General features: G+C 35.2%; 1 protein-coding gene across 1 annotated transcript; it reads left to right on the forward strand.

The window, feature by feature from the left end:
- The first annotated feature begins 959 nt into the window (after window positions 1–959).
- LOC309862489 (transmembrane protease serine 11G-like) lies at window positions 960–47,051 on the forward strand. Its single transcript, XM_082726377.1, has 10 exons — window positions 960–1,037; window positions 20,795–20,916; window positions 22,224–22,342; window positions 25,565–25,632; window positions 26,222–26,382; window positions 36,633–36,671; window positions 37,562–37,733; window positions 38,874–39,133; window positions 41,948–42,090; window positions 44,481–47,051. Exons 1-10 carry the CDS (start codon window positions 1,030–1,032, stop codon window positions 44,640–44,642), a joined length of 1,254 nt encoding a protein of 417 aa, XP_082582503.1. The 5' UTR covers window positions 960–1,029; the 3' UTR covers window positions 44,643–47,051.
- The last annotated feature ends 4,753 nt before the right edge of the window (window positions 47,052–51,804 follow it).

Genomic DNA, 51,804 nt, shown 5'->3' on the forward strand with positions numbered 1-51,804 from the left:
CTCTAACACTGCACTAAGTGAAAATCTAAATTTTAAAATTTTTCAATAGCAATATTGCTATATATTGGTTTCTCTATAATTCTGTATATTCTATTTTATGTATCTAAAAAATATTATTATTATGAGAAGGGATCCACAGTCTTCACCCCCCAGTCAAAAAAAGAGATAGCATAAAAAGAAATTAAGTGCCTTCCACCTATGGCGTAAAAACAAAATCCATTTTTTTTTTTTTTTTGGTGTTGAAAAATGTCATGATTACCCTTTTCGGGCTTTCCATTTTAATCCCTCATCTTGGTTTCTTCCCTTTAGTTTTCAAAAGGTACTTCAAGGGCTTTAAATGCACTGTGATGTTATACATAACAAATATACAAATACAAATAAATCCTTTTGCATAGAAGCTTTTCCCTCCAAGTTTTCTTTCTGAAACTGTTGTAAACACTTACCGTAATCAGTTGGTGAAGCCCTTCAACATGGCAGTTGGCACAAATATATTTTCATTTTCTTATCTTAGAGCTAGAGTCCCCTTTAGAGCACCAAAAGTGAACTACTAGGCCAGATACAGTGGTTCATGTACTATTGCACCTTGACTAAGAAGTCAAGGGCTATCAAATGCTTTACGGAAACCTCTGATCCTGTTTCACACTTGCCTTTCAAGATGAACAGCGGGGCCTGAAGACGAGACTTGTAGTGACTCAACAAAAAGTGACACCCCTTGAAAGACAAATCCAAGTTTTCAAGGGTGTTGCTTAGGTTTTGAATGCAATATTGTTTCTCATTTATTTTCATTAGCCAGAACCAGGAAATTCTTACTTCCTGCAACAAAGACTTATCAAGTGATTCTTCACTTCAAACCCTGCTATTGGTTAAAATTTACCCATCCCAACTTGTTAAACTAGTTTATTCTAAATCCTTAAGCATTCTTTCTTTAGTCACCTTACAAATCTGAAGGAAGGCCCAGGATGCTACTCATTTGACAAGAAAGCACAAGCAACACGGAGTTGGAGGAGTGTGCATTCCCAGCAGTGTACGATGTATCAGTAAGTTTAACTTGATTTCATGTTTGAAACAGTTGTTTCAGGTTGTGGTTTCTTATTCTGAACATTATCACTACTCAGAATTTAATCGACCTTTTTTTTCCTTTACTGTTAAAGAAAATAATAACACCATAGTAGTAATGTTAATGCTTTTTATTTCAGGAAACCATGCTAACAATTTCATATTTAAGATTTGAAAAGTTTAACAAGTTGGATTTTCATTGGAAATTTTCACATGAAAATGGGATAATCACAGAGAGAGGAAGGGAAAACAGAGAGCCTGAGGTAACATTGTATAAATTTGTAGGAGAGGAAGGATGTGGCAAGGCAGAAAGTGTTTTCTCACTCTTATCAAGACTCGACAATAAAAAAAAAAAAAAAAAAAAGACTCGACAATATATAATATTGTTTGTGATATTTCTAAAGTATGCATTTAATTGACACATTGGAGAGGAAATACACAAGTTATAAAGGAAGTGTTGTATTTTACCAAATCTGAAATTGATAAACATCATTAAAGCTTCAAAAAATGAATAAGAATCTTAATGTCCTTTGAGAAATCCTTTACTTTTTAAAAATAAAAATTTAAAGAACAATATAAGAACAATTATACATAAGAATGTAAAAAGCAGGTAAGAGCAAATAATCTTAAAATTTTTGTATTTTAATAGATTTGGAATGAAGTCTATAGAAAACAAATCTTAGACATTTTTTTAGTTTGCACTCCCCATCTGATCCATTTTGCATTTTTCTCAAGTTTGAACATTCTTTATGTACAAATACGAATCAATTAGTACAAATTACTCAGATAATGAGGGAATTACAAATGTCTTTTCTAAAGCTGTTTAATGAGAGGTTTACTATATCCTTTGTTAATTGGATATTGTATATAAAACTCAATTCTTGATCACAATCCCCCAACAGATTTTATTCTCTACAGTCATTCAAAATGTTCCCCTTTCTGCCTGCTCACTGTAGAGCCACATATTAATAGATTTAGGCTGTTAAAAGACAACACAAAACAAAGGAACAAAAACAACTTTTCACACTTAATTGATTTTATTTCTAATACAGGAATACATTAGGATTTACTTTTAAATAGAATGTAATAGAAGTAGGATGATGAGCATAATAATATTATTTTTATTTTTACTGAAAAGTATCTCCAGGGGTGCCTGGGTGGCTCAATGGGTTAAAGCCTCTGCCTTTGGTTCAGGTCATGATCTCAGGGTCCTGGGATCCAGTCCCGCATTGGGCTCTCTGCTCAGCAGGGAGCCTGCTTCCTCCTTTCTCTCTGCCTTCCTCTTTGCCTACTTGTGATCTCTGTCTGTCAAATAAATAAATAAAATCTTAAAAAAAAAAAAGTATCTCCATTCTGTAGGGGAAAATAGTGGTGATTCCATATAATAAAGATAATTCAGTTAAGGCTACCTTTTTCCTCTTTTTTGCTCTTCAATTTCTTTAGTAATCCTATATTTACTCAAGAACTAATGTGTACTGGGGTGCCTGGGTGGCTCAGTCAGTTAAGTGTCCGACTCTTGATTTTGGCTCAGGCCATGATCTCAGGGTCTTGAGATCGATCCCTGTGTCAGTGTCCATGCTGGTCATGAAGCCTGCTTAACGTTCTCACTCTGCTTCTCCCTTTGCTCCTCCACCCCCCCTCTCACTCTCTGTCCCTCTGAAAAAAAAAGGAAAAAAAAAGAATTACTATGTACCAGTCACCATTTTGAGCATCGGAGGCGTAGGGATAGAGAAGAATAAACATACAGTTTTAATTCAGTTTCTTTTAAGGCTCATGCAAATGTCAATTGCGTATTACAGCTGGTTAAAGGCAAAAGACACCTATCAGAAAAGTAAAGAAAGAAATGAAAGTGACACAAAAGGACACAGATGGGGAAAACAGGCTGAAGTAAAAATCTGGGCAAAGCAAAAGACCTACCTCTGATTGGTAGACTAAGAAACCATCTAGACCTCTCCATTCCTATTTCTTGATAGTCTCAAGATTGTCAAAACTTTCTCATCCAGGTCCAAAATTTGTACAAATTCTACTGTCCCTCTCCCTATTCAGATAAACCACTATGTCTGCTTTATGGAGTTTTGCCATATCAGTCTGGTTTTTGTTAGTTTTGAGGCGCCCAGGGATGGTAAGTGGTAAGGGTACTTGGATTAGAAGGGTCAGTGTTGAAAAACCATCCCTACTCTTCCCATTGATAATCCATGTCTCAGTGTAGTTGAATCTCAGAGTTTTCTCCATTTGAAGTATACAATAAATCTTCACTAGTTTTTGTCTCCTGTGAGTAATGTGAAGAAAATATACTTATTCTTTGTTGTACACGTTAGTACCTAGTAGAATTCTTGGCACATAATATATTAATTCAACTGTTTAATTGTTCTTCAAATTTATGTGAGACTAATATCCAATTAACTCATCAGGTACTGGTTATTTGGAATTTCTCCATTTGACTTAACTGGATTTCATATCTCTTTCAAGAATTTTTTCCACAGAAATATTTTCCACAGAAATATAAACAAATATTTTATTTACTCTTCTAGTAAGTCACTCTGTATTAGTGATAAAAATTAGATATAATGATATAAAAAGGTGTAAATACATTTATAATTTTAGTCATTATTTTCTTTCCTAAAACTGAGTAACTATGAGATAGATTCTTTGGATTATCTTATTCCTACAATGAGGTTTTGAGTAATTTTACATTACATCTGTCCACACAGAAATATTAGTCTCTTTTTTTAATTGAGCTATAATTGACAGATAGTATTATCTTAGTTTCCAATATAAACATAATGATTTGATATTTGTCTACATTATGAAATGATCACCACAATAAATCTGGTTAACATCCACCACCATAGAGTTACAATTTTTTCTTGTGATGAGCACTTTTAAAATCCATTCTCTTAGTACCATCCAAATATACAATATAGCTGCTTTGCTGTACATTTCCATGACTTTATTTTATAAGTGGATGTTTGTACCTTTTGACCACCTTCACTCACTTCTCCCTGTCTCCCTTACTGCCTTTAGCAAACACTTAGAGTCTCTTTTCATGTAGTAACACCCACAGATGGATTTAAAGTTCTTCCCCACATTGATTATTAAATCAAGTTTGGGTCTTATCAGAATAGGGATAAAAAGACTGTTAGGTGATTTTTAATTTGGAAATGAAATTTGTCACTTAAATGACAGAGTTCCCTCATCGTCTGTAATAGTGCCTTGGGTTCTAGGAATTCAGCACTGTCCATGTAGGACTAGGACAAGATAAAAAAAATGAGACAACAGATGGCCTCTAACCTAAGTAGGAGTGATTTGTATCTCTGAAGTCACATAATTCCAAGTTTAAAAATCCAATTAAAGTTTTATCAGAATACACACACATTATACATGGATATACATTTGTATTTTCCTTTATATATATATATATATATATATATATATATTTTTTTTTTTTTTAAATAAGACTTAACAAGATAATAAACATTTGTTTTTCTATGGTTAAATATTTTTATAGGAAAATGTCATTCTAGGTATCTTTCATTTAAATCTCTTCTACTTTTTTATTTTTCAGTCTAGGTAAAATGGACACATATATCGTAAACAACACTGTCATAATGAACATCCTTCTAGCTAATTTTGCACACATTCGAAATTGTTTCTTTAGGATAAGTAATCTGCACTTTCCCATTTTCTGGAATGGCATTCTTTAACAAACTTCTCTACATCTGCATATCTTTAGGACACGTTGTTTTTACAACCATCTCAAGTAAGGTTTACTATTGAAGATTTAGTCTTTGTCCTCCTGATGCCACCTGGGACCTTTGCTCTCCACACCCATGTAAATGATCTTGCAAACTGGCTTGTTTCTCTGATCCTCACATAGTTTATTCTCTGTTCCCTTTCCTTCTGTATGGTGGTCCCTATGGACCCATGATTATGCCCCTCCCCCATTAATGAAGACTGGCACTTGCTTCCCCATCTCTTTCTCTACTTCAAGTCCTGCATCTACCCTAGGAAGTCTCAGGGCCTGTGCTTGATCTACAACATCTTAGTCATTTATTTCCTTGATATCCTCATCTCTATAATATTCTCTTCAAAACACTCTCATGTCTACACCTAGACTTTGTCGTGACTTGAAATTGCACTTCATGAATCATAACTTTGGACAACTATCCCTATCCTAACCTTCCTTCTTGAAGTCTTAGTTTCTGCTAATGCATAAGGTTTTTTTTTTTTTTTTAATTCATCGGCTTTTCTAATCTGTAAATTCTTTTTTTTTAAGATTTTATTTTTTAAATAATCTCTACAACCAACGAGGGGCTCAAATTCCAAGATCAAGAATCTCATGCTCTACTGACTGAGCCAGCCAGGTGTCCCCCAAATTTGTCAATTCTCCATACCCATCAGTTGCCACCCCCATCACACACATACATGTTCTTTTTTGTTTTTCTTATGATCCTTATGTTCATCATTTCAACAAATTTTTGTGAAGATTTTGTTTATTTGAGAAAGAGAAAGAGAGAGCACCCAAAAGAGCACAAGTGGAGGAAGGAGGAAAAGGAGAGGGATAAGCAGACTCCCCACTAAGCAGGGAACCAGATGCAGTGGGGGCTCAACTCCAGGACCCTGGGATCATGACTTGAGCCCAAGGCAGACACTTAACCAACTGAGCCACCCACGTGTCCCTCAACAAATTTTTTAATAATGCCAAACCCCATTAAATTCTATTGTCCTGTGTTTTTCATCACTCATACCTGGATAAATTTTAGAGAGGCTATGACTGTCTGAACAATGACTCACCCCTGCCCAGACCACTGAGAAATGCACAGAAAATTCACAAGTTTCCAAGAGGTGCCAGTTCATCTGAGGACTGAGCACTAACCAACATTCCTAATACATCCCCCTCGTCTGTACTTCCATTTTCCACAATGACTATCTCCACCTCCTCGAGCACCTTCAAATTTCAAATTCTTACCACCCACCCTCTCACGCTTCTACTAATGTGATTGATCAGTTAGATGAAAATTCCTTCAACTTCCTGATATCGAACCAACAAACCTATCTATATCCATTCAACTCTAAGAGGATGCCTATCGTGCATCCAAGTTCTCTAATCTACTAGGTTTAATCATATAAAATATCAATTCATGACCACTTTTGACCCCTACAAATGGCAATTTGATATGCAGGAACCCAAGTTTAGAATCCAGGATCCTTCAAATATCTTCCCAACTCAGGATCTCTACTAGCTAGTTAACAGCATTGTAAGCATCTACAAAACTGTTCCATTCATATGGCAAAAAAAAACTCCTCTATCAACCCCATACACTTTGCTGACTTATCTCTCTCTTCCCATCCATAGTCAAATTCATGGAAAAAAAAATTTATATCTGCTGTCCTGTCTTTTCACTCCCAATTTTTCCTCAGATCCACTAACATTTGCTTTATAATGTCACTACTCTGTTCCTTCTCCTGTCACGGTCACCAGGGATTCACTACTGCTTAACTCTATGGGTTTATTAAATTTTCATCATATTCGATTTCTCAAAAGCAAATGACACTATGGATCAATCCTTCCTAGAATATCCTCCATCTTTCATTATCACATTTTACTTTCCTCCTCATTTCCCTCTGTGGTTTTCAGACTTTTTATTCCTTGCCCATATCTTAAATGTTAGTTAATCTTCTTTAAGATTCTTCTCAGAGCCTTCCTTTTTTCCTATTATTTCAACAGAGAAAAGTCTTGAGCACTCCCATATGCTAGGTGCTAAAAATACAAAAATAAATTTGATACAGTATCTGGCTTGTTCACTGCTATAGTCTCAGTTACTGGAAGTACCGGACATTAGTATAAACTCAGTAATCATTTTTAAATGCTAAAGTAAAACTGCTAGATTAAAAAGAGTGCATATTGAATAGTTTTATTCATGTTTGTAAGTTAACTTACCTACTCCTTTTCATACTTGTAACATAAACTTTCCAGTTTGCCACCCAACTTTCATTTTAGTTATGAAAAATGGGTAAACAGAAGATTTGATCCAACATTAGCTTTTCCCCTCATTTTTTTAAAGTTGTCAGATTACTCTTTCTTTTGATGATGTCTAGTTCTGCATGTCATTTTGTGAATATCTCACTCAAAAATATGGAAGCAAAAAGTAAAAATCGACCAAGATCATGTGGAATGACTTATTTATCTTTCTTAGCTCCACGAAGTTTATAAGCAAAATTATCAATTTTTTATCAATGGTTATTGACAAACAACTTAAAACAGTGAAAAAGAAAATGTGTTCAAACAGGGAAGTTTCTAAAAGGAGAGGTCTTCTCTTGGTGTGGCATTTAAGTAAAACACAATGTTGTTTTGTTTTGTTTTGTTTTTAGTTCTTTTGAATAGTGTTGGCATAGTACAATATTTCAAATGTCCCTGTAGAAATAAGTAGCGTGGAATAATTATTTTATAGACTTGTGAAAGAACAGTCTGTAACCTGGATGTACTATTGCCTAATCCATCCACAATTATTCTTATTTCATGAATTCACAGCACAGTTTGTATGCTATTTCCCAGTTTATTAGCCATCTGAGAAAAAATACCTTCCAAATTTCCTAGATATTGACACATTACTGAATTAAAATGCAGTCTTGATCTCCAGTTTTAGTAAATGAACCATACATCGAATTTCAGATGAGATCGGGCACATTCAGTGTGGTATGGCCGTAGACCAGACATCGAATTACAAACTCATACACAGGGGTTGTAGTAAATGGATGCAGAATATTTCTTATACAAACCAAGAATATAAATACTAATAGGATGAACTTAATGTTATTTTATTTCAATAATAAGAACAATGAATGTATTCAACTCCTACCAAGGACAAGACTATTAACTGGGTTCCTGATAGGGGTTAAAGGAAAACTGATTTCTGGTAAAGGAAAGATTGAGAGAATAAATAGTAATAAAAACAATACAATTTTAAAATTAATAAATGTTAAGTACAGGTATAATCAATGTAATTTTAGCAGCATTACCTAAAAGACCAATACTTGTGCTGGTGATAGTATGAAATGACTTTAGGTAGGATTTATTTTAATGTATGATTGAGAAAATAAAGCTACTCTATCAAACTCAGTATTGGTGGGTATTATTGCTTAGGGATTGGCTATGTTAAAAATAAGTTCATTTTAAAAATTTAAGAAAATTGATAGAGATATTAGTGCTTACAGCAAAAGATTGTGATATTGCAACTGAAATCTGGAAAACAACTCAAATAAAACAACTAATTTTAAGCAGGACAGAATTTGAACACTTCAAATAGAGCACTTGAATAAGGTCTTAAAGATGAGTATATTATATAAATAGGGAAGTGAGAGAGGGCAATTTTAGACTAGAGTCATTAGACTAACAATGCAGACTGCCTCCTTGGTTAATGTAATAGTTGTTTTGTTTTGTTTTGTTTTGTTTTGTTTTGTTTGTTTTTGACCAGGTTGACATCTTCAAGAAAATGCAGATTAGAAGCCCTACTTTTTAAAACAAATCTTCATTTTGTGTGTTTATTATGGAGGGTACTTATATACTTCAGCACTCATAAAAATATATCACAAACAAGGAACACAATTTTTTTTTTATTTTCAGGTTTCATTGTTGCTTTTTATAATGACCACAATCAAATATGCTTTGATAGTAACAACCTGAATTTGCCAATGCTTTCAAGTTTATCAAATGGAATCTTCTGTCATTCTTGCAGTTACAAGCTCAAATGCCAACTCTCTGGGAAAATAATCTTGCCCTCTCTAAATATTCTCTATTTTATAAAGAACTATTTAAAATGCAGATTACTGAAATACTGCCATTCCAAAATAAATAGCAGTTTGGAGCAAATAGCATAGAAGAAACACTGGGTTGAGGGTCAGAACACCTGAATTAAAATTCTTCTAGTTAATACCTGTGTGCCATTAGACCATACGTAAGACCTGCTTTTACCACTGTACTGATATTTGAGATAAACACTATGAAAACTATAAAAGATTACAAAGGTAAAAGGTTATCATTATTAATGGGCTCAATGAAGGTGCCATTGAGAATGTATTAGTAGGATTTTATAATGACCCTAGTGTCAGATCCATCATATAACAAATGATCAAAATGATTTTCTAGACATTTATAATACTTTTTTATACATTTATAATACTTCTTTGACTTGAACTCCTACTCACAGATTTCAGAGAACAGACCCAATAGAACGGTTCATTGTGTCCCACTTATAAGTGAATTGTCTCTTCCCCAAAGAATTTTACGTCTCTCCAACAGGAATAATCATTTTCTGTCCTCTCCTTCTTTTGGGGGTGCTCTGAAGGTCATAGCCCAGACAGCTGTGTTCTCACTATCTTGAGACATGTGACTCAAGCATGCTTCTCCTACATGATCTGCTGACCAGCTCAGCTGTAAGGCCATGGTTGCTATGGTTACTCCACAAAGCACTAGAAGCTCTTAATTGTTATGTACTACTTTTCTGATTCTTGGGGTTCTTCCAGATCTTTGTGCTGAGGTTGAAAATAAAATTGCTTTTTAGTAGAATTCTGCTCAGCAAAATTTACTTTCCCAAAGTTCTATTTTTGTAACACACCCCGTTGGTCATTGCTGTAGTAATTTTGGATTAGGACCTGTGTTCCACGGAGGAAAATGCTCATAAGTAGAAGACAAGAAACTTAAGTGGGCTCAAATAATTAGTACTTTTATGTTCTTGGGTAAATTCTTATAGCCTCAAGTGAAAAATGAGCAAATCATATTTACTATGTGAACCTTAGTCGATGTGGGATGGATCAAGGGTTACAGGGTAAAGCTAAAGCTCTTTAAAAACTCTAAAGTGCTATATAAATGAAAGCTATTATCATCATTATTATTATTGTTAGGGAGACCTCTGCCTCACTCTTCTACCCTTCCATTTCACCCTTTGTTCTCCTAAACCTGTTTGAAATAAGGTGGGGCATCTTTGAGTAAAGGACCACTCCCTATATTCTCAGGGGCCCTAATCTCTAGAACCACCCTCACGAGGCTCTGATTACACTGTGTAAATTTTATCAAACACAGATAGAAAGAACTCCCAACAATTAAAGATAGCTTATCAGATATATAGAAATGCCATTTATATTTAACTGAAGTAATACAGTCATCCTTGGGCAGGTATTTTGCTACTGAAGTGTGAAGATGAGTAATAGGAAACGAGATGAGAGAACTATCTGTACACTTGGTTACCACATCGACAGGACTCTCCCAAATGAGTGTGGTTTCTGTGCAGTGACTGGACTGCCTTGGTCAGAGCAGAATGTTTACACTTTTCTTTCTTTCTTTCTTTCTTTCTTTCTTTCTTTCTTTCTTTCTTTCTTCCTTTTCCTTTTTTTTTATACTTTTCAAACCATCCCATTTTGGTCAGTAGGATCAAGTCTTCTTCATTCAAGCCTGACAGCAATAGCTAACATCAAGCAAGCACTTGCTCTTTATTCATTCTCGTATCTCTGTAGGAGTCATCTGCATTTTCCAGATTAATAAACTCGGGCTCTAATAAATGAGGTGAGGTTACGTGACTAGTGAGTGCAAAGGCATTTTGTCTGAAAACAAACAGGGCTCTTTTCCAACCCACACATGCAACCAACCTCTCTTCAAAGAGCTGGTGAGGCTACTGTGATTAAAGCAACCTCTTAAAAAAAAAGTAATGTGAGAAAAACATTGCCTATTTTCTGTTGAAGACTATAAGATACATGCACGATTGGCTAGAACAGGTTAAATATCATGTAAAAATTCAGAAAATAGTTAACACTGTGCTGTCCTCAAACATATTCTTAAGAGCCTGACCCATAACAGTGCATGATGCATGCATTAAGGTGAACCCAATAAATCAGCTACTATCAGCTGCTTCTTCCTCATGAGACATCAACCCAGAGACCCTCTCAATATCTGACAGATCATATACAGGACAGTTTAAACAGAGGAGTGGGATATTGAGAAAACCACCTGGGCAATCAGAGAAAGTAGGAGATTTTCCTCTTAATTATCCAGGTAATGTCTTAATTCTTCACCTCTTTTCAAAGTGATTCTGACAAACTGTAGGAAGACAAGACTAGAACCCAATCTTTTCACTCCTTATTGCATATATCCTTCACTTAAATTTCATTGTCCCTGAAGAAAGCAGAGCAACGTCACTTCAAAGAATTTATTGCCCACATTGGGCCAACCACTGTGTTAAACATTACTGTTGTAAGAAGAAGAAAGAGAACACAGGCACAGAAATAAGAGATTTAAAAAAAAAACACAATGGTGATAGCTGATGGGTTAATGGATGCTAGCTTCTAATTATTTCTATTTTCTCAGTGAAATGGTTTTAAGGCCATCAGCTGAGGGTGAAGATGAAAGAGGAGGTATTAAAGATTTGAGAAGATAAAGTATGAAATAATCTTCTATTTCTCACAGTAGGAGAAAGAGAGAATAACTAAGGAAGTATGATGCCTAGGAAGCACTACGACCAACTTGAAGTTAGTGCTCCGGCAATTTAAAATGAGACTCATCAGCAAAATTGAGTATTTTTTCCCAGCCATGTTTATATAAACACAAAGTAGGTGTAATTTGTTTTTAGCCATGGTTGGAGTTTTGCTATATGATGATGAAATGATATAAAGAGAGAAGACTCCAAGACTGAGGAGGTATGCCAGGAATGAGTAGAATTAGGGACCATGGGCTTTTTGCCAAGTAAGAGAGCAATGCCAACATGAGAGTGACTGGAGACAGTGAAAACATAGTAGGATGTGTGGTGTATAAGTCCCAGTGGGGTACTAAGGCAGTTGTGGTAGTTGCAGAGTTAGGTGATTAAATTTAGATTATGGAGGGGACACCTGGGTAGCTCAGTGGGTTAAAGCCTCTGCCTTCGGCTCAGATCATGATCCCAGAGTCCTGGGATCGAGCCCTACATCGGACTCTCTGTTCAGCAGGGAGCCTGCTTCCTCCTCTCTCTCTGCCTGCCTCTCTGCATACTTGTGATCTCTCTCTCTCTCTCTCTCTAATAAATAAATAAAATCTTAAAAAAATAAAAATTAAAAATAAATAAATGTAGATTATGGAGGAATTGACACTGTTGGCAATGACAAGACATAAAGCATAGTATGAGACTGGGCAGCTGAGGTGGGGAGAAGGACACAGTGGCACCAGAACATGAAACAGAACATGACCAATTTTGTTGTAGAGCGAAATATGTAGAGGAAGCTTCAAGGTTGCTTCTAACTGGAATAGGATTGCAGTGAAAGGAACTGGACCTTAAAAGGAGAAGGCATTCAAGTAGCACACTGAAAGGCTTCCAGTAATGGTAATGCCAGCAGCTGCAAAAAGAGGAGGTTAGAAACACAGAGAAAGAGAATATTTGAGGCAGAAGGGGTGAATGTAAGGAACAGACTAGCATATGTGCAGGAAAGTAAGAACCCAAAAGTAAGTTAGACACAATAAATGAAAGACACTACCTATATTTAAAGTTGTCCAGTGGGTTCCTATAACTCTTCAAATTATCAGTACTTTGCCATCACCTTCAGGGTCCGTGATCTGATCCTTGCTTGTCTCTCTGGCTGAACTTTTTCTCCTCTTTCTTGGATCTACCATGATCCAGCACTCTGGCCTGATTTCTTTCAGGAACTCAGGAAGATCACCTTTGTTCCGTCTCTAGAAACTTGCTGCCACCTTGTTGCTCTTTACCTAGCTCTTCTAGAAGCTTCCCAATTCACTTCTCAATTCATCCTCGCAATTCATCTCTCAGCTGAAACGGCATCTCCAGGGATAACTCCCCACTACTCAGTTAAGCACCCTCTCCCCCTAGCTTCCATTCGCTCTCTATTCATTAATACACTTTGTTTTCAAGAGTTGAGATTTATTCTTTGGCTTGTTTTATTTTTGGCCTCCTTCCACTAGCTTGTGAGCGTCACAAAAGGAGGAAACTTGCCAGTCTTGTTTGCCACAGTTTTTCCGGGAGCAGAATTAGCTCTTAGCACATAATGAGGTCTCTCTAAATATTTCCTCAATGAATGATTGGATGAATGAATGAATACAATCCAGAGAGTTTAGGTCTGCATAATGAGAAATATTTGAGAGATTTTGAATGACAGAGTCACACTATTAGAACTGTATATTTGGAAAATAATTCTGGTAGCAACATTGTAGAATGTATTTAAAAGGAAATTATCTAGATAATTAATTAATAGATAAAGAGATCTATTAATGGCTACTGTGATTGTCCAGATGAAATACATCTAATGCCTGAAGTAGGATGGTGTAAAGGACATGAAAAGAACGGGCCAAATGGGAAAGACAATTCAGAAGTAGACTGGCTTCGTGAAGCAGTTGTGCAAGGGAAATGTTCTATGATTCTGAGTTCCAGAAAGTGGGTAATCTAGAAAATTGTAGATAATTTTATTAACACATATACTTGCTTTTTAAAAATGTGATTTAAAAAAGTAAAGGAAGTAAAGGAAGAGTTTAATACGAAATGAACAGATTATGGTAGAAAGAAGGTGATACCATAAGAACAAAGCAGAAGAAATGAGTAGAAGGAAGAAAAGAAAACCAAAAGCTACCATGGAAAGGGAAAGAGAAAAACAGAAAAGATTAATGAAGATGTGGAGAAATTTTTACATTGTTGATAGGAATGTAAAATTGTGTAGACACTTTGGAAAAGTTTAGCAGTTCCTCTTAATGTTAAGCCTAGAGTGATCGTATGACCCAGAAGTTCCGCTCTTATCTCTATATGAAAAAGAATGAACACACATGCCCACACAAAAATTTGAACATGAATGTTTACAGCAGCATTATTCATAACAGCCAAAAAGTAGGAACAATTCAAGTCTCCATTAGCTGAACTAGGGACAAATAAAATATAACATATCATAAAATGGATTATTATTTGGCAATAAACACAAATGAAGTCCTACCTTCCACTATGGAAAACAGCATGGGGTAATACATGCTATCACACTGATAAATTTTGAAAATATTATGCTAAGTGATGGAGGACAAATACAAAAGGTCACATATTATGTAATTCTGTTTATGTGAAATGTCAAGAATAAACAAATCTGTAGAGACAGAGAATAGATTTATGGCTGTCTAGAGTCGGGGAGTTAGGAAAAAAATAGAGAGAGACTCTTAATGGGTACAGAGTTTCTGTATACGGTGATAAAGGTTTGAAAATTGATTGTTGTGATGTTAAACAATTTTTGGAATACACTAAAACCTAAAAACCATCGAGTTGTACGCTTTAAATGAGTGAACTGTAGGGCATAAGAATTATATCTCAATAAAGCTGCTAAAGTAACAAAGGAAGGAAGGAAGACACTAAAAAGCTCTGGCAGCTCAAAATATGTTTTGACTAGATGTAAAAACTCCTGACAGTTATTGTTCACTGAACCTGTCAGTTTCCTACCTATCATTACCCTTCCTTTTTGACACTCATGTGACTTCTCCAGCAGTATCACACCCTTCTTTCAACAGTTTTTTCTGACTCAAGAAAGGCTTTCCTTCATTTTCTTTTCACATTTTAAATTTTATGTTATTTTATTTATTTTTATTTAAATTCAAGTTAATATATTGTATAGTATTGGTTTCAAGAGTACAATTAGTGATTCATCACTTACATATAACAGCCAGTGTTCATCCCAGCAAGCGCCCTCCATAACACCCATCGTCCATTTATTGTCCATCTCCCCACCTATCTCTCTTCCAGCAACCCTCAGTTTATTCTCTACATTTAAGAGTCTTTCGTGTTTTGCCTCCCTCTCTGTTTGCCTCTTATTTCATTTTTCCTTTCCTTCCCCTATGTTCATCTGTTTTGTTTCTCAAATTTTACATATGAGTGTAATCATGTATTTCCCACTGGTCATTATAGTGACAGTAGAACTTGTTCATTAAAAAGTATTTGTAGCCAGTACATCAGAGCATGCTACAATGTTCAAAACAAAACTTGCTTTTTTGTGGAGGTCAAAATTTGTTGTTAAACCACAGTAGGAAAAGAATGATTAAGGATAAATGATGCTTAACTAATAATCTTAGTAAAGACACACAAATGGCTAACAGACACATGAAAAAATGTTCATCATCATTAGCCACCAGGGAGATTCAAATCAAAACCGCATTGAGATACCACCTTACCCCAGTTAAAATGGCCAAAATCAACAAGACAGTAAACAACAAGTGCTGGAGAGGATGTGGAGAAAGGGGAACCCTCCTACATTGTTGGTGGGAATGCAAGTTGGTATAGCCACTTTGGAAAATAGTGTGGAGATTCCTTAAGAAATTAAAAATAGAGCTATCCTATGACCCTACAATTGCACTACTGGGTATTTACCCCTCAAAAAAACTGATGTAGTGAAAAGAAGAGCCATCTGTACTCCAGTGTCCATAGCAGCAATGGCCATAGTTGCCAAACTGTGGAAAGAACCAAGATGCCCTTCAACGGATGAATGGATAAAGAAGATATGGTCCATATATACAATGGGTATTATGCCTCCATCAGAAAGGATGACTATCCAGTTTTTGTATCAGCATGGATTGGACTGGAAGAGATTATGCTGAGTGAAATAAGCCAAGCAGAGAGAGTCAATTATCATATGGTTTCACTTACTTGTGGAGCATAAGGAGTAACACAGAGGACATTGGGAGATGGGGAGGAGAAATGAGTTGGGGGAAATCTGAGGGGTTGGGTGAGCCTGGTGGTGGGTATTAAGGAGGGCATGTATTGCATGGAGTGCTGGGTGTGGTGCATAAATGATGAATTTTGGAACACACACACACAAAAAGTAATTCAATTTAATTTGTATATATATATATATATATACATATATATATATATATGTATATATATATATATTAGTAAGAGAGGGAAAACGTACTGATAAAATAAGCTGTGTTGGCCAAAGTGGGTGCAGTACCATTCTGGCCACTTTATCTTCAGTAGCCCAGGTCAATGGCTTACACATCCTTTTTGGTCCTCATCAGGTTTTAATTGCCTCAGTACTCTAAAATTTCCTTCAAGGAAAAGCTTCTCATGGAACTTCACCATGTAAATTTGCATTAATGAGCAGAATTTGGAGAGTAGCTCTCTCTGCCCTTGATTACCCCCTTTTGAACTCTTATCAACTAAAACACCAGCTATTTTAATTATGACATCAGTCAACTTTTCATTTATGAAACATTATGTCTTTCTTATTTGCATAATGTAGAGTTACAGAAACAAGACACACAGCTTGTCAGAACATGAAACATAAAAGGAAACACAAATCTTCATTTAATCTTTTGCACAACTTTTAGTTAGTATTTCTACTCACATCACAGATTTTATGCAAGTCTCATCACATCTGGTGCTACAATTAAAATCATCATCATCATCACCGCTAAGCCAATGTTATTATGAATAATAATACCATCACCTCCTGATATTTGCATAACAACAGCTTTCTTCCAGAGTTATTCTGCCTTCCCTGGCCAATGGATTAAAACCCCATCCAGATGATTCACCCATCTTGTCTTGTCTTAAGCTTTCTCATACCCATTATTGTAATTTTTTCCCTATGGATGCTCCGAATGTGAAAGTCTGATTATGCCTACCTCTGAAACCTGGGATTTCTCTTGAAGGCTCTAGTAGTCTCCCTTCTCTCAAGCTTAGACCCTGTTATCTGCCAGAATTCTGCATGGAAATCATCAGGGCTTTGATAGTCTCCCTAGGGGCTTCCCAGTCTGTGCATAGTTTCTTTCCTGTGTTGTCACTTATATATCAAGGTCCTGGGCAACAGTTCTTATCTCTTTCCTTCATAAATAGCACATCTACTATCAGCACATGCTTTTCACCAGCTCACTCCATTTCATCAAGTACAAACTCCTTGGTATCTTTTTCTGCTGCTTTTGATAATTTAAATAAATAAATAAATAAATAACCAAAACTCCTAAGTCTTCACCATGTTTTAGTAACTATTCCAAGTGCTCTTATGTAAATTAACTCATTTAGTCTTTGCAATAATCCCACAAAATGGGTATTATTACCCCCATTTGGTAAAAGGATCTGAGACACAATGAGATTGAATGCCCAAGGTCCCATAGTAGTGGAGCTGGGATAAAAAATTGGGTAGACTGGCTGCAGAACCCACACTCCCAACTACTATGAACAACCTCTTTCAGAGACCATGAACCCTTCAAATGTGGCCATGGCTGTGGCAAAAAGAAATCCTTTTCTCTCTCATCTTTGAATCACTGGGGGACAATATTTTGGTTATATAAAGCATTTTAAAAGCTCCAAGAAAAATAATAGATGCTAGGAGAGTTATCTAAAGGGAAGAACCTGAATATATACCTTGGTAAAAAAAAAAAAATTGTGACATTGACTGGCTGACACTGATAAGAGCAAGAAGAGTCCATTCCATTCTGCTGAGCTTTGGTTCAGGAACTACCTCCCATGAAAGTCTGGATAATGAACCACTCAGAATGTTACCAAAGGCAGGGGAGAGATCAATGCTTTGACTCTTTGTGAAAGGTTTTCTAGATTGACCTGCTTGGATGAATAGCTTTTGTCACTGCTCCTCTTTGCTTTGGCATAAATACCTCAAAGGTGAGGTCACTTATATTGTTTTGCTTGTTTGTTTGAATGTCAAAGTCTTCTCTAAGGCTGGTTTTTCCTACACTGTAGTGAATCTGTTTAGTCATCTGTCTGGGATAAATCCGACCAAAATTAATTCTTTGAATTGGAAGGATTAGGGGGAGGAAGAAACTAGAAAGGAAAGAGAAGGAGAGAATTGTCCTTTAGAGATTTTTAAGTGCAAAATTTGTAACTGTATCTTGATTTCAGGTAAGCTTATGCTTGTTTTTTGTCCTAATTCATCTCTAACAAAACTCTCTGCTAAAAATAGTTTTTGTGTTACAAATAGTTTAGGGTCAACTCCTCTTTTATGACACATTATTTTATTTAGTAGACAAATATTTACCAAGTACCTATGAGGTTCAGGCTCCACCAATCTGGAATAATCACTGATATCAGCCATTGAAATTAATTAATGTGTAAGTTAAAATTAGATCAGTACTGAAAAAAATCAGTGAGAAAAAAATATTTAATTTTTTAAAAAATATCTAGGAAAAAATATTTTGTGCATGTCTACATAATTAAGAAAATGTACTCAAACAATTTTTCAACTGTGACCCATACATAAGTCACAATGTCTGGTGTTAGAAGTTCAACAGGAAACCACACCCTTTTGATAATGAGAGTTCTGTTGTGAAATAAACTTCCTCCCTATCAACGGTTTTCTGTATTGGACTCTGAAGAGAAGACAGTGAGAAGATGGGCCCAGCATTTTTTAACTTGAAAAAATTATCGTTTTCAACCATTATTTCTTCCAAAGAGAAATCATTAGTCCTCTGAAATTTTCTTAGAAATACTCTATCACTCTAGTAGCAATTTGTGTATACTGTGTTCCTTCCCTATAGACTCTAAGTTCCTTGAGAGGAAGATGTATTGAAGATTCTTCATTATATTCCTGTTTTGTGCATAGCAATGTTCAATAAATGTTTACTCAGTTAGCTAATGAACACATGCATTGATTAGGTTTACCTCTATTCTCGTTCATAAATTCTACTTTCTTATGTCTGTCCTTGAGAAATCTTTGTCCTTGTCTCCTGTCTCCTTGTCTTTGTTTATGCTTTCCCTCTTCTTGACGTACCCATCATTCTTGCTGATTCCTCCTCCTCAGCTTCCAAATCACAGTTCAAAGGATAAGGTCTCTAAGCAAAACCATTTGTACCAACTCATGTCTCATAACTTATTGGGCATAATTCCATCACGACATTTATCACTTGTATTTTACTGGTTACTTAGTGTGTCACTAGATCACATGTTCTTAAAGATAGGACAGTATGTCTTATTCATTTTTCAATCCCAAACAGAAAGTATTTGGCACACAGAAGAAACTTGGTAAATGTTAACTGAATGAGCTCATAATTACCTATGATCTTCTATTAGTAAAGATGGTAAATATTTTCATCAGTTCTTTCCTTGCCGCAGCAGGACCCCCGCTCTTCTAAAGATACTTCAGATGTCTGTAGATTTTAATAATCTTGTCTTGATACCAACCAAAGAGTAGAAAGCCAGGGTAACTCTAGATCTTTCCAGAAACACAGCAGAACTAAGAACTAGTTCTACCTGACTGAGATACTTAACAGAGCTCAGGTTGATGGTTTTGGGGTAAGGAAATTGCCTGTAGCTTCTTTGCCCAGATACCAGAATACAGAAGTATCCCCACTTTTTTCAGATTGTTGATGCCAAAACGGCTCTCTCAGTTGATATCTTTGATTAGTAAGTGGGGATCTACTTTCTACTTTACCACAGCCATCTACCAACCCAGAGAAGGTAATTCTTTTTTCTGCTTTTTCATGTATAATTTTATCAGAATAGTATATTTAACTTTCAGAGCCATATTCTTGCCCAGTGCTCCTGTGAATTAGATCTTCTAGGACAACCCATGCCAGTCTCATTCTGGCCTGCCTCAACTCCTTAATTGTGCAGATTTGGTCTTTAGGCTGTGGGCTCTGATTCTGGGATAGGGACAGAACTTTGTCACATTTCTCTGACTCCACATAGGTTTCCCAAATGTCAGTCATTTATATACATTTATATACAACTTTCATGCTTTTTACCATATTTACATACTACTAGTATCATTATTGCCTTAATATTTTTCTTTAAATTGATTAATTATTTACTAAAGTAAATACAGCCTTATCTTACCTAATACCATTGGTTAAAAATCATAGGTCTGAAATCTTATAACACTATGAAATAGATATTCATCAAATACACCAGTGGTTCTCACACCATGAAGTCCCTGGGTCCAAAGATCTGAGCTATCACTATTTATTTGTTTGTTCATTATATTGGTGCTCTCTTTTTGGTTTACCTATTATTTCTTCCTTAGAGTTCTATTTTCTTTTCTCCAACCCATCCTATTTTAGATGTTTTTCATATGCATTACAGATTATTCGTTTTATAAACGGAGATTATAGGATTAAGTATAGAGTTTTGAAAAAATTTCCAAAAGCCCAAAACCCAGTTCCAACTCCCTCAACATCCAATTTTGAGGTTTTATCTTTATTATTATTTTTTTATTTAGGTATAGTTACATACAATGTTATATTATTTCACATGTACAACTACTAATTGCTAAGTTTATGCATTCTGCTATGTTTACCACAAGTATAGTGACATTTGTCCCATTACATTGCTAATATCATATCATTGACTGTGTCCAACTCCAAGGGTTTAGTAATCACTCTGAGCCTCTGTTGGTTCATGCCAAAATGAGAAGAGTGACCCAGAAGCCCTCATTCTTTGAGGCTTTTTGGATTTGAAGCCCATGAACCAAATATATGTTATTTGACCATTTACAAAGAAAAACATATTTCAGAACATTAGCATGATGAACCAGGAAGTATATGAAACAGTAGTTAACTGCTATATAATTCTGACTTTTTAAAATCAAAATATAAGTCAAATGTCAATCAGTGATTTTTTCATTGTCAGTATTTTTCTAACTTTATAGAACAATATATTCAGGTATTACCAAATGCAATATGGGCTAAACACAAATTCTAGAAAAAAACGTTCTATATCAAAACTAGGCAAAACTAAGGTTTTAGCATTTAAGTTCTGTTTGACTTTAATACCCAACTCTCTCTCAAAAGGCCAGCAATATTGGGTCGAAGGACAAGTTCACTGAGACCATGGATGACAGCCCTTATTGTCACAGCTGTTGTGTTGGTTCTAGCGATAATCATCGGTCTCCTTGTTTATTTTTTGGCGTTTGGTAAGTCTATCCCATTGTATTCTTTTAAAAACTTGAAGATCTACTCAATCTATTTCAACCCTAGTATTTTCTAATATTTTGAAGTGTAATTTTCATTGCAACAATAATTTTCTTAAATATATGTAAGCTTTGCAGAATGCAGTATTGGTATAAACATATCTACATTTGGGAAATGATCATCCTTTATAAAAATTAATTCTAGCATTTAAAATTTTAACTGGCTCACATAATATTACCTCGTGAACAATGCAATACATCTTATGCTATTATATAGTTTAATAATATTTAATGCACTGAAAGTAAAAACATTATTTTAGTAGCAATTCTGACTTCAAGGTTAACTTATGAGAATATATTACATTCTATCATGATCTAATTAATAGCTTAAATTTATGAATTTAAGCTATTACACTAACAGGTAATAATTTTGTCATAAAACAACTGACAACCACATGACTATGAAAACATGTGATATTAAAAATGAGTTAGAAATGCTTGCAAATCATATATAGGGTAAAGGATTAATATCCAAAATATATAAAGAACTCAAATAACTCAATAGCAAAAAGCCAGACAATCAAGTTTGGGAATAGGCAGAAAACCTGAATAGACATTTTTCCAAAAAAGATATACAAATGGCCAATAGGCACATGAAAAGATACTCAACATCTACTCATCATCAGGGAAATATAAATCAGAACCACAATGAGATATCACCTCATACCTGTTAGCATGGCTAGTATCAAAAAGAAAAGTAACACGTATTGACAAGGATGTGGGAAAAAAGGGAAACCTTCTACACTGTTAGAGTATAAATTGGTACAGCCACTGTGGGAAACAGTATGGGAATTCCTCAAAAAATTAAGAATAGACCTACCAGATGAGTTAGCTAATCTACTTCTGGGCATTTATCTGAAGAAAATAAAAACACTAATTTGAAAAGACATATACACTCCCAAGTCCTCTGCAACATTATTTACAATAGCCAAGATACAAAAACAACTTAAGTGTCCGACTATGAACACATAAAGAAGATATGATATACATGTATGTATATCACATATATATATGCATATATGGAGTATATACAAATATCAAATTATTATATTATATACCTGAAATTAGTATAATATTATATACCAATTTTAGTTTAAAAAAAAGGGGGGGTATTGGCCATAGTTATCACATGTTTAATTCCCAAGAGTTCGTCATTATAGGACTTTTTTGCATGTTATTGCTTCTACTTTGATATTTATGCAGTTCAAATGAACTAAAGAGAAACCATCCATTTTTGTTCTCCCTTCCAGATCAGAAATTTTACTATTACCAGACCTCATTCCAGATCCCCAGTATTGAATATAATCCTGACTTTTCAGCTGAACACTCAAAAATGAGAAGAGACTTGAAACAAAAAGTCAATAATGAAGTAAGTCTGTCATCACTCCTACTCTGACAATACTTTGGTGAAGAAGTTTAAAATAAAGTAAGAGATAAGCCGATAATATCAAATTATACCTATGTTGGGGATGCCAGATAAAATATAAAATTCTTAGTGAACTTCAATTTTTTTAAAGATTTTTATTTATTTATTTGACAGACATAGATCACAAGTAGGCAGAGAGGCAGGCAGAGAGAGAGGGTGAAGCAGGCTCCCCGCTGAGCAGAGAGCCCGATGCAGGGTTCAATTCCAGGACCCTGGGATCATGACCTGAGCCAAAGGCAGAGGCTTTAACCCACTGAGCCACCCAGATGCCCCTCTCAGTGAACTTTTAATTTTAATCCTACTGAAAATATATTTCATTCAACATTTTAAACATGCCTATACTAAAAATGACCCATTTTTTATCTGAAATTAAAACTTAACTATATTTTTGTTTGCTAATCCTGGCAACTTTAAAATTGGAAAATAAAACAGGGCAAAGAATAATTGCACCAAAGACTGAATAATAGGATCCCAACAGAAAGCTCAAATACAAAGAAAAACAAATTAATAGAGTAATCTGGAAACACAGTTCAATCATTTAGACACAATGATACAGTGATACACTACTACGTATCACTGTATTATTAAGCACCTAATGTGTGTATGACCCTAATACATTTCTCATTAGGCACCTTACACAAAACCTTTATTCCTGAAAATATACCACATAAACATACAGACAAGCTCTTCTACTGAAGACTTCAGTTGTGTACACAGCTTCTACTGAGCCTAGCACTGACCAAAGATGACAGATCATTCTTGCCAGGTTCTTTACCCATTTCCCAACAAAAATGAGCTGATGAAATGAATTAAAGGAAGGAACTGAGTGGGTTGGCATGTCTTTTCAAAAATACATCTGAAGGAAATTTTGATTAAAGAAAATTGATCAAGGTAGGTGTAGTTTTTGTAGGAAGCAATATATTGAGTTTCATACATCTAAGCTTTGAAGTCAAGAACATCTAGATTCATATCCAAATTATACTTCTTGACAGTTTATGAGTTTTGGAAAAGCTACTTTAGCCCTCAAAGTTTCAACTACAAAACAAAGATAATTTCTCCTATCTCTCTGAGTTATCCTGAAGACTGGTTTATGTTGCAAATAAAAAGTATGACAAATTATGTCTGAATAAACATTAGCATCTGTTTCCTGTGCTCTCACATAACTTTCATACACCTTTGTTAAAGTGCTTACCACCTTGTAACATCATTATGACTTTGTAGGTCTATGCCCCTCTGAATTTGTGAGGGGCTAAGTCTACTTACTCATATTTTCTGTTGCCTGGAATTATGTCTGCCACATGGGAAGACCATAAAAATACACTTCAGTGAGATGACTAGTAAATAAATGGCCTACTCACTAGAACTGGCCGTCTCCTCTAGAGTATAAATGGAGCCAACGTAAAGAAGGAAAGTATAGTAATTTAGACCAGAAGTTGGCAAATTTTTTTTTTTCTCTAAGATGCCAGATAGTCAAGTATTTTCAGCTTCGCAGGCTATGTGGTTTCTGAAACTCTTTAAATCTATCATTGTAATGCAAAAGCAGCCATGAGAAATACATCAACAAATGAGTATGGCTATGGTCCAATAAAACTATTTATGGACACTGAAAGTAGAATTTTGTTAAATGCTTAGATGTCACAAAATATTATTCGTCTTCTGGGTTTTTTGACTGTTAAAAAAAATGTGAAGATCATTCTTAGATTATGGGTCAGACAAAAACTGTGGCTGTCTGGATTTGCCCTACAGGCTAGAATTTGCTGACCACTAATTTAGATGATAAATTATAGTCCTAGGAAATACTGTCCTAGGAGAAATGATTAAAACTAGTGCCTAAAATGAATTTTAGAAACTTCTTGTAGCACTCAATAATCTAAACTCTTTATATGTTCAATTATAATGTACGGTTCACAAAGCTGTGATTTCAAAAGAAACAGCAAAAAATGATGAATTTGGAAAGAAAAGGGAAGGAGGCAGGCAGAAAACTTTCAATTATATGTAAGATATGTAAAGGTCATATATAAAAATATATAAATGAATATAGAAAATCTGGAAGTACATAACAAAAATGTAAATAGCAGGTTCTCTGTACCGTGATTTGGAAATTATTTTAATGCTTTTCACTTTACTTTGCTGTATTGCTTGCTTTTTATAACTTTTTACAATGAACATGTATTTGTTTTGCCAAATAAATGTATGTGTGTACATAAAACTATTTCCTTAAAAAACAAATTTCCCTTCATAATTGGAAGGAAAACATGTGGTCATTCAATTTTTTTAAAGATTTTATTTATTCATTTGACAGACAGAAATCACAAGTAGGCAGAGAGGCAGGCAGAGAGAGAGAGGGAAGCAAGATCCCCACCGAGCAGAGAGCCCGATGCAGGGCTCGATCCCAGGACCCTGGGATTATGACCTGAGCCAAAGGCAGAGGCTTAACCCACTGAGCCACCCAGGTGCCCTGGTCATTCATTTTTAATAACTATTTATTTTTCAATAAATATGTTTACCAAACTATGTAGTATGACATGACATGGCACTTTACCAGAAAAAAATTGATAAATTCGTTGAGTGAAAAGTATTTATTCAACTAAAATGACATACAAGTGGCATGTATAGTTTTGTCTTATTCTAATTAATCATTTCATGTATGTTTCTTGGTAAGTATATTCTTTTTAGGGAAGTACCTGATAAATATACATTCTCATCCCCTCCTCCATTTACCTACCACAGGATCAAAATATGGTCCAAAAACTTCACTAAAGCCTACAAAACCGATCCTTCAATCACAACCATGATGATGATAACTGAGCTTGACTGATAGTGGCTGTTAATTCCATACACCATCAAATTTTTCAAAGAAATTCAGTCTCAGCACTTCCATCCTAATGTATCTTTTATACTGGCTACTGAAATACCTAGCTTAATTCAACTCTTGATATATATCAGACATCTTTGATCATGTGACAAGTTGTTCAAGTATCAACATCCAATTTTAGAGGTGACCTTATGACAAGAGGATTATGCCCAAATGAGCTTTCTGAGGATAGTTGCAAACAATCTTAGAAATAAATGCTATTACTGTGAATTTTATACAGGCATTTTTGTGATATGTTGAAATATGTGAATTGATGTTTTAAAAAGTTCTACACTGTTTTCTTTTCTCAGATAGAGAATATATTTCGAAGATCCAGTTTAAATCATCATTACATCAAGTCTCATGTTGTTGACTTTAGGTAATCACAACGAATTAATTTTTATGATAAAAGGAAACTGTATCACTTATTTTTCATTGTTTGATTTGTGGACAGGATCTAAAATATCTTAAATTTATCAAGAGCAAAAATATTTTAATATTATTACATTTAATTGTCATTTCTTCTTTACAGAGTACTTATAAGGAAATAACTTCTTAGCTTGGGTAGTGATACAACATATTCTACCGGTTGTCCTCTTAAAGACTATTGCATTCAGCAAAGGAATCTTGTAATCCTTGAAAATACTCTTCTCTTTTTTACTTACTTTATACACACATACAAAGTTGATGGATTTAAAAAGCATTTTTTATGTATTTTTCCAGAAAAAAATATAGAATGCTAAGATACTCTGCTTTCTCTGAATATGATCGAATTATACAAGAAGGGGATAATTTCAGTATTAACAACCATATGATACAGGAAGGAAGGAAATCCACAAGAGCATAATATATAAAGTACTCGTGTTGTATTTTCTTGAAGATATAACTAATGCTTAAATACTAAAGTATAAAATAATTATAAATAAGGCTATTACTCATTCATTGATTCTGATGTTTTTCTTTTTCAGTTCAAGTAATGACGGTTTGAAAACAGACGTATTGCTTAAGTTTCAGTTTGCTTCTAACCATGCAGACACAGTAAAAAGGCAAGCTGACAACATTTTGCATCAGAAGTTGAAATCAAATGAAAGCTTCCTGAAGATAGATACTTCATTACCTTTTCTGAAAGGCAAGAAATCCCATTTTCCTTCCCTTGTTAGAGTTTATCATTTTCACATTCTTCTCATCTACAGGGAAAGCTTTATTTCACCATAAAATGAAACCACTTTTCATTTTTTACTTTCTCATTTACTTGATAATAAACCAATCTCCACACAATCAACACCAAAGATTTTCTTACTTTGATTAGTGTGGAGAGAAGTATGAGACAAAAATTATATGGTAACCCAAATATAATATTTCTTTTTTTTTTAAGATTTTGGTGGAGTTCTTTGAATTAATTAAGCATGTATGAAATAAAAACCTAAACTCTGCTACTGATCTAGTAATCTGTGGTGCCTGGTTCTTTCAGCCGCACCACTCTCTCCAATCAGAATCCAGAATGGAAGAGTGGTGTGAACACAGAAATCACTTGAGGGATACAAACATGATTTGGCTCCTGTGAAAGGAGACTTGTCATTTTTTTCCAGACACTACCATGAGCCTTCCTACAGCATGCAGGATAGGACTGGCCCAGGGCATGGAGGAGACAAGAAGAAAAATGCCAGACCCTGATGCTAGCTGTGTCTGGCGTAAAGGCACCATGTCATTTGCCTCACAGGCATAAGGAACTGCGTAATAGATATTTGGGGTATAAGATTAAACAAAGCTCATGATAATTCCATGTTAACCTAACATATACTAACCTTGAAGTTGCCATATTTTACAAGAATTTGTATAAGCTATGAAATGAGACACTAAGGCTGACTTGTAATTACAGTTATTAATAAGTTTTCCCTTGGTACTTTTTCCCCTCAAACTGTCCCAGAGGGCTAGAGCAGATATATCATAATATGCTGACAGAAGAGAAGATTGCATTGTAGGTTTGGTAAAAGTCAAAAAGGGAAAAAAAAAAATAAAAAAGGCTTGAAGATAAGAACTTGAAGTTTCTTGAGTCATGCCCAACATTGAATTCTGTGAACCATGCAGATAGAACAGAATAAGACTCTGAATCCAGTGCTCTGTGCTTTAGATAGCAAAGACAAGACTTTCTGAAGAAAGCATTTTGTTGAAGGATGTAGTAGGTATGGGTGAAGTTTTGATTTTCAAAATAATTTAATTTAATCTTGATCTCCCATTAAGCCAAATGTTAAAAACTCTAAACTCTATCATGTCTGGATATGTCCACCCTGACTTTGTGGTATTAGGGCACTTAGGTCCTTCATAGTGTTGCTGGATCAAGAAGAGGGATTGGTCTATTCAGGTATCTGTGGCAAACTCTCCATCACCAGATCTCTTGCCGATCAGAGCAAGTTACAGTTAAGACATTCTTCATTCCCATGGAATGGTCTCCTTGGATTTATCATTCATCCTTTCTGTGCTTACCAAGGGTATTCTGAAATTAACTTGTTTATTTTTTATTTCATCTTTTTATGCAAAAGACTGACAAGTCCTTGAACACAGGAAATATGTTTTCTGTAGTTACAGTCACATCCCGAAGATTAGCACAGAACTCAGCAGAGAGCAGGAAATTGGTATTTGTAAAATAACCTATCTTTAGCTCTATAAACTAGCTCATTCTCTTGAAAGTAGGCAGGAAACAAAAGCAATCTTTAATTTAACAAGCACCACAGAACACAGAGGAAACTAGACCATTCTTCTTTCCATATAGAGCTTTAGAACTACAAAAAATACATAAACATTTTAAAAACAAAACTCATAGAAATAATTTCAGTATATACAGTAGAAAAAAAAATGTCTGGAATGCATTCCAGGAGGAAGTCTGAAGGTAGTGGTAGGAAGTACCCTAGACTAGAGCTCAGGAGACCCATGTCAACGATAACCACAGTAGGGCAGCCTGGGGTAAGTTACTGAAACTGTCTTAGTTCCTGTTTTGCAAAATGAAATTAGTAGCAACTATGAAACTTTGGAAAGTTAAAAAACTTGAAACTTTGGAACTATGAAACTTTGGAAAGTTAGACTCCTTTGGAAAAAGTTAAAAATGCTTTGAAAAGGACAAGTATAAACATTTTAATGTAATGTATTATTTTATGGACTTTCACAGATATCTTTAGCACCCCTGATCCTAGGAAGTTGGAGAATTGATAACATATCTTGAAAAAGGTAACTGAAAAACCAAAACACACACATGGCCCCAAAACACAAATACTGGAAGAGTTAGTTGGCAAATATCTTAAGTCTAAAACAGAAGAAACAATGCAGAAAATATTAGATATAATCTCTCAAAAGTAACTTATACAGGATCATACTAAAGCTCCAAGGGAAGCTTTGAGTTTGGCTTTCAGAGTTAATAAGTGCAAGTTTGCTAAATAGCTGTCCATGTAGATCTTTTAAAAAATTGTAGAATTCAAAAAATTGTAGAAATGCTCATGGATAATTAGGTGAATTTTTTTCCTAAAATTTATAGCTTTGTGATTTAAAATATATTATATTTTATATTACATAATATAAAATAATATTACATAATATAAAATATTTATGGCCTTTCTTCTCATTATATAGAAGTCAGAATTCTCTCCAGTGATTCTGAGTGACAAGGAAAAGGAAAGGAAAGAAAAGGAAAGAAGGGAATACCTTGGTATACCAAGGTATATATTGTTTCCCCTTACATTTTTGGACTGCACACTATATGATTAGTTCTTCAAATGACAATGTTTAAAATTGTATATAAAAAGAAAAGAAAGATAATTCAGACTTTCTTCCAGGATGCTTGATTTATTTCTTTTCATTTAAATTCAGTTAATTAATTGAATTCATTGAATTAATTAATATATAGTGTATTATTAGTTTCAGAGGTAGAGTTCGGTGATTCATCACTCTTTATAACACCCAGTGCTCATTATATCACATGCCCTCCTTAATGTCCATCACCCAGTTATCCCTTGCCCCCACCTACCAACCCTCTAGCAGCCTTCCGTTTGTTTCCTATGATTGAGTCTCTTAAGATTTGTCTTCTCTGATTTCATCCTGTCTTACTTTTTCCTTCCTTTCCCTATGATCTTCAATTTTGTTTCTTAAATTCCGCATATGAGTGAGATCATATGATAATTGTCTTTCTCTGACTGACTTATTTCGCTTAGCATAATACCCTCTAGTTCTATCCAAATCATTGCAAATAGGCAAAAACTTCATTTTTGATGGCTGAGTAGTATTCCTGTGTGTGTGTGTGTGTGTGTGTGTGTGTGTGTGTGTGTGTGTGTGTATGAAAGAGAGAGAGAGAGAGAGATCTTCTTTATCCATTCATCAGTCAGTGGACATTTGGGCTCTTTCCTTAGTTTGGCTATTGTGGATATTGCTGTTATAAACATTGGAGAACAGATACCCCTTTGGGTCACTACATTTGTATCTTTGGAGTAAATACCCAGTAGTGCAATTGCTGGGTCATAGAGTAGCTCTATTTTCAACTTTTTCAGGAACCTCCATACTGTTTTCCAGAGTGGTTGGGCCAGCCTGTATTCCCACCAACAGTGTAGGAGGGTTCCCCTTTCTCCGTATCCTTGCCAACACCTGTCGTTTCCTGACTTATTAGTTTTAGCCATTCCAGCTGGTGTGAGGTGATATCTCATTGTGGTTTTGATTTGTATTTTCCTGATGATGAGTGATGTGGAGCACTTTTTCATGTGTCTGTTGGACATTTACATGTCTCCTTTGGAGAAATGTCTATTCATGTTTTCTATCCATTTCTTGGCTGAATTATTTGTTTTTTGGAGGTGTTAAGTTTGATAACTTTTTTATAAATTTTGGATACTGCTCCTTTATCTGATAAGACATTTGCAAATATCTCCTCCCATTCTTTCATTCTTGTCAACTGTTCATTCATGTCTTTTGTTCTTGTCAACTGTTTCCTTTGCTGTGCAAAAGTTTTTTATCTTTACAAAGTCCCAATAATCATTTTTCCCATTGTTCCTCTTGCCTTTGGAGATGTGTCTAGCAAGAAGTTTCTGCAGCTGAGATCACAGATGTCACTGCCTGTGTTTTCCTCTAGGATTTTAATGGATTCCTATCTCACATTTAGGTCTTTCGTCCATTTTGAGTTTATCTTTATGTACAGTGTAAGAAAATGGTCCAGTTTCATTCTTCTGCATGTGGCTCTCCAGTTTTCCCAACACCATTTGTTGAAGAGATTGTCTCTTTTCCATTAGATATTCTTTCCTGCTTTGTCAAAGATCAGTTAACCATAGAGTTCAGGATCCATTACTGTTCCAGTGATCTATGTGTCTGTTTTTGTGCCAGTACCATATACTGTTTTGATGATTACAGCTTTGAAATATAGCTTGAAGTCCAGGATCGTGATGCCACCAGCTTTGGTTTTCTTTTTCTACATTTCTTTGGCTATTCAGGGTCTTTTCTGTTGCATACAAATTTTAGGATTATTTGTTCCAGGTCTGTGAAAAAAGTTGATAGCATTTTCATAGGGATTGCACTGAATGTATAGATTGCTCGAAGTAGCATAGATATTTTAACAATATTTGTTCTTCCAGTCCATGAGCATGGAAACTTTTCTCCATTTCTTTTTGTCATTTTAATTTATTTCATGAGTGTTCTATAGTTTTCTGAGTACAGATCCTTTGCCTCTTTGATTTGGTTTATTCCTAGGTCTCTTATGGGTTTTGGAGCAATTGTAAATGGGATCAACTCCCTAATTTCTCTTTCTTCTCTCTCGTTGTTCCTGTATAGAAATACAGTTGATTTTAGTGCACTGATTTTATATAGGGTGCTTGATTTTTAAAAATATTTTGAAATGATTATAGATTCACAAGAAGTTGCAAAAATATTTACTTGGATATCTTACGCACCTGCATGCTCCCCCCAGCCTTTGGTAATGTTAACATCTTATACAACTATAGCACAACATCAAAATGAAGAAATTGGCATAAATACAATCCATTGAGCTTATTCAGATTTCACAGTTATATGATCTCATTTGTGTAGGTATAGCTCTATGCCATTTTATCACGTATGTAGCCTTGCATAACTACTACGACACTCAATATATTCAACTGTACCATAACAGGATTCCCCTGAGTTACCTCTTTATAACTACACCCATCTCCTCTACCCATTCCTGGCCTCTGGCAACCACTAATCCTTTCTCCATCTCTATAATTATATTATTTCATGAATGTCATGTAAATCATACACTTTGTATCTTTTGAAATTGACCTTTCCCACTCAGCATAATTTCCTTGAGGTTCATCCATGTTGATGTGTGTATCAGTGGTTTGTTCTTCACTATTTCCTTCCTCTTCCTTAATTTAGGCTTACTTTGCTCTTCTTTTTCTGTTTGTCTGTTTGTTTTTTGTTAGGAACTCAAGAATACTGATTTGAGATCATTTCTCTTTTCTTTTCTTTTTTTTTCTTTTTTTAAGATTTTATTTATTTGAGGGAGATTACAAGTAGGCAGAGAGGCAGGCAGAGAGAGAGGAGGAAGCAGGCTCCCTGCCGAGCAGAGAGCCTGATGCGGGGGTCTCGATCCCAGGACCACAGGATCATGACCTGAGCTGAAGGCAGAGGCTTTAACCCACTGAACCACCCAGGTGCCCCATTTATCTTTTCTAAATAAGCATTTAGTGCTATAATTTTCCTCTCTGTAATGCTTTATCTGCATCCCACAATACTTGCTATGTTGTACTTTCATACTCACTCAATTCTATGTAATTTTTAATTTTCTTTGTGACGTCTTCCTGAATACATGTATTGTTTAGTACTCTGTTGCTTAATTCCCAAGTATGTGGAGATTTTTCTCCTTCCCTTTCTGTTCTTGATTTCTAATTGACCCCACTCTGAACAGAGAACGTACTCTGATTTCAATTCTTCTAAATATGACACAGGATATGGTCTATTTTAATGAATGCTCCATGCGTGTTTATAATGTGCTTTCTGTTATTGCTGCATGTTTTATAAATGTCAGTTAGACGTTGTTGTTGATGATGTTGTTTAATGCTATATATCCTTGCTGACTTTCTGTCTGGTAATTATATCAGTTGATATCGGAGGCTGCTGAAGTTCACGGCTACAACTGTGAATTTTTCTATTTTTTTCTTCAGCTATTTTAGTTATTGCTTGATGTATTTTGAAGCTCTGCTATTTGTAAACATGCATTTAAAATTGTTACTTCGTCTTAGTAGATTGATCCTTCTATCATTATGTAATGTCCCTCTAGGTACCCAGTAATTTTCTTTTCTCTGAAGTCCATTTTATCTGATATTAATAGAGCCATTATTGCATTTTTTTAGATTCTTTGGCAAGATCTTTTTCCATCCTTTTACTTTCAATTTAGAAATTTCAGTGTAAAGAGATAATAGTTGAGTCATGTTTTCCTAATCACACTCTGTCTTTTAATTGATGTATTTAAACCATCCACATATTAAGTATTGTTATGTTAGAGCTTAAATCTTTCGTTTTATTATTTGCTTTCTTTTGTCCTGTGTCTTGGTCCTCCGTCCCTTTTTCCCTCCATCCCTGTAACATGAAAATTTGTTTTAGATTTCCATTTTCATTTATTTGTAATGTTTTTGAGTTTATCACTATGTATAACTGTTCTAGTGGCTACACTAGGTATTAACATACACATGTATAACGTCATAGCCTACCGGTGGCAAAATTATACCATTTCAAATGAAGTGTAGAAACTTTACTTCCATTTTGGTTTCTTTGCCCTCCCCATTTTTTAGATACCTTTTTCTCTCTATATATTTTGCACATCATATTAGTATTTCCTCTCTATATATTCTGCACATCAGATGGTGTTGCATCTCTGGTTTCACCATAAAATATGTTTAAAGAAACCTAGGAGGGGAAAAATAGTTTATTATGTATATTTATGTTTCTACATATTCTGTCTCTTTCCTTTCTGAAGGTACTAGCCTTCTTCTATTATCATTTGTATTTTGTTTGGAGAGCTTCCTCTAGCCATTAGCCAAGAGTAGGTCTTTTAGAAACTGAAATTCTTTTCATGTACCTTCATCCGAGAATACCTTTATTTCTAAATATAGTTTCAATGGATATAGGATTCATGGTTGATAGTTTTTTCTTTCAGAACTTGAAAAATGCTATGCCACTTCCTTTTGTCCTCCACGGTTTCAGATGAGAAAACTGCTGTTATTTGAATTGGTGTTACTTTATAGGTAATGTATCATTTTTCTGTTTTTAAGAATTTTTTTCATTGTCTTTAGCTTTTAGTAACTTAATTATAATGGGTTTGGAGGGGATTTGAGTTTTTGCTATTTGAGAATTTCCCAGCTTCTTGAATCTATACATCTTTGTCTTTAGCTAAATCTAGGGAGTTTCCAACCATTATTTCCTAGAATACTTTCTCAGTCTCATACTCTTTTTCTCTCCTTCTAGAACTCTGATATGAATGTTAAATCTTTTGTTATTATCTCACAAATCTCAGAGGCTTTCTTAATTTTTTTTCAATCTCTTTTCTCTCTGTTCTTCTGAGTAAATATTATTTAATTTCATTGGAATTTACTGTGATTCTGTCCTCCATCTCCACTCTATTATTAAGACCATCCAACAGGGTTTTTTATTATTATTATCAGTCCTATAATTTTCTTTCCTTCTTTTTTTTTTTTAAATAGGCTCCATGCCCAGTGTGGAGCCCAACATGGGACTTGAACTCACAGCCCTGAGATCAAGACCTGAGCTGAGATCAAGGGTTGGACGCTTAACCAACTGAGCCACCCAGACACCCCTCCATTTGGTTTTTATAACTTCTGTTTCTTAGCTTAGATTTTTATTTTTTATATGTTTTGGGAGAATTTGTAATTGACTACTAAATTATTTTTCTGGCACCTGCTTTAAAATCCACATCAGATACTTCCAACATCTTCTTTACCTCAGTATTGGCATCAGATCATCTTTTCTCATGCAGATTGTAGTTCTCCTGGGTTTTGGTATGGCAAGTAATTTTGCTTGTATTCAGACCTTTCGATTATTATGTTAGGAGACTCTTGATCCTATTTAATTCTTTTATTTTAGCAGGTAGTCCACTTATTTATGTTTAGAGTGTAGAGTCTCACCTACTTTCGTTGTTTCAATAACAATTTAGTTTTCAGAGTCCTTGCAGTACTATTCTAGTCTTCTGGAGCTTCCTCGCAACCCCTGCTGCCAGCAACATATATGGGAGTAGAACAGGCTTCTCTAAGCTGCTTTGCATCCCTAGGTCGTCATTTGTGGAGGGGTGCAGTGGGCCTGAATCTATTTATGTCACTGGGTGTATAAAGGTTGATGTTGTCCCTGTGGGTGTCTGTCTGCAAGCTGATCCCCTGGTTAGAAAGTAGGGTTTAGGATGGTCAAAGTCTTCTTGCTGTCACAACTTCTGACAAAATGGATAGTCAGCCCTGTATTGTGAAGCAGGAGGTTTGGGCTCCTCACTAGGTCTTTGTTGTGCTTCTTCTTTCCCTGTATTTGGATGGAGAGAACAGATTAGTCTTGAGAATTTTTTTTTTTTTTTTTTTGTCTATGTCTATTGATGGTTCCAGATTGCAGACCTTTCTTGGTCTCAAGACCAGAGTATATGTGAGATGAACAAAACACTAGGAAACTCACCACATGGTCCTTAAAACACTGTAGTCTCTAGTCATTTTGCCTACCTCCTTCCAGCTTTCAGGGTTCTTTTATTATCTGCTAGATAATTTTCAGGGTATTTAGTAGTATTTATAGAAGAAGAGCAGAAAAAAGTGAGTTTACACAATCTTGTTCTAGAAATGGAGATATTTAACTTCTTTTATCCTGCATGTGGAACACATCTACTAGATAATGTGTACATATGAGATACAGCATCACCATGGAAGTTCATCAATAGTTTCTGCTGATAGAAATGAGCCAAGGCTAAAGTTATCTGTGAAGTAACCATAATTCCACCCCCTCACTGATCCATAACCTATAGCAGGTAACACTAGATTATAATCGACCTTACAGTGAAATGGTTGTAGGACAAGTTTCTTACCTTGAGAAATATTTAAACCATGTCCTTAATAGTTTTGCCTCATAATATTATTGTGTGGATGTAGCAGTGTTTGGTACAGTCGCGAGTACAAAGGACTCAGTAAACTATTAATTACTACTGCTCATTATTATCTCAGCAGAATCTATTTGTGCCAGGAACTAAATTACCTGTCCTCATAGAACATTTTAATTGGAATAAAAAAGATAATGGTCCATTAAACAAGTATATGAACAAAGTAATATCAAATAATATGACTTTCCATACAGAGAATAGGGAGTGGGAGCCTACTTTGATTTGGCACGGAAAGTCTCTCTGAGGAGAGGATTTTTAAGCTAAGATCTGAATGACAACAAGGAGTCAACCATGAAAATGGTCATGGGAAGAGCATTTCTGCAAGGAGAGACAACTAGAACAAAGACTGCAGGAATACCTTGGCACAGTCAAGAAACAGAAAGGCTAGGGTGGCCGCTGAGTAGTGGCTTCAAGCAAGAACAGTTCAATATGACCACAAAGACATAAATAGGGACCATGTCATATAGCTCCAGGTAGGAATTCTGGGGTTAGAAATTTGCTATTATTGGCAAAACCTAATTCTGTGGGGTTTTTTCTAAGAAACACGTAAACATAAGCTGAGTTCCTAGCAGATGAACACAATGTTCCTCTTTAGAGTCTGACTGAAAGATTCATTAATTTGCAAGCTTACCAAAACTCTACACTGATTTTCATCTTAACAGAAACATGGATTTGGATTACTTATTATACTGTCTGGTATAAGGAATAATTCATATAATTTTAGGGAATATTCACTGATCATTTGTTTCAGTTTATGATAAAATGACTAATATGTATTGAGGATTTGTTATTACACTAGTAGATCTTTATTCCAGTTGGAGCCTCTGTGGAGATGTCAGCATCTAAGATGCTTTGAGGACAAAAGGAAATGGTATCCACCAGATAATAGTACATATATGAAAGTAGTCCTAGATCCTCTTCAGCATAACCTGCATTTTAATAAATTGGTATGGCTAAATTAATTAGATGTAGTCCACCTTCCAGACAAACAATATCCTTCTCAATGCCAATGATCTTAAAATTATAAACCAGGATTTTCCTAGAGTCCACAAATAGAAGAAAGAATTTACATCCAGGCCTCTCCTTTTTGTAGGAATTTATTTTACTGTCTTTAAGAAATTCCTGAATAATTCAGTTCATACTAACCAGAAACACTCATGACATGTAAGCATAGTATTGTCAAATTATAATTGTTCCATTACTGAGCAATCATCTTGGTTGTTTTTTTTTTCCAGATATGAATGAAGCAGAAGCAGAACACATTCTGAACAGCTGTAAGTTTGAGAATATCACTGCAATGTTTGCAAATCAAATTCCAGAAGTCAAAATACTGCTAGAGTTTCTCTATCCCCAGATTTACTATTTCTCCAAACTATATAATATCTCTGAATGGATGCGTGACTTAACTCTCCATGATGGGAAAAATTACGACTAATAACTGGGAATGTTTATGTGAGAATAACTTGTTATTCCTCACAGGAAGTTTGACAACTTCTTTTAACAATTCCCTATCATTTTATCATATTTCTTTATATTTGGCTCACTTTGTTAAAGTAGAAAACCTTGCTTAGAATTAAATGACACCCATTAATGTTAATATGTGAATTTTGACACTTAAGTTATAGTAGGGTAATTGTTATAATATTAGAAAAGCATTTTAAGTGTACAAATGGTATTTTCCTGCAAAAATAGTGTACTTTTGACACACAAAATTTGTCAAACATCACTGGGATACATCATCATACATAAGAAAATGACCTAGAAAGATATATAAAATAATAAATAAATTTTTAAAAAAACCCTTAAGCTGAAGTTGTTGTAAATGTACCAGGGAGGACATTAAATAGTTTACTTTTTTAAGTCAATACTTTTTCAATGTGAATAATCACTATTTTATTATATAATTTCAATTAACTTTTTAAAGGTAAGGTAAACCTATTAGTGTTTCCATCTTTAACTATGTGCCAAACACGCCCACGCATGTTTATAACTCTGGTTCTAAATAACCATCTTATAGCTATACTTGTGAGCATAGCATAATGCTTAGAAAAGTTGAATCTCTATGTAATATACCTAAAACAAATGTAACACTCTGTGTCAGCTAAAATAGACAAGTAAAATAAAATAAAATATTAGTAATAACTACCTTGTTTCCTTCTGACAGGTTGTGGACGAGGGAGGGAATATCCATCTATGGAAAGAATTGCTGATGGTTATCCTGCAAAGAAAGCTGATTGGCCATGGCAAGCCAGCCTGCAAATGGACGGCATCCACTTCTGTGGAGCTTCTTTGATCAGTGAGGAGTGGCTCCTGACCGCTGCTCACTGCTTTGACATGTAAGTCCTCAGTCTGTACCAACAGGATCACCAATGTCACTTTCTTTTCTCACCTTCATTTCCTATAATTCTCCTTCCTTTTTCATTCTTTTTTTTTTTTTCAAAGATTATTTATTTACTTATTTGACAGAAAGAGCATGAGCCGGGGGAGGGGTGACTCCTCACTAAGCAGGAACCTGATATGGGCTCTACCCCAGACCCCAAGACCCCCATAACCTCAAGATTATAACCTGAGCCAAAGGCACATGCTTTCATTCTTTTACGAGCATCTTAGTCTCCCAAAGAAACTCATGATTGTGAAGCAGGCTTAGGAACAGATGATAGTTACTGAAGAAGAGTAGAAAAGTTAGAGAAATCTTCATTTCCAACTGAAAATATATTCCCCGGAATATATTTTCCTAACTCTAAGAACAAGTCAATACTGTCAAAAGTTAAACACACTCAGCAGTTTTCCTAGGATATATTGAGATTTTTTTTAAAACTCTGCTAATACAGTATCTGAACCCATGAATTTACATCAGATTATCCCACAAGACTATCTTTAGGATTGCAATTTTTAATCTTTTTTGAAGATTTAACATATGGACTATATGGAGATAATAAAGAGATAATAATGACTAGGGAAATTCATAAAATATGGGAAAATATTCTGGGTAAAATGTTAACTAAAAAGAAAAGATAAGAAAACAATATACAAGGTGTGACTCCAGTATGACACCTTTCACTCCCCTCTTCCCTTTTTTCCCTCTCTTTTTCCCCCCAAATAACTGAATGCATATGAAGGTATACATGTGTGTGAATATGTACATATGTCTAATTTTTATTTACTTATAGTCTCTTCAACAAATCTGTATTACTTTTATATCTAAAATAGCAATAATATTTTGTTCCCTTTAGAAAATACAAACTCCCCCTCAAAGGAAGTAACTTAAGCTACCGTAGAATGGGGCGATTTGGATCAGCTAAATGAAAGAAAGTAGTCCTTGGGGGTGTGAAGCTTCAAATAAGGTGGGAAGACCCACCAATTACCACCTTAAACAATTTGCCCTTCTACCACCCCTATGTCTCATGCTGATTCAGAGTCCTGGGCAACTTTAGATCAGAAATGAATCAACCATAATCCTTTTCATCTGTGATCAGTTACAAAAACCCCAAACTCTGGATGGCTAGTTTTGGAACAACTCTCAGCCCTCCACTGATGAGAAGAAAGATACAATCAATCATCATTCATGAAAACTATGCTCCCCATAAGCATGATGACGACATCGCTGTGGTGAAGCTCTCCACCCCTGTCCTATTTTCCAATGATGTGGGCAGAGTCTGTCTCCCAGATGCTACTTTTGAAGTCTTGCCTCAGAGTTCAGTGTTTGTCACTGGATGGGGAGCATTAAAAGCTAATGGTGAGTATCTCAGTTAAAAAAAAAAAAAAAAAAAAGCTAAGCAAAAAATGCAAACCTATCTTCCATTTGAATGGAGATGTAAAATAAAAGTGAAAATCACATATTGAAAATTGAAAATCACATAATATTGAAAATAAGAGATGAAATCAAGATGTCCCTTGGAAAATATCACGAAACAGCACATAGAAAAATCTAGATATGGTGACTTTCGGAAACTTTGGCTAGAACTATTACACGGTATCTATGTTTAATGCCTTCTTTATGGGTTACTTTGGAAATTAGTTATAACTTTCTTTTCAAAAATTATTCAAGCATATTTTTTCACATTCCTTCTTTCTGTGCCTGTCTTCATATGCAGAGATTCTGCTATGGCTGCATGAATCTTAAAGTATGTAATTTGTGAGCAGTAATGATGATAAACTTCTGTAATGTGTCAAGCAGCTAAACAAAAACAGCCTTTCACAATTATTTTAAATGGCATGTATGATGCTAAATATTAAATTGTGGCCCCTTCAATCCACGTAACTTTGGAGGAGTTTTTTTGCCTCAGGATTTATAAAGTTCACAAGTACGACATTTTACTACATTTACTAACACACAATAAAGTGCAAAGATAGATCTTTAGATCGTGATGTGAGTCTCCAGTTTCTACCTCTCTTAGGTGATCAACCTGCACATAGTCTAATCTGCATCTGAATTTCTGACTCTTGCTCCAGACTCTTGCTAAAAAGTTATAGTCTGATTTATGTACCTCCTCCAACTCTAGCTTTTATCTACTGAGTCTTTGTCACTTGATTTTTATAGAAATATGCTTGCCTTCCATATGTACTTCAAAATTCTGAGACTGGGTCCAGCTTTTTGTACTATCATTATAATCTGAAAATTCTTTTCCTCATCTCTGGGGGGTCTGCCTTGTTTTGTAAGTACACAACCTAACCCTACACCTAAAGGAGCTTGAGAAAGAACAAGAAAGAAACCCTAAACCCAGCAGGAGAAGAGAAATCATAAAGATCAGAGCAGAAATCAATGAAATAGAAACCAAAAAAGCAATAGAACAAATCAACGAAACTAGAAGCTGGTTCTTTGAAAGAATTAATAAGATTGATAAACCCCTGGCCCGACTTATCAAAAAGAAAAGAGAAAGGACCCAAATAAATAAAATCATGAATGAAAGAGAAGAGATCACAACTAACACCATAGAAACACAGACAATTATAAGAACACAGACAATTAAAAGAAACACAGACAATTATAAGAACATACTATGAGCAACTCTACACCAACAAATTTGACAATCTGGAAGAAATGGATGCATTCCTAGAGACATATAAACTACCACAACTAAACCAGGAGGGTTTTAAATATGTAATTCTGAACTCTACAGTTCACTCCAAGAGCTTCCATTGACTAAAATTTGAATATGGGACAAAGCACTATCATAACTGATCACATCAATTACTTTGTAGCTCACAATAAAAATGTGAGATAGGTATCATTTTCTCATTTTACATGCTAGTAAAATGAAGCTTACTATGATTAAGTAAATTGCACAGAGCTAAATAGCACATAAATTGTGCGGTGTTCGAACTCCTCTATGTGCTGCCTCCAAGACCAGAGTCTTTAGCACAGAATTGCCCTGACTAGTTGATCAAACTGACAGCCCTGCCCTCCTTTCTCTTCTCAATTGTCTTTGAAACTGTTATAAACAGAGCACCCATCTTTATATGAAGGACTAACAGTGTTTAAAAGTTGCTACACTTGGTATATGCATGAATCATTGAATACTACACTAAATACTAATGATGAATTATATACTGGCTAATTGAATTTAAATTTTTTAAAAGATTAATTAATTAATTAATTAATTTTATAAAGCTGTTAAGGGGTAATGAGAACACAATGACTAAAACCATACAATACACAATGAAATGGTACTTTTCATACAACAAATCAATAAATGCATGGGTCATTAATAAAACACAATCTATTTCTTCTCCTGGTATTTGTTACTTGCCCTGGAATTAGTCTGGATAGCCATTTAAGATCGAAGTAGACATGGTCTTTCTCATGAAACAATAGCATTCCATCTACTCAGTATTAAAAATTACTTTCTGATAGTACAACATTGCTCTATACTCCTCTTCCTAAAGGATTCTCAATTCCTGGTATCGCTGTATCCTTTTTAGAGTGAAGTGGCAGATTTCCAGGTAAGGTAAGGTGAACTACCACAGATCATCACAGGTGGTGAGAAATGCTTTCATTTAAATTTAATTTAAATCTAATGTTTAAATCTAATTATGTGATGGTAGCAAGAATCATAACTGGGTAAGCTTTGGTTTTCTCATCTGAAAACGAAAATATTCTTTTTTTATTAAGATTTTTATATATATGACAGAAAGAGATCACAAGTAGGCAGAGAGGCAGGCAGAGAGAGAGGAGGAAGCAGGCTCCTTGCTGAGCAGAGAGCCCAATGTGGGGCTCCATCCCAGCATCCTGAGATCATGACCAGAGCTGAAGGCAGAGGCTTTAACCCACTGAGCCACCCAGGCACCCCTAAAAAGAAAATACTGTTATCTATCTTTGTTGGTTATTGCAAGGATTAAGTAAGACAGTGGACGTAAATGTGCCAAGAATGGTACCTAGCACATAGAAGACACATAAGAAATAGAATTTGAACCTGAGCACTGTCACTAAGCACAGAGTCAACTTCAAGACATATTTTATCACTGATCCATCCTTTTTAAGATACAACAATTAACTATCATAAGCAACAATGTGAAGATTCTTCATCTATTAATTTTTTTTCTTCTCTAGGTCCCTTTCCCAATACTCTGAGACAAGTTGAAGTAGAGATCATAAGTAATGATATATGTAATCAAGTTCATGTATATGGTGGTGCCGTATCATCAGGAATGATATGTGCTGGATTCTTAACAGGAAAACTAGATGCCTGTGAGGTAAGAATAGACTCAAATCCACAGAAGTGAATTTATTGACTAGAGGTGGCCATACTGACCATAACCAATGTCACTTCATATGACCCCCAAAAATTAAGTTGTGCAAGAGAGAGGAGAGTATAAAAAGAAGAAATAGGAGAACTATAAGAAATACTCCTCTTTTGGAAGTGGTGATGCAACATGGGGGCTTAAGTGGGTAGGAGAAGAATCAATGAAACAAGATGGGATTGGGAGGGAGACAAACCATAAGTGACTCTTAATCTCACAAAACAAACTGAGGGTTGCTGGGGGGAGGGGGGTTGGGAGAAGGGGGTGGGATTATGGACATTGGGGAGGGTATGTGCTTTGGTGAGTGCTGTGAAGTGTGTAACCTGGTGATTCACAGACCTGTACCCCTGGGGATAAAAATATATGTTTATAAAAAATAAAAAATTAAAAAAAAAAAAAGAAATACTCCTCTTTTAACACCCTCCTATTTTCCAAAATCATTTGTAAAAAATGACCATCAGTTGCAAATTAGAACTTTAATTGAAGAAAATTAAAAAAAAAAAAAAAAAACTGGGAGCAGATAATGGAAACCAAGCCAGAAAATCACACAATCATTGCTTCAAGTCACAGCGGTAACCACTTAGTTATATAATCCCTACTACTTATAAGGCACTGTGGATTGAGGTCTGAAGGTAACTCCATGGCCAACAGAAAATCATTTTACCAGTACTTAACCCTTTGACCTTTAGCAGTGTACATTCAGCTAGAATCGCACTATTAGGAAAAAAATATATTTAACTACATTAATTCATATTAAAGTGCTACCTCACCAATTATATCTAAAAACTAATTAAATAAATAGCTTTTCCCCAAACCATACAGAACTTTAAGTGTTAAGCATTTAAGGAGAATATCAGTTTTAAATTCAGGCTACTTAAAAGACTAAAAGTAAGTAACTAAAATAATAAAGATTTGACATGGATCCAACAGTTTAACAATTCTTGAAAGATTAGGAAATGTCTGAGAATTTGACACATACACCAGCTTTTTCCTAAATGTGAAGGTGGCACCATTGATCTGCCATTAGCTGTCTGTAATGTGATATAATAAGCGTTCATTCACTTATTTATTTAGGGGTGGGGGGCTTTTTGTAATTTGCAAGATAATGTGGCAATTACTGAAGGAAACATAAATATTTAAAAACCTACACTGAATCTATATGAATTTACGATCTAATAATATAGCACACAAGTAACAAAAAGAATAAAATCCTAGGACTTGGTTACATGTTCTAGAATACAAGATCTCATTCCACTCGCTTTACTTCCTGAGTAGAAGCAGAAACAATAGGGTGGCCCACAATACAACTGGGTCACATGACTCTTCAGCAGGAACATAAATCTGTATAAGAGCAGATGTTCTCTGCTGTTGGCCCATGCTCCCTTGCTTCCTTCACCAATTGCAGAGTAAAATGCTGAGGACCTAAATTAGGATGTGGTCCTACAGGAAAGGAGCTGAGGAGCATGACTTTTAGTAGACCAGAGTTCTCATACTCTGTCCATTGATCCCTAAATGGTACTAAGAAGCATGGAAAGAAAAGGGAAGGGAGCTAAAAGCACAAGACCCCTGGACTGCTTCATACAGGATCATTGTTCTTATAAAATAAATCTGTAAGGGACTTCCATAGAATGTTTCATTTGAATGAAAAGTTCATTGCTAAAAGCTTTTAAAAATCATTTGTCTACACCTTAGGCTAAAGATATTAGGTAAGTCTCCAAGATTCACACACTTCAAACCAGTTCATGAGGGCTAGGGATTAAATTTTTATTTGGAAACAAAAGCCCGTCTGTAATAAATAATGCACATTTGCCTGGAGTGTCCTTTGCATTATATTTCTCCTTTTAAACCTATTACTACACAACAATATAACATCCAGGACAGTTTCCTGTCAACTGGTGTGAGTGGTACAAGGTGAAATTCAAATTCAAGCAAGTGATTTTATCTAGTTAACAGTACAGGCTTCATGGAGGTAACATCTAGTTGAGCCTTAAGGTCATCATTCTTGTAAGAATTGTATACCTGAACTTAGGTTCAATTTGTGCTTTCTCTTTAGATAGAACAAAACTAAAAACTACACAAGATAAAACTGAAACCTTAGCTTTATTCATACTGCCCCCCAAATGAAGACATTTACACAGATAAGCAGAAGTTGTAAGATAAAAACAGAGATAATAAGTAATACACTTACTGTTATATTAATACTAACAGTAAGGAAAAATAGAATTCATTTTACATACCTTGATTTAAAAAATTAATTTAGTAGGTATTCCCATGCTCATTAACGTGCACTTTTTACTCCCTTTCATTTGTTTTATTGACAATGTACATTTCTTCTTCTCCAGGGTGATTCTGGAGGACCTCTGGTTATAGCACGTGATAGAAACATCTGGTATCTTATTGGAATAGTAAGCTGGGGGATAGACTGTGGAAAAAAAAATAAGCCTGGAATTTATACCAAAGTGACTCGTTATCGGGACTGGATTAAATCTAAAACCAACATCTAACGCAACAATCACCTCTACGTGCAAAATGTAAATGTGGTCTCTAGCAAATTGTGTTGAGTATGTGCTGCGATGGATACGGTCATTGAATTCAAGATGCAAATAAGCATGATCTGACAATATTCCTCTTAAACATGAGGAAGGCATCTTGTTTTACATCATCTGAAGTGTTTTGCTAACCATGAGCGTACAAAATACTGTCAGCTCCACAAAGAGCTGCCGTTGCTGCCAAAAGTCTCTCATTATCTCCTTGTCCCTCTTTCTGTTCCTAGTATGTACTACTCATTTTAGAATAATCCCGTTTAATCAGACAAGTGCCAACGGCTAAGCATTCTCTATTTTTTTCCCTGACAAGGCAGGCTACCCTTCCCTGACTCCACAGTTTGTATCTCCTTCACTAAATAATCCTCATTAAGAATGTATAGGCTCACAGTACCAAATAAATCAAGGTAATTCGTTTGGACCAAAGCGAACCCAGACGATGGAGAGGCACTAGAGGTGAAACAGATTTACGAGATGGCATTACTATGAGTCCTTTTCCCTTTGCCCTCAGATGCACAGGTACCTGTTTCTGAAACTTGAAAAAAATTGACATATACATTTACACCTAGTTGTACAGATTTTATCTTTTTTTATTATGCCCAGTTAGCCACTGTATAGTACATCACCAGTTTTTGATGTAGTGTTCAATGATTCATTAGTTACGTGTAACACCCAGTGCATATCACAATACGTGCCCTCCTTAGTACCCAACACCCTGTTACCTCCTCCCCTCACCCACCCCCAAACCGTCTGTTTGTTCCCCAGCGTCCATAGTCTCTCTGGTTCATCTCCCTCTCTGAGTTCTTCCCATTCAGTTTTCCCTCCCTTCCCCTGTGGCCCTCCACGCTATTCCTTATGTTCCACATATGAGTGAAACCATATAATAATTGTCTTTCTCTGCTTGACTTACTTCACTTAGCATAATCCCCCCTAGTTCCATCCATGTCAATGCAAATGATGGGTATTGCTCCTTTCTCATGGCTGAATAATATTTCACTGTAAATATGGACCACATCTTCTTTATCCATTCATCTGTTGAAGGACATCTCAGTTCCCTCCACACATTGGCTATTGTGGTGTGGACATTGCTCCTATGAACACTGAGATGCATGTGCCCCTTCTTTTCACTACATCTGTATCTTTGGAGTGAATACCCAGTAGTGCAATTGCTGGGTCATAGATTAGCTCTTTTTTTGACACCTCGGGGACACTCCATACTGTTTTCCAGAGTGGCTGTCCCAGCTGGCATTTTCACCAATAGTGTGAGAGGGTTTCCCTTTCTCCACATCCTTGCGAACATTTGTTGTTTCCTGCTGTGTTCATGTTTGCCATTCTAGTTGGTGTGAGGTGGTAAACAACTACCTAATATTTACTTTGGGACAATGAATAAATCTTGGGACCGAACAGCAAAATTGGAAACGTTGCCTAACCCAGTATCCTGTTCTACACTACCTAAAAATGCTTTTTTGATATTTAGGAGAAAAAAAGACAAAATTTCTGGGCCTTTTTGTTAGGTGGAAATGAGAAAGGGACTCCATGATAAGGAGCTATTTTCCATCTCTAAAAATGAGAGAAGCTCCAAACGTGATGGAGATTTACTTTCCACTTCTGCTTTATTACATCTTAATGCATTTTATTTTCTAAATGGTTTTACCTTCAATCAAATCCAGAATAAGTAAGGTACCCACAGAATAAGAAATCAATATGTTAGATATTCACAAATAAGTGAAAGGTCAATATAAAATTAGACATTCATAAACAATTTGATACAAGATTTTGGGGGACTCTGGGTGGCTCAGTAGGCTAAGCCTCTGTCTTAAGGCTAAGGTCATGATCCCAGGGTCCTGGGATTAAGCCCTGCAGCAGGCTCTCTGCTCAGCAGGGTTCCAACCTTCCCCCCTCTCTCTCTGCCTGCCTCTCTGCCTACTTGTGATCTCTGTCTGTCAAATAAATAAATAAAATCTTTTAAAAAACCAAAAAACAAAAAAAGATTTTGAAAAAGTCTTTATTGTCTAATATTAAAATGTCCTATTTTAAAAAAAAAGTCTGGCATTCTTTAATATATGGTATTTTTAGAGAATATTCAAATAATTTAGAAAGCATCTTTGGAGAGATTTACCTTTTATGATAAAATAGTTATTTTCATATGTATTTAAATGTATATTTTGTGACACCCTATATGATTGGACTAGTTTTGAACAAAACTCAATCTTTTTCTGTGCTTCTAAACCTTTGCTCCCGCCATTACGATTAATTTGGCTAATGAAATAACTGTTGTGCAAGATTTTCTTCTGAGTTCTATATCAGCTGAGAGTCTCTCTTGTCCCACATACATAATATTATATTGTATGCATTAAAATATATTTATAAAATAAACTCAAACTCATTTTTTTGAATCATCACTATACTCCATTATACTTTCTCAGTTTTTGCCTACTGACATTAGTCAGAGATAATTCTATGTTGTGGGGGAAGGTGGCAGTTATCCTGTGACTTGTAGAATGTTCAACTGTATTCCTTACCTCTACACACTATATGCCAGTAGTAATCTCCACCAGTTGTAAGAACCCCAAATGTATCCAGATATTGCCAAATGTCTCCTGAGGGGAAAAATCACCCAGCTGAGAGCCACTGCCATGGGTTCAATAGTCAGAGGGAAAAAAATCACTGTAAAAAATCTTACAACCACAATTTCCTTACATGGGTCTGAGAATCTCTTTCTTCTCCTTTTTGTTATAATGCTGAAAGAACGCTAAAAGACTCATCTATGATGATCACACATATCTAAACAATCTTAGCCAAATTAATATCATTTGGAAACTGAATCTGTTTGGGTGAAGGAGGCTGTTTATATAGATATATTGAGATAGATACAATCTATAGATACAAAGAAATCTATGTAGATACAAAGAAATCTATATAGATTTCTCTTAGATTTGTCACATATCTAAATCCTGCATAATCATACCATGTATATTCTATTTAATATTCCCAGAATGTATAAATAGGCACTGCTGGAAAAGAGATTTACATATTCAGCTGAGGCAGAATGGCTCAGCCCATCATCCACTAACACAGCAGAGTGGAAAATAAGAAGTCACATAACATCACCATCTACTAAAAGCCACACCATCTGATATGGTAGCCACTAGCCAATGGGACTATTTTTATTTTAATTAATTAAAATAAAATACAATTAAAATTCATTTCCTCAGCAATGCTAATATCATTTCTAATAAAAAATAACCACATGAACCTAATGGCTACTATACTAAGTAGCACTGATATATATCATTTCTATCATCATCAAAGTTCTATGGATATCACTGGCCTAGAGCGTTGTATGCAACTACTTACATAAATCACTTACTCATTCATCTAACAAACATTTCTGGAATTTCTATGCACCAGACATCAGGTATTCTAGACATTGGATATGCAACTATACATAAAACCAAGTCCTGGTTGCCTGGGTGGCTCAGTGGGTTAAGCTTCTGCCTTGAGGTCAGGTCATGGTCTTAGGGTCCTGGGATCGAGCCCCACAGTGGGATCTCTGCTTGGCAGAGAGCCTGCTTCTCCCTCTCTCTCTGCCTGTCTCTCTGTCTACTTGTGATCTCTCTCTCTGTCAAATAAGTAAATAAAATATTTAAAAAAATAAAAAGTCCTATTCTCAAGACCACATACAGAGGGAGAAGTAATTTGATAATAGGTGTTGAAAATAGCAAAGCCTTTGGGGAGTATGGTTGGCCATGCATAGCGTGAGGACTTCTGGACTCTTCTTCCTCCAGTGTAATTGGCCCATTAGTAGAGAGGGTTCTTTCTATAAGCTATATCAGGGCCACCATGGACCCACAGGTAGATTGAAGTGGTCACAAATGGGTTTTTCAACCTTCCTTAGACAAAGATCCCAGAACTTCCTCAAATAATAGTATATTAAAGAATCCAAAAAAAAGTATTCTGTTGTTTTTTTTTAATAAACAGGGAATTTTTCACCCAGAAAGATATATTAATGACAACCAAACAAAAAAGTAGCAAACAATAGAGGAGCATCAGAGTGACTTAATCACAAAGATTAAAAGTTATGCGTCAGACATTTACTGGAGTCCCATCCTCAAATCTTAAACCAAGATCATAAGGATATGCAGTAGCACATCTTGAAATTAATATCAGCTATATATTCCTAGAGCTTCTAAAAAGAAATTTTAATTCTACAAAATAATAATTCATTTTCTAGGTTTAGCAAACTTATTCTGTGAAGGGTCAGATACTAAATATTTTTGGTTCTGTGAGACATACAGTCTCTGTCCCAACTACTCAGCTCTGCCATTATAGTGCAAAAACAGAAACAGACAACTTATGAGTGAATAGGCATGGCTGTGTTCCAATAAAATTTTATTCATGGACCCTGAAAAAAAATCAAAATAATATTTTAAGCAATAAGTCAACCATGTAAAACAGGGACTGGATTCCACAATCTGTTAATATTGTTTCATTGTAGAAGAAATGTAGAAACAACAGATCCCTGTGATCCAAATTGATATTCATTAAAAACACTCTTAAGAGAGGCACTAAGAAACATAGACCAAATGTGTTACTATGCTGCCATCTCCTGGTCTACATGATTTTTTAAATATACCTTATTGTAATTGCATTTCCATCTCTAAAGTTAGAAAGCTATTTTTTACAACATTGAGTAGTACATAAAAAAATTTTTCAATCTCTCCCCAGTTTTCTCCTGAGGTAGTCAAAGTTTAAAATTTGCTATAGCCTATCATATTGTTCTGTTTATACAGATATAAAAAAATATACTTTATATAATGTAGTTTGATATACTTTATATAATATATACTTTATATAATATACTTTATACTTTATATAATATAAATATATAAACTAAATTTATAATTTATATAATATATAAATATAAAATATAAATACACTTTACATAACTTATAAAGAATTTTCCCCCTTTTTCAAAAATGACATTATCTTATATGCACACATACATATATACATACATGTATATGCACTACATGTATATATACATATATATATTCATTTCCTTAAAAAATATATATATATACATATATATATATATATATGTATATATATATATGGGCGCCTGGATGGTTCAGTGGGTTAAAGCCTCTGCCCAGGGTCCTGGGATCGAGCCCAGCCTAGGGCTCTCTGCTCCACAGGGAGCCTGCTTCCTCCTCTCTCTCTGCCTGCCTCTCTGCCTACTTGTGATCACTGTCTGTCAAATAAATAAATAAAATCTTAAAATATATATATATATATATATATATATATATATATATATATAAAATACACACACACACAACTGTATACCATTTTTTGATATAGCGAACTACTGAGATCTATTTTTAAGGGCAAGCTTTGTGTCAAGAGCCATTCATATAGTAGATCTAATTGATAGAGATCAGAGCCTTTTAGAATCAGAGGCACCTGTGGGGGGAAATGCCATCTTTACCACCACATTCAGATGTGTGATAAGGCAAATTAATTTAACATCTATGAGCTTCAGTTTCTATTTCTGTAAAATGGATTAAATTTGTACCTCCAAAGGGCTGTTGTGAAGTATAAGCATTGATGATAATGTCTGGTCCTTGACAAGTACTATTTGCACTAATTATCGTCTCACTAAATGGTTTTTCTCTTTTGATTATATATAAACTAAGGCCCTAATATTAAAAGTTAATATTTTGGGGGTGCCTGGATGGCTCAGTCAGTTGAGTGTCTGATTCTTCATCTCAGTGCAGGTCTTGATCCCAGGGTTGCAAGTTCAAGCACTGCATTAGTATTTCTGTAGCGCTTCCACTGCACAAGGCCCTACTCTAAGCATTTTACATATATTGACACCTTTACATTTCAAAAACCCTTACAAGGTAGTCACTAGTATTATTTTATTTTGCAGATGTAAAAACTGCTAAGATTTGAACCCCACCTCTGATTGTAGAGTCTGTACACTTAAAGCATTCTACAGTACTAAGATTATTTTTTTTTTAAGATTTTATTTATTTATTTGACAGAGAGCTACACAGCAAGAGAGAGGGAACACAAGCAGGGGGAGTGGGAGGGGGAGAAGCAGGCTTCCCGCCAAGCAGGGAGCCAGATACAGGGCTCGATCCCAGGACCCAAGCCAAAGGCAGCCGCTTAATGATTGAGCCACCCCGGCGCCCCATTGAGTGTACTTTCCCTAAGCGTTAGAAACAATGACCACTGAAAATCTTCATTTAAAGTAGTGTTTCCCTAGGTTGCCTGGGTCGCTCAGTCAGTTAAACCTCTGACTCCATCTCAGCTCTGGTCCTGATGTCAGGGTCGTGAGTTCAAGCCTCTTAAATAAATAAATAAATAAATAAATAGAAATAAACTAGTGTTTTGCTTTAAATGGGTATCATTTGGTTCTAAGATTATAATCAAGGCTCAACACGAAATATATTCATACTGCATGTAGCTTTTAGAAAAATAAGGTAAATCTATATCTCTCAACATAGAAAGATCTTCAAAATATTAAGAGACAATAAACCAAATTTCCCAAGGCTGTATATAATGTGATACTGTTTAATCAATATTCATAAGTTTTTCTATGGGTATATGTGTCTCTGTGTCTGTGTGTATGGAAATGTTTAGTATGTTTTATAAAAGATTTTATAAAAAGATGGACCTTTGGGATGCCTGGGTGGCTTAGCTAGTTAAGTGTCTACCTTCAGCTCAGGTCATGATCCCAGGATCCTGGGATCAAGTCTCATATCAGGTTCCTTGCTCGGCAGGGAGCCTGCTTCTCCTTCTACCTGTGCCTCCCCCAGCTTTTGCCCCCTCCCTCACCCCGACAAATAAATAAAATCTTAAAAAAGAAAAAAAAGATGGACCTTAATAACATTATTTGCTTCTGAGGAGGAGGAAAGGAGCCATGATCAGGAAGAGGTCAGAGTTTCAGCCTCATCTTTAATGTTTCAGTGTTCACAATGAGCAGGTATTCATGTCTGATTGAAAACTTTTTAAAGAATTATTTGTTTCCCAATCTTCTTTTTATTTTCTTCATTCTGATAAATGTCTCTCTCTTGCTTTCTCTCTCTCTCTCTCTCTCTCTCTATATATATAT

Source organism: Mustela nivalis (genome assembly GCF_964662115.1).
Source record: "Mustela nivalis genome assembly, chromosome: 4".
Classification (NCBI taxonomy): Eukaryota; Metazoa; Chordata; class Mammalia; order Carnivora; family Mustelidae; genus Mustela; species Mustela nivalis.

What these genes read in the sequence shown, in the direction of transcription:
- LOC309862489 (XM_082726377.1), top strand. An exon ending in TTCATTACCTTTTCTGAAAG is followed by an intron (nt 26,383 to 36,632) that starts GCAAGAAATCCC and finishes TTTTTTTTCCAG; the next exon opens with ATATGAATGAAGCAGAAGCA. An exon ending in GGGAGCATTAAAAGCTAATG is followed by an intron (nt 39,134 to 41,947) that starts GTGAGTATCTCA and finishes TTTCTTCTCTAG; the next exon opens with GTCCCTTTCCCAATACTCTG.